Consider the following 68,312-nt stretch of genomic DNA (forward strand, 5'->3'; position numbering starts at 1 on the left):
ATGTCCGGTATCGGTACAGGAGCCCGCTGTGGGCGCCATCCTTCCTCCTCGATGTCTGGAAGTGGGGGAAAGAACTTCGCTAGTAGCTCCTGGGCCTGCTCCTTGCTATCCATCGTAGTCTCGCCCGATTTCATATACTTGGCTGCTTTCCAAATGTTGGCGTCATCTGCTAGGAACTCTTCCCAGTGGCATCTTTTCTGGCGTCGGATAGCGTCATTGTACTGCTTGGCGCCTTTGACCGTCGCTTCTAGTTCTGGCTCGACTCCTCCAATAGGTGTATATTTGACGGAGTTACGATGATTATAGGCACCCGCCATCCCTCCAACCATCATTCTCTGAGTCTGCATCCCGCGGCTTTTCCATCGTTCGGTTACATCGGTTCCTCCCGTCTCTCCGGTTAACATTCACTCCTCAAAACCCAGCATTCTGGTCACTCCCTGATCGTTCCCGCATTGAGGACATTCCGATTAGTCATTGTCCTAAAAATACCGAATGCATCATGCCCACGCCGGGTATCTCTCCAAGGTGTATCATAGGAAAGAAAGGTAGAAAGTCAGGAATCCACATTCCATTAGCCTTCCCTGTATCCGTCCCCCCATCAGCGCCATCCCAATCATAACCCAAGACCATCTCCCACATCTCCCACCAAGTACTGTTGTTGTTGTTGTTGTTGTATTATTACCGTCATGAAGATATCTACTAGAGATGTCTACAGAATCCCCTAGGGGCAAGATGACGTGCTAGGCTGGTGTCAACAGCAGAAGAGACCTAAGTACAATAACCCGGGGCCGGAACTGTAGGCACTGCTGGCCTATGGCTCGGGCCTACAGTCCTAGACTGCAACCCTTCTTCCTCTTCCATCTAGCAATTAGGCGGCCCTATTTGACCTATTATTTCGAGCCCGATATCCGTCAGCGGATTGTCAGGGCGGGTGTCGGCATACCCATGTTTATTAACCAGCTTGGAATTCTCCAGTATTCCTATTCCTGCCTACCGGCATTCAAAACCTCCAGAAATCGAGATCCGTATGATAGGAATAACTGCAGATGGGAAAACCTCGCGGGAACTCATAGAGGGAAAAACCACTGCAGCTAGCATCCATTGATCAGGGCCATCAAGCCAGAACCCTGATGCCTACAAGTAGCCCGATTCTGTGACCTCTTGTAGACCTGGATTCACAGCCAAGATCCGTAGATCAGGGCATCTAAGACCCAGAGGTCATAGTAGCCTAGGCCCGGAGGCCAAGGCAGGTGCTAAGACGCGGTGGCCTTATGCACCTACGTGCCGAGACACAGAGGTCAGGGCAGCTTAGGCCCGGAGGTCTAAGCGGTACTAAGACGCGGTGGCCTTACGCACCTACGTGCCAAGGCCTGGAGGCCAAGGCAGCTCAGGCCCGGAGGCCCAAGCAGGTACTAAGACTAATAGCCTTATATACCTAAGTGCCGAGTCGTAAAGATCAGGGCAGAGGTCGACGCCCACCTAGATTGAAGCTGGTGTCGTGACTGCTGTTGGCTGGCTGTGATAGCTATACCTGCTGCGAGGTCTGAACCAGCATTACAGCATGTATAAGAGCCACAGCGGTGTCGTTGGCCCCCGCAAGCCGTGCTGTGAGTCTGCTGCTATGTTAGCTGCCCAGCTGGTCAGGGCAGCAGGCTCCGATCATGGCCGGAGCCCTTGGGCTGTGGCCGTGGCTGCTGCGTAAAGGAAGTCAACTCTCTCAATCCTTCCTTTATTGCGGTGTTAGTACCCGAAGGGCACTAACTGCTGTAGCAGCCAAATTTTGGTGGGCCTGCAAAATTTTCCACACTAGTGCTAACAGCCGCTAGTCAGGAAGAATTTTTACAGGAGAGAGTTGTCCCACCAAGTACTAGGGGGGTCTCGTCATTTTATTTCAGCTCAACCCCCCGTTCGTCCCTCACGGGGGGTACGTTGACTAGCCAAATCGTCAGCGACTAGCCAAATTTAGGTACATCATTACACACCAAAATCTTAGTGTAGACGAGGTACCTTCATTATAGCGGTTACACGGGGTCAGTTGCATCAGTATGTTTTAAACGAAAAGTCGGGCTGGTGTAAGTGACTGACCAAAGTGTCATTTTCTTCATTTCTAGCATCATTTCTAGTCATCTTCTTCATCTTTTGGGATTAGGAACTCGCCCTGACTATCCTCAATTACATCTTCCGTGATAACCTCAATTCCATCAGCTTCTAAAGTTAACTGTTTCCTTCTAAGAGCCCGTTCCTGTGCATTGAGAATAGTAAAGTTGACCGCTTCTTGGACCACTTCGGGGTCGTAGTTTCTCGGCCAAGATACTGTTCCTTGCCATCTATCGTCAGCTATTCCTAGCTGCTGAAGCTGGCGATGAAGAGCATATTTCTGAGTAAGCCACTTGTTGGAAGCAAGGTGAGAACGCCGGTCAGTTTTGGACCACCAGTTGCTGCGTTTTAGCTGCAACTGGCACAGCGGCTTCCAGCCTCTTCTAGGGTTACTATATATGACTTCGACCCTCACAGCTGTGATACTAGGCCTCACATGTGACCTGATATCACGCATCCAACGGCGTAAAAAGAGACCTTCATCTTGGCTGTCTCTTCGTAAAATTCGCTTCTTCTCATCGGCCTGTGCAGCTTGTCGATTGTGTTCATCATTTAGGACTCGAAGCCTTGCATCACCGACGCTAATTGGGCTGTATTTTGCTATGACTGACGTCTGTGTTTTGAGAGCTGACCGTCTCGTAGCCTTCTCTTTGAGACGATGTAGCTCCTGAGTGGCGGTAATACCATTCAAGGCCAGTGTGTTGCTAGCAGTGACTGCATGATCAAATACACGCATGACTGACGGGGTTAACGGCACCCCTGATGTAATTGATGTGTGTATACGAAGCATCACGTAGTCCTGATATCTCTCAATGGTCTTTATTTGTAGCGGTGGTGTAGCTGCCTCTCCCCAGTCATATGCTTCTAACGGCACCCTCTGAGGAGTTACAGGGGTTGTGAAGCTATTACAGCTCTGCTGTTGTGGTGTTGTGATTACTGATGAAGAGCCAACTTCAACATAACCCGGGAGACTCTCAACAGAGATGTCTGCGGTCAGTGATGACAGCGGATCCTTGAGGTTATCTAGGACCTTAGCTGGGTTGTGAGGAAATAGGCCGCATTTCTCCCAAGCAGAGATAATTGTGCTCTTCTGGAAGGTCCGTTCTCGTATCTCTTGGAGGTGGTATAGGAAGTCGGTCTTATTGAAGTCATTGGCGCCGTCAGCAATTTCCCTATAGAGGATGTGTTGATGCCACTGCTTGTATCCGTTGAAAAGACCAACATCGAGAGGCTGAAGGTAGTGTGTGAGATTTGGAGGCAGAGGGAACAGCTCGATGTTATGCTGACTGCAAAAATAGAAGATTTCATCTGTAAAGTGGCTCTCACAGCCATCCATGAGAAGGAGCCGCTTCTCTTCCAAGTTAGAAGGCTGTGTAAGTCGCTCAAAGTGCTTAGCCCACTCGAGAGCTAGTACGTCATTAACATACCTCTTGCTGCTAGTTGTGATCGTAGTATCGTTAGTGAGGCGATTTTGGACCTATTTAACGGGAATGTTAACACCGGGCATGATAATAAAGGGGGCAATAGAGGCACCAGCGGCTGAGATCGACTCAACCGCGGTCACAGAGACAGTGGTGTGTGCATCAGTTAGAATAGGCTGTTCAACCTCTCGAAAAGTCCACACGAAGGTGCCTTTCTGGAGATATCCGATCATAAAGCCTGTCTCATCGAAGTTCCATATATTCTCAACTTTGATGCCATTTTCACGCACAAATTCTTCAAAGGCGCAGAAGAAAGCCTCGATGTGGGCGCGGTCTTGCATCGCCTTCCGCTTCACATCTCGGGTCATAGACTGCTTCACGTAAAAGGTGCTTTTCCAGCGCTTCATGAAGCGCCTAGCCCAGCTATGTGAAGCTTTGCGTGAGTGGCCGGAAGCTCTTAGTATAGCATTCGCATTGTGTTGAAGAGATCGAAGTTGAATGTGGTGGCCCTGTGTGACCCGGCGATGTGCCCAACACAGGACTGCCTTCTCCTGCGTGTCGGTCAAGAGAGTGTTGTTCCCGCCATTTTTGGCGGTAGGCTTCGCTCCTTTAGTACGGCTCAGGAGTCTGTCATACGGGACCCTCAGGTCTCGCGATGCCGCAGCAACAGAGCGATAAAAACCTTCGTGGAAGAGCTCTGCTGCAGCAAGAGTGCGTTCCTCGAGGTTGCCGTCATTATGCCGCGAGAAGTCGGGCTTCCCGGTGCTGGGATTGATCCATCTTTGCACTGCAGATGCTCGAGGCTCTGGGCTACAAGATGATGTACTCTGATCACAAATTGACGAAGAACTCATAATGTTGTGGTGGTTTGAAGTTGTAGCGTTTTTGGTGGATGCTACCAAATTGAGGATGTGACGATGTAGGGTTGGTGTTGCAGATGTGTCACAGCGCGGGGTTGTGCATACGCCTTGTATGTAAAAGAGTTATTCGATTAAACATTGGTACTTAAATTTACTAGGGCGCGCACCTATTTTCTAGGTATCTTTCTTAGCTCGGTGAGTCGCTGACGATTTGGCTAGTCAACGTACCCCCCGTGAGGGACGAACGGGGGGTTGAGCTGAAATAAAATGACGAGACCCCCCTAGTACTGTTGTCCCGCCTTTCCAGTCTAATAAATATTATATAGAACATAAAAGCGCTTCTACCCTACTGATGAAAGCTCCTTATTGACGGCCTTCCATGCACTCGGAAAACAAAACGTCTACAAATGACACCATATGGGTCAAATCGGCGGGAGCCATGCCACGATCTGTTTGCCCAACATGCACGTTGTTTCCCAAGTGTCCTATGGGCTGCATCTCAATGCCCGCTCCCATGCTCGACATCCTGCTGCTAGCTGGCTCTACAACGATCGTATCATGACTTTTGATGCTCATCAGGTGCGCTCCTGTGCTCGTCTTGCTATCCTCTTCAACATCGATCTTGATTTCCCGGAACACCATGATTCCCCCATACGATGGTGGCGCCGAGGATGAATCGTTTCGACTAGCGTACATCGAGTCATCTCCGGAATCAATCGAGTGAGTGCGATCGACGTTGCTGGGTGCGCACAAGTTGATGGTTGAACCAGTTCGCACCGAGTCGGGCGATGAGCCTCGGCGGCCCCCATTGGCCTTTGATGAGGCCGAGTTGCTTCCTGTCGATGCGCTCGAACTTCCAGATCGCCACAGCTTGGATAGCAGGCCCGCACCATTCTTCCTGGGTTCTTGTGCTCTAGCTGCGCTCTTCTTGATTATGGGTCCGAATTCCTCAAGAACACCTCGTGTAAACTCGTGTCCGAATTTGGCTGGAATCTGATGCATCTTGAAAAGCTCAGAGGAACAAACTCGCAACTTGGGCTGGACAATCCCGAGTGAATTGGGATCACGAGGCGCATCGTAATCATAGTCGACCGCTTTGAGCTATAATCCCCCATGGATGGTAGTTCAACGACGGTCGAGGTGAGGGTGGCTTCGTTAAACAAGGTCTCTTGGGTCCATTCCCGGAGGCCTTCGATGACTTCCACAAGCTGACCCGCGAATTCGCCCTCCTTTGGGGATTGTGATGAGAAGTCTTCTTCAGTCAAGGCTCGAAGAAGCTCAGATACCGTCAGGTTCTCAAACCGCCTTAGGAACTCCATATGCCAGTCCCTGAGCTTAGACATGGGAAGCGACATCGATGGAAGCATGTCCCTCGCCCCCTTTCGCACCATGATCTCAAACCCAAGAGAATTAGGCCGGGCTCGGATGGCAAAGAAGCCCAGTTGCACACCGGCGTGAGTATTTTTCTGTCGAGTCGTGTAACTGACCATGTCGCGAAGCTTTTGGTCAAACCCTGCGCTCTTAATCTGCATGCTCGTGCGGATAATGCAACTGACTTGCTGGGTTTCGGCGAAGCGATAACCAGCAGATACATATCGCTCGGCGTCTCGATCCGACTCAATTCTTCGAACCAAGAACATCAGCGATCCACCGGCATATTCTTGCTCCCAGAGGTTGATGCCTTTTTCGACGTCGGCTCCCAGGTTTTCTGAAAGGGAGCCATGGTCCGAACTGGTATCCCAAGACGAATTCTGTTGAAGCTGTGAACGGGATCGCTTCCCGAGCGCGCCCGTTGGCAGGATCTCGTCCCAGAGCACTCCTGCAGACGTAATGTTGTCCCTTAACCGATCAGCTAGAGAGGCAGCAGCGAGGCAAAAGAGCTCCCGGAATATGACGTCGTAATCCCCAATCATTTCGCCACGTTCATCGATGAGCCGGATGCCATGCCTTCCATCCCTCTCACGGCCAGAATGTGGCAACACGGCTAGATGATGTCGCATGCCGCCGATGAGGCCAGAGATGCCACCCCAATTTCGAGAAGCGTGAAACATCCAGTGGAACAGAGGATGGCCAATGTTGAAACCCTCCTTGGAATGCTGCTCTGGTTAACAACAGGCAGTGCGCTAGATCAAGCCATGGGTTCTTACCTTTTCCAAGAAGGAGTCCGTGACGAGAGTACTGGGGATGAGTCCATCAGTAGTGACCAAGATTCTCCCGCTCTTGTCGAAAATGGCTGCCCCCAAGGTGATTTGCCGGGCCCGGAGCGCTGTCTTTCTCATGCTCCTTGCACAAAGAATGGCTGAGCCAGCGATAATGACACAGGCGCCAATGGACGTTGCCGAATATCAGCAACCTATCAACGAAATAACCCAGGCTCACTGGGGGCAGTACTAAGTACTAACTAGACAAATGACAACTATGACAGTGGCAGTTCGTGAAGGCCCGTTGCCCTCGGGCTTGGAATTGATTAGGCGATATTGCGTGGCGACGGCAGCACACCAATGCATTCCAGACACGGCACCAGCTAGTATGACGGCGGAGATGGCTAGCTTCCACCAAGAGGACGCCCAAGCCGCTCGGAATACGAAAAACATGGCGAGAGCGACGATGCTGGCAACAACAGCGATAATTGCTGAACCAATAACATATGCGGGCCGGTAGACGCAAACATAGTTGGCAATGGAGGCATTGCCCAGGTAATGCATGCCACAGACGGCAGTGCCACAAAGGAGACCGCCAGCGCAGACTCTCCACCAAGACACGCGGTTATTCGTTCCGACAGCGACGAAGGCAGCGAGAAGCACGATGATGGGGACGAAGAAGGATATGGTAGTAAAACCACTCGAGTAGGCAACTTGCAGGTCGGCTTGTCCGTCGGCGAGGTCGATGGCTCGGTTACTAATGAAATGCTAGATATATGATGAGCTACAAGGGGAGAATGGGCAGCCACGATGTTACGCACCATGCACCAAATTGATATACCACCCATGGTGATGACAGAGCTCACAAGGAGCAAGCTGGCCCGGGTCCGTCAGCCAGTTTGAAAAGAGAAGTGGTTGGAGGCATACTGGTTGAATAGACCTCTGGAGCTAGTCCTTCGGTTAATTAATTCGAGGGTGGAAGCGGCACCGATCAAGCTGACGGCATACCTACGGTCGCACATTACCACATGGGTGACAAAACCATGTACGAAAATGACTCGAGCTGTTTCGCACATAGGCTATTGGCGTTTTTATATGGGGCTACAGTATTGATATGATAGCGCACTGTTTTCAATGTAGCAGAGCTGATGCCATACCAACCGGTGCTGATGCCATTCCATCGGTGCTGATGCCATTCCATCGGCGCCGAAGCTCCGATAATGCCGGTTCAGAGAGGCCAGGATATTGCAGCTGGAAGGCTTGAAGGAGGTATGAACTCCGACCTCTACCACGATCTCGAACCCCTAGTCTGCGTCCCGCACAATGCCGAGGCCACGTAAGGACTTGGAGCGCGTTAAGGACTGGATCCTCGAGCAGCGGCGAGAAGGACTATCTATTGACACTATATGTGCCCATCTCCGCGACGATGGGCACATACTCGACGTCAGAACCCTGAAAAGGAGGTTAGCGGAATGGGGTGCCCAGGAGTACTCCCCCCTTCGCTTAAAGATTGATACCGACGCCTTCGTCGAGCTGATCAAAGGCTACTTCTACCGATATGGATATAGCGACACTTCCATCGTCCGTGATCTCAAGCGACGCTGCATCGAGATCTCCGAGCGGACTGTACAGGAGTATCGTCTGAAGCATGGTATGAAGCGGCGCTTCCGAGATCCGGCTGAACGACAGGAGGCTATTCAAAAAGCAAGAGAGTTCCTCTTCCAAGACGACCGTCAGTCTTCAAACATCAGAGGATTTGGCAGGGGGTATCTATACCATTACGTCCGCATCCGTGCTGGCGTCCTTGTCGGCCAGAATACCTTATATCGCGAGTACCAAACGAACCCAGAGTGGAAGAAGCGGGCCGAACAAAGACGCCTTGCTGATTGGAAGCACCGGAAGAACTTCCAGGTTCCTGGGCCAAACTTCATGTGGTCTCTCGATGGGTATGAGAAGCTCAAAAACTTCGGCTTCTCTATCTACGCCTGTATCGACACGTACTCGAGAGCCATCATCTGGATATATGTCGGCAGGGGGAATATGACTGCGCTGAGTTCACTCAAACAGTTTCTACGGACTGTGTCGTACTCAGGGGTCCGCCCCCTTTTCACCCGCTCGGATCATGGTATCGAGACTCCTCTTTGGGCCGGAGCCCAGGCGATTCTCGCCGACCTTGATCAGACAGAGTTTCGGTATACCACCGAGGATAACGACCAACGAGTCCACAGGCAGGGAGCGAGACTGAGCTCCTGTCATATCTGGGGCCCAAGCACATCGAACCAACGGATCGAGTCTTGGTGGGAAAAGCTACTCAAAGGTGTCAGTCAGCGCTGGATCGCGTTCTCACACGAGCTGATTGATAGCGGCCTCTTCCAACCAAACCGTCTTGCTCACCAGATCGCGGTGTATGCTCTCTATGGACCCATGATCCGTCAAGAGGTTGCGGACTTCACGGAGATGTGGAACGGCCATCGCATCCGGCCACAGAAGAATAGGGAGCATCTCGTCGCCGGGATCCCGATGGATCTATATAATACAAGCGAACTGGAGAACTGGGCAGTCCATCTAGGGCCTGCGGCTCGAGATGGGCTTGCCCAGATGATGGCCACTGTCAATTCTATCGATATAGACGATCTTCTTGACCCAATAACAACGGACTGGTGTGATCAACAGCTCCGAGATTTTCAGTTCGATGGTCAGCTAGATGGGGAGCTCGATCATAAGCGACCACACCTCGCGATCTGCTTACGGCTTAGAGACAAGATTCAGGTTCATCTCGACTGCGGGGCAAGTCCGGTGCTGAGCATCCCAGAGAGTCCAGTTGGTGGGCAAGAGAGATTCGTACGTTAAACAGTACTCCATCGCACTCAAAAGCTAGCTGACAAGCTTTAGCTTCAGCTCCTCGAGCAGGACTGCCTTGAGCCTATTAGCAATGACCTCTCCGGAACTGAGCTACCTGGCGATATCATCAATAGTGTGGACGAGCTGATGGGGGACCTGGGTCACCTTGAGCTAGAGTAACTACTATTTCCTCGTCTGTTTACGAGGATGCCGACTGCTTGGCCTCCTCGTATCAACTCCTCGGGTTCCAGCAGCGGGACCATGGGCAGTGAAGGCAGGGCCAGCCGAGAGCTCCTTATCCTCTGCCTCGACCGAGAGTGCTGAGCTTATAGAGTCTCGAGCTCGTTTCCGACCCGTGCGGGTCTCATCCACGTCGCTAGTAATAACCTCGATCTGGTCTTCTGCGCTAGCTCTCGAAGGAGGTAGAACTGGGCTCAGAGAGGGGCTTAAGGAAGGCGAGTTGAACTCGCTCCCGATTAACAAGGCTGGCTGTATCTTCACCTCGGTCTTTACTAACTCTTTCTTGATTCCCTTCTCCTTTTTGAACGGCTTTACGGCTGACCTCGGCGTCTTGATATGACGAGGGGCCGGGACTTGTGGTTGAGGAGACAATGGCTCATAGAAAACAAGGAAAAGGAGATATCTGCCCTCTGTTTTACTGAAACGAAAAGGGCAGTCCTCGCCGAAAAGCTCTGAGACTGTCTCTCCCAGTCGAGGTCGCTCAGCTCCGTGATACCCTCTTTAATATGGGCGTTCTGAACGAGTCGCTTGTTGAATTGAAGAACAGAAGAGAGGGCAGGCTTGTCCTTGAACTGAGGGAGGAAGATATTGTCAAACCAGAAGTGGACAGGTAAAGATGGTTCCTCGTCGACGAAGGGGCGCAAAGCGACCTTCAGCAGCTCTCTAGCCAAAGACCACTGGGGCTCCTCGTCTTCGTCTAGAATTTCCCATGGGTCAGGCCTCGCAAGGAAGACGGTGAGACGCATCGAGATCTTCCGTCTGCTCTTGTTTTGGTTCTGTTTAGCCACAGCCTCACTAAGTTGCGACGAGCTCGCCCTCATGCCCCTCGCGATCCGACTCTGGGTAAGTTTGGCATCTCGATACACGGCGGAGGGCCGCGATGCTGCGAGGATACGGCCAGGGCCGTCTCCAGAGCCGGTGAAGATCGTCTGTGAGGGCGTGGAACGATCAGAGGCTGTTAGGTCGATAGACTGTATAGTGGAGGAGTTGGAAGCTGTCTCAACGTCTCGAAACGGGACTGGCGAGCTGTCGAGGAGGGAGATACTCGTGGGCCAACGTCTCCCGCAATATGGACACAAATTCGACCCTGGGTGGCTATCGCGAATGAAATCGTGGCTCCTTTGGTACGATTTAGGGGCCACGGTCTTCGGAACATCGGGACATATCTGCGATAGGACGTGATCGGGCATATCTACGTACAAGACAAGGTCAGTCGCACAACCTCATGATGGATAAACCCGAGGTTACTTAGGGAATGGATGGGGATAGCCTATAATAGCTATAGGGTGGCGATGGGCTGATTGACGCTGGTGTGGATGTGTGAGTGGAAGAATTGTGACGCGTCGCCAGGAATATCACGACATATTCCCTGGTGGAGATGCCATCTAATAAAGAGATACCTTCCGGATAGTGTGCGGCACTGTAGTCTTACAAGGGGCCACAAAATTACTAAGTATTTCAACATGGTTGAGGCTTCCCAAAAGGGTTATGTCACCCATGTGGTAATGTGCGACCGTACATACCATCCAGGACCACCTAATGGATAACCCCACCTAATGGATAACCAAAATTTCGCTCTGCCCATACAAAATCCAAATTTTCAATTGCACCGTATTCGGCCAGGAATGAAGGTACTTGCAAACTAAGACCTGTACTATATTGCTTTTTTCATAGAATTTTCATATCGGCTTAAATTTTCCCCGTTCCGCCTCGTGGCCTGGTTCTCTAGCCCTTTGAATTTTTTCGCATTTCACCTCATGTACCCTAGGTGACTCCATCCACTCAAGCCGAATTTTCACCTAATTTACTCAACGGAACTCCCTCCGCAATGGTTCGCCGTAATTATACCGAAGATGACGTAGCTGAAGCTATATTAGATACCACTGATAGAGGCCTCTCACAGAATGAGGCGGCTCAGAAACGTGGAGTGCCTCAGTCCACCCTTTCTGGACGACTTTCCGGTCAAGCGAGCAGGAACGAACGTATCCAGGCCCACCAGCGTATTTCCAAGAGCCAGGAGGAGACCCTCATTCGTTGGGTGCTGCGACAAGAGTCTCTGGGCTATGCTCCCTCGCACAGCCATCTCCGCGCCTGTGTCGAGGCCATCCTCAAACAACAAGGCGATAACAAGCCTCTGGGCAAGCACTGGACCACCAGGTTCGTCAAGCGCCACCTACAACTATCTACCAAGCTTGGAAAACGCCAGGAAGCCGCCAGATTTGACGGGTTTACTCCGAAGGCGGTCAATTGGTACTTCGATATTCGGGAGACGGAATACGGCTGGATCAAGCCTGAGAACACGGTAAACGTGGACGAGGGCGGCATAATGGCGGGTTTCGGTAAGTCTTCTACAAGTACTCTATGGGTTTTCATAGGTCATAACTAATTGGTTGTCCATGAGGCTTGGACAGCCTCGTAATCGGGAGCTCCGACCCGAAGAAGAAGGCGATGTTGAAAGGCGTCCAGTCGCGCACTTGGACCTCGTTTATTGAGGCTGTCACCGCAACTGGTCGCGCTTTAAAACCGGGGATTATCTTTAAAGGAAAAGAGCTGCAGAAGCAGTGGTTTCTTAACGAATTCGAATTGATAGCGGACTGGCACTACATCACATCACCGAACGGCTGGACCGACAACCACATAGCTCTCGAGTGGTTGAAAGACGTCTATCTACCTCAAACAGAGCCTCGTGATGCATCAGATGCGAGGCTAATTATCCTTGACGGTCACGGAAGCCATGCACAGGTGAGTCTTTTGGGGTTTTCACCGCAGAGTGTCCCGCTATAAGATCGCTGACGAGCATCCAGGATGAGTGGATGGCTACGTGCTTTCTGAACAACGTCTACTGCTGTTACCTACCAGCACATTGTTCTCATGGTCTGCAACCGTTAGATAATGGGATTTTTAATGTCATCAAAGGTGCGTATCGGAAAGAACTTCAAAAGCTGGCTAGTTTGACCGATTCTGCGCCGGTTGACAAAGTCAACTTTATTCGGGCATACGCGAAAGCCAGAGAGGCGGGCATGAGGAAGGAAATTATCTTATCCGGCTGGAGGTTTACTGGAAATTGGCCAATAAATCGTCACAAAGCTCTAACACATCCGGAAATTCAACCGGTTTAGCAGCAGAAAGGGACGGAAACAACAACACCCAACTCATTAACTTACCCTAGGGGAGATGCACAGAGGATCGTCGCACAGGCGTCTTGGCTGGTCAGCCCGAAGCTGCACCAGATTACGTGTATGAGGTCGGATCGATCTGAGGCTTATGTCTCCTGGTAGGGAAGCATCTAATGAGATAGAATATCGGGTCGGTCGCAGGGAAGTTCGCTGGCAAGGCATCAATAGAGCCCGCGGCAGTCCGATATCTGAGGGAGGTTGAAGACGGAGGCAGGACAAGGATCGTAGTGACAGTCAAAAATAAACTCAAATAAATCTCTCAAAATAAAGGCAATGAATTAATAGACTTCCTAGCAGCCTCGAGCCCTTCCGGCCTCTCCGACTTCTAGGAAGAATCTCTCTGATTAAAGAAAAGACGATGATTCCTCCCCTGTGCCGTCTCTGACCTCCCCTTTTAACCTCATCCGGACCACCCTAGACATCCCCGCTAGCGACCAGCTAGCCCAAGCGTCCCCAACTGCCTGTCACACCATTGTTAAGTCCCTAAAGCCCCAGTTAACAGATCAATAATAAGAACGCTTCAAAAAGCAAGTTCGAATCCGCTACTTCAGCCATATCCTCAACCTCTCTGCGAAGGCGTTTCTTAAGGGAGAATCTTCCGATATATTCAACGCAGCCTACAACAAGGACAATCTTAACGTAAAAACTAAGATCAAGCTCATCAAAGAATGGAGGAAGTAAGTCAACCACCCATGTAACCGACCCCCCCTGGTAACCGACCCCCACCACAAACGCGTCCAGGGGAGCGCGAAGACGCGTCCACGCCAGTATTTAAATCTACGATAAATCGAGTTCTTCTTCAATTCACTTTTTTCTTTCTTCATCTTCTTCTTTTACTGCTATAATGCCGGTATACTCTGCAGAAGACCTAGAAAACGCCATTGCAGACGTCAAGAATGGGGTCTGTTTGAAGGCCGCCGCGAAGAAGAACGGAGTACCACCCAACACCCTCCGAGGTCGCCTCACTGGCGCGCAAAGTCGTCAGATCGCTCGTCAAGAACAACTACGCCTTACCGCCGATCAAGAAGATGATCTTGAGCGCTGGATTCTGCGACAGGAAAAGCTCGGCCACGCACCAACTCACGCGCAAGTTCGAGCTATCGTGCGCAGCGTTCTCGCGCGTCACGGGGATCACGCACCATTAGGAAGGAAGTGGACTACACGCTTCGTGGAGCGCCACCCTGCCTTGAAGACAAAGTTGGGCCGCCGTACAGACTGGGAGCGTGTAAATGCTGCAACCCCGGCGAATATCAAGCGCTTGTTCGACGTGTATGAGACCGTGGATTGGATCCCCCCCGAACGACGGTATAACGCCGACGAGGGCGGTATTATGGAAGGCCAGGGCGTCAATGGCCTCGTGATCGGCTCGTCTCAGGAGAGCCCTAACGCGGTACCAGTCAAAACAGCGACCATACGTACCTGGACTTCCATTATTGAGTGTATATCAGCAGTCGGGGTTGCCCTCCATCCGCTCGTTATATTCAAAGCGAAGAGCATCCAAGAGCAATGGTTCCGAGGCGATTTTTTAAAGAAGCACCTTGGCTGGCAAGTTACCTTCTCAAAAAACGGCTGGACGAGCAACTCTATTGCATTAGAATGGCTTGAGAAGGTGTTCATTTCCCAAACGACTCCTGCAGATCCAGCTGATGCCCGTTTATTGATCGTTGACGGCCATGGCTCGCATGCAACCGAGGAATTCATGGCTATATGTTACCTGAATAATGTTTATCTTCTCTTTTTACCAGCACATTGTTCTCACATACTCCAGCCTTTAGATCTCGGTTGCTTTTCTAGTCTGAAGACGGCATACCGTACTTTAGTTGGCGAGCATACCGCTCTGACGGATTCTACCCGGGTTGGGAAGCAAAGGTTTCTCGATTTTTATGTAAAAGCCCGCCAAATCGGTTTCCGGAAGGAAAATATTCGATCTGGATGGCGGGCAGCTGGGTTATGGCCTGTGAATATAAACAAACCGCTCGCCTCGCGTTGGGTGATGGTGCTCACGGAGTCGGCACCACCTCCCCCAGAAGCTCATAATATCGTAACGCCTAAACGTGGCGGGGATGTTGTGAAGCTTTTCTCTGCCAAAAGCAGCTCTCCCTCTTCACGGCTCTCAATTCGGAAAGCGGCTGCGGCGTTAGACAAGGTTGCAATCGAGCTCGCGATGAAGGACCGCGAGATTGAGCGGTTACGCGCGCAGCTTGACGCGGCGCAACCGAAGAAAAAACGTAAAATCAGGCAGGATCCGAATGAATGCTTTATAAGCCTCGCACAGATACTTGCAGAGACCAATCGCGAGCCTGATCAACGTGTTATTCAGTCGCAGAAAGGCGAGCTTGATTGTATTGTGGTGGATGGGAAGAGTAGCTCGGAGTCGGAGGAAGATCCGGCCCCCGTGCGGCGGTCAGCCCGCGTCAGGCAACCTACAAAAAGATACTTTGAACAGGATTTTAGTAGCGAAGAGAGCAATTAAGAGACTATTAAATACTGTTTTCTTTGCATTTTTAGCTATTTATTTGACGAAGTTGTGTTGAAATATAGTAAATAGATTGATGGATTATCTGAATCTTAGAGATGGGTCGGGGGGGTCGGTTACATGGGTGGTTGACTTACTGTACATGCCACCTACCTGTAATGGCGGGGCTGGTATATCTTAACGCCGCCAGGCGGGTTTTCGCTACTCAGATAACATGCACTTAATCATCTCTCACGTTGCAGATATTCTTCCTGGAAATCGGCAAGGTGGCCCATTCGAAACTATAAAATTAGGTTACTGTTAGGCCGATGGTTTCAGTTGCAAGATACTTGGTTTGCCTTAGACGAACGCAGTGCTGGGCTGTACCGGCTAACATATCTTAGCACCGCGTCGAAATTTTCCCCAAACGCGCGTGTCAGCGTTGGGCGCCGTTGGATGCGTTGGATCGCGTAGTTGCTGAATTGGCACTCTGCAGCAGGCCACAGATTCGGAAAACGTTGCCTAAGGCACCCCGAATCTTGGACGGACTAATAGTCAGACTGTTAGTCTGCGACCCTCGGACTGGACTACTGGTCGGTCTAGTAAAGTCAGACTGAACCGTCAGTCCAGTCCGAGAGACGTAGACTGGACCGTCAGTCTAGTCAAAGAGACGCAAACTGGACCAATAGTCCGTGGACTATTGGTCTGGACTGCAGTTTGGACTAATAGTACAGTTTTTGGTCTGGACTATTAGGAGCTCTGCTTTGTGTACTGCGACGGCGAGAATCCCTTCTTGGAGGGAAGCACCATCTTTCGAGGCAGAGGGGCCCTCGTGGATGCATTTGATCCCGAGTTTGAGCGGCCCTATGCCGGCGATATTCGGTTGTTTGTTTCCTTTAAAGAGCTACACAACTCAGTGCATCTTGTCACTGAGTTCTTGCTCCTCAGATAATTCTCATCAATTGACTGATGCCATCAAATGATCCCTGTGGAGCCAATTGTCTGACAAACGGTTGACACGGTAACATTTGGGCCGAGTCGCTGATTGGCTCAAATTTCCCGACCACCAGAGCTAGGGTTGGTCAGGGTTAAGTTAGGGTTACGTAGAAAATGGGCTCCTCGTCAAGAAATTTAGTTGATTTGAACCGTGTGCCTATCCTAAGAGTTGCTTAACACCAACTGATAGCCAACATCAAACAAACCTACCTTGAAGGATGGCCGCAACACAGATTCGGGGCTCACCCACCGATGCTGCATTTCCCCTATTCGCGAAACTTCCAGCAGAGTTACGCCTCCGCATCTTCCACCACGCTCTCGAATGTGCAACCAGGACGCGGGTAATCCGCGTTGCCGTCTATTCACGACTATTCAAAACTGTTGAACGTAGCCCACAGCCGCGGGTCCCGCGGTTGTGGCCTCAGGCAGCCAGGGCCCTTACGGCCCGGAATAGCGTCGCCTAGCTAGCCTAGTCAACTCAACCCAATACATATCGTTGACCTCACAACAAAAACCATGCACGCCTGCGTTAGGATCAGTGGCAGCTTTTGTCAGCAACATGCCAGATGTAAACGCTATAATGAGTGCAGCCCTGAGGATGGTGGCAATTTCTCGATCTGTATGACGGATGGCTATTTTGCACTTGAGGGAAACCAGCTCGCAATCCCTGACCAGTGTGTCCATCAACCAAGTAAAGCAAAATTTGGACCCTCTACTTGACTTGGTTGACGGGACCCCCTTGCTTTACTTGGTTTACTCGGTAGAGAGGCTTGCTTTGCTTGGTTGGTTGACGTTACTCGACTATTTTCCATTCCTTATGTGGCTCCGGTGGTAGATCTATGCTAACATACCGCTTCGAAGCAGGTGCTTTTGGCATTCAATCGCTGCTACAGTGTCCGAATTAAGCCGATTTCGTTCATCTGTGATAACCTTCTTTGTCTGTGAGAAAACGCGTTCACACTCGGCGCTCATTGCTGGGCAACTGAACAAGTCAAACGCCATCTTGGACAGGATGGGGTAGTCAGATGTATGGCGAACCCACCATTCCAGAGGATCCTCAACATCCAGATCAGCCTTATTAGTCCTGGCCATAAACTCATCCAGCTCAGATGTCAGTTTTGTCCGCTTCCCTCGTGTGGCTGACGCCGCAATGGCAGCAAGCCTCTGACGACGCTTACGAGCTTGCTGGAGTGGATCAAGCCTCGCCCCGTTATCAGCAATAGCCTCCTCCTCCTCCTCCTCCTCTTCCTCCTGCTGTCGTGCTCCTTCTATTAGGTCCACTTCCGCAGCTGCTTCCTCGTATTGTGCATAAGCCTCCCGCACCACTCTCTTCGCCCCGCTGATCCATTGCTTGTTGTGACTCCATTCAAGCTCGAAGTAGGTAAATTTGTTTGCCGGATGCAGGGCAACTGCACATCGGTATGCAGGCGTGGCATCTGTGAGGCCAAAATATTCTTCAAGCTTGATGCGAGCAGCATCAATAGCATGGGAATAGTATGTTGACACCACGTCAGGGTGATCATCTGCAAACTTCCCAGCCTCCTGGAGCTTCTTGAAAAGGACATCAAGCGACTCGATCGTCTCGTGGAGGGAGCCATGCGATCCTTCTAGGCCAGCTTTGTTTGCCCGGCCTTCCATGCGCTTTGTTAGGTCTTTGAAGGGCTTTAAGATATTGAGGAAGTGGCCCAGATCGGTCCAATCTTGTGGAGTAAGGATATCCTGTGAGATATCATATTCTCCGTTGGTATCGTTGTAGTTGAGGAAGAATAGATCAATGGCGTGGCGGAGTTTCAGAGCTCTTTCAATCATGGAATATACAGAGTTCCAGCGGATCCCGCCATCGACCAGGACTCTAGTGTAGAGGCTCTCGATGCTGCCTTCGTCGTACGCCTGCAGAACGTACTGTTTCAGTCTCTCTCGTCGCTGGTCGCTTCTGTTGATCCACGTACAGAAGTTGTGGAGCTTGCCGATAAAGCTTTGCTTCTTCCATATCTCAAACCGCTCGTCATCAGATGCGCCACGGAGCCGTTGCTCCAGCTTGCTAACGCCCTGCCCAAAGAGGAGAGCTTTGACGATGAGATTCAGCATATGGCCGACGCACCGAAGGCGACTCTGACGATTGATTGCAGGGTACTGCTTTGCTAGCTCCTGAATGCATGTGTCATTATTGCTAGCGTTGTCCATCATAAAGAAGCCAATGACTGGGGAGATATCGTAGAAATCGATGACTGTTGACAGCACCTTGGCAATATTCTCGCCGGAGTGAGGGCCTTTCAGAGGGGGAAGATCCAGAAGAGCTGTCTGTAGCTTATGTCCTTCATCCAAGAAGTGAGCAACAACAGCTAGATAGTTTGTCCCTTCTTCAGATGTCCACGCATCCGTCGAGACGTGAATCTTGCTTGTGGTGAGATGGAGCTTTTCTCTCAGCCAAACACGTCTCCCAGCATCACCAAACCATTTCTCTTTGACCCAGCTACTAAGAGCTGACGGGCTCTTGGGCAGAATCTTGTCGCTGTCTTCCAGATAGTTGGTAAAAATCTCATAGGTGCGTTGATGGGTTGCTTGACGGAAGGTGAGATCAAGATCAATCACCCAGTCGGTAAAATCGTCTTTAAATTGCAGGTCGTTGAACACCAAGCGCCGGCCTCCGAGGTATGATGTGAGATTTGTTGCGCCCTTGGCTATGCTGAAGGGGTTGCATTCTGCTGCCTTGTAGCCAAATTCTTCCAGCCTGTGCTGATGTTTCAGATGGTATATAATGCTGGTCGTGCTCTCACTGGCAAAGAGCGCAGTATTGTGATGGCCACTAACGTGGCAGTATTTGCAGAGCCAGTACTTATTGTCTCCGTCCGTTGTAAGCTGTGCGCCGTGTCTGTAGATTGCTGAGGGTTGGGATTTGGAGTTGATGGTGCGCTTATGAGGCTGACGATATCGGATGGATGGCACTGGCTTCCCATCGTAACGGATTTTGTCCCACTCGACAGGGAAATGGCATTGAGAAGCTTTTGGCACCTCTCTTTCGTGGGAAACGGTTGCGGGAGAAGCGCCATGAAGTGGCACACTGGTTGGAGTTGAGACCGAGCTAGGGGTACTGGACTGAGCAGAATCGATCGGCTCAGAGGGAGTCCTAGGGGGTGTAGCCTTTCCGAACCTTCCCCGAGGCTGAAACATTGGAGTACCATGATGCCATTCGGAAACAGAAGAAACTGCACTGGGACGAATTCCTGGCAGAAGATGTCAACATATGGAAGGCGGCTACGTACTTGAAACCCGGAATATGCGCTATGGACGACAGAGTGCCCCCTTTGAAGAGACAAGACGGCTCCACCACGGTAGATAGGGTGGAGCAGGCAGAGGAGCTGCTCAGCACGTTCTTCCCGCCGTTGCCGGCCAGGATTGAAGATGAAGGCGACCGACCGCAACGGACGGAAGTGCACATGCCAGACCTCACCATGGAGGAAGTTGAACAAAAAGTGCTAGCAGCGAAACCTTGGAAAGCGCCTGGAGAGGATGGTCTGCCAGCAATGGTGTGGAAACAGCTTTGGCCAGTGGTTAGATACCGAGTCTTGCACCTCTTCGACACATCCCTCAAGGATGGTGCGGTACCCCACCAGTGGAGGAGTGCGAAGATCATCCCGCTAAAGAAAGCAGACAAGGGAGACTACACAGTGGCCAAAGCATGGAGACCGATATCGCTGCTGTCGACACTGGGCAAGATACTCGAGGCAGTCGTTGCAGAGCGGATATCCTATGTAGTGGAAAGCTATGGATTGCTGCCCGCAAACCACTTCGGGGCAAGGAAGCGAAGGTCAGCCGAACAAGCACTGGTTCTGCTGCAGGAGCAGATCTATAAGGCATGGAGGGCCGGCAGGGTGCTCAGTCTGATCAGTTTCGACGTCAAAGGCGCTTACAACGGAGTGTTCAAAGAACGACTCCTGGAGAGGCTGAAGGCGAGAGGCATACCTGATGGACTGGTGAGATGGATTGACGCCTTCTGCTCTGGACGAATGGCCACCGTGGTGGTAAATGGACACACGTCGCAGCTACGGGAGCTGCCACAGGCAGGTCTCCCGCAAGGATCACCGCTGTCGCCGGTGTTGTTCCTGTTCTTCAATGCAGATTTGGTGCAGAGAAGAATCAACGCAAAAGGTGGTTCGATGGCATTCGTGGACGACTACTCAGCCTGGGTGGTGGGATCAACAGCGGAGGAGAATCGAGCCGGCATCCAATCAATTATAGACGAAGCACTGGGCTGGGAAAGACGGAGCGGTGCGACGTTCAACGGAGACAAAACGGCCATCGTGCATTTCACTCGAAACGCCGCGCGTACCAGCGACAAACCGTTCATGATCAAAGGAAAAGTAGTCAAGCCCAAGGCGAGCGCCAAGATCCTGGGAGTGGTCGTGGACGCGAAACTGCGGTACAAGGAACACATAGCTAGAGCCGCTGCAAAGGGGCTCTCGGCTGCTATGTGTCTGAGAAGACTGAAGATGCTGTCACCGCGGACGGCGAGACAACTGTTCGTAGCAACAGTAGCTCCCACCATGGACTATGCGTCCAGCGTGTGGGCGCACTCATGTGGCATTAGAGAAGCTGCTTGGCTGGACAAGGCACAGATGATCGGAGCACAGGCGATCACGGGAGCTTTCCGGACCGTCGCAACGGCGGTGGCAGAGGCCGAAGCTAGCATCCAACCGGTGCAAGAACGGCATGCGCAAGCAGCAACAAGGTTCTGGATCAACCTCCGGACCCTTCCCAGGACACACCCGTTGGCGACACTGAAGGTGATGAAAGTGTGTCGCCGATTCGTGTCGCCGATGCAGAGGATTGCTCAAGTACAAGGGGAAACAGCCACTGAACGAATAGAGATCATTCGGGAGTACGCGTTACCGCCATGGAGAGACCGTATCCCGGTGTCGTGCGACCGTGACCGGGAGAGAGCGGTGGAAGAAGCAAAGAGGGTGGATGGCATAGTCATTGCCACCTGCTCCTCGCAGAGAGAGGGCATGGTAGGCATGGGAGGTGTCGTACGAGATACGGCCCTCAACAATGCCGACGAACTAGTGGCCAGCTACTCCATCACTCTTGGGTCGACGGAGGAGCTGAACCTATACATAGCCGAGCTGGGAGCTATAGAGATGGCGCTGAGATGCATGCCACTCGGACTGCGTCGACGGACTATAACCGTCGTGACGAGCAACCGTTCCGCACTAGAAGCCATACGGCGGCCGCGTCAACAATCCGGCCAACAGGCCATTCGGCAAATCTACGACCATGTCGGGCGCCTTGAAGACGAGGGCAACTCTCTCCAGATGATGTGGGTTCCAGCAGGCGAAGAAGACTTCGCACTAGGACCAAAAGCCAAAGCAGCAGCCCGGCGGGCCACTGAAAGAGACTGCAGACCAGATATACCACTGTATCAAGCAAGATCCACGAGGATAAGACTAGTCATAACCAAGCAGCAGCAAACAAGAATGCCGCCAGGAAGAGCTGGGAAATACTCGACGACGATAGACATGGCACTCCCTGGCAAGCATACCCGTACTATATATGACCTGCTGAAGAGGAAAGAAGCAGATGTGCTGATCCAGCTCCGCACCGGAATGGCAAGACTAAACAGCTTTCTGCACAACATCGGCGCAGTAGAATCGGATATGTGCGAATGTGGTCAAGCATCCGAGACAGTTAAACATTTTCTATTCAGATGCACAAAGTGGACAAAGCAACGGGAAGGCATGCTGAAATGCCCACAAGCAAAGATGGGAAACCTCTCGTTCTTCTTGGGAGGAAAGGCAGCGTCTGACGATGACAAATGGGCACCAGACATGCGGGCAGTACGGGCGACGATCAAATTTGCCATTGCAACGGGGAGGCTTGACATGGACCAGAAGCCTCAGGCACACTAACTATTCAGATTGAATCCTACTAACATCATACAGTCTCATTTTGACAGACCGGGCTTCAGCTGCTGAGGATAGGATGCTGAACACTTGGGGAAATTGGCCTTCAAGCAGGCCTGTCACGGCATATACACCAGATTGGACCAGTTAGTAAAAGTGAAATTTTGGGGCTTCGGGTGATTATGGAAGAACTGTACGAAACGAAAATAGCTTAGCGCAAAGGCCCTCTGGGGTGTGTCCCCCCGGGCGAAATAAAATCCTTACCTTACCTTGGTTGTTGGACACACTGTCCCTGACCCGGCATTAGAACAGGCTCTACTGAACATCAACCTTGCTTGTCGCGAAGGACGCGGCGCCGTTCTCACCCGATATCCGAAGGCATTTCGCGTTTACAACTGGAACTAGCATGTCGATTATCGTCGGTCCCTACTGGTCCGGTGCGATCCGGCGAGGGACGTGCTTCTCATCACGAATGTGCCAGATCTTACTGGCGACCACACAAATGATGCACAACCTCGAGAGTCTCGTGAGAATGGACTCTGTAGACGAATTCCAGATATTGATGAGTTTTTCCCACAAGATGCCAGCCTATTTGCGTCTTTTCGCGACATTGTTTCCTCCTTCAAACACGTGGCATTCCTCTACGGTGGACACCGATCATATGTTAGACGCCGATCATGCGTTCCTCGTCGGTTAAGGACCTCACTCAGTGATGACGAATTGGTCCGGATACAGAGAAGAAGGGATGTGACCAGAAGCGACCCCTTCAGGTACCTACTATTGTTCTTCGAGTCGCTGCGGACTGTGTATATCTGGCCTGAATTGCAGTATTGGCAAGACGTTCATAAGGACGCGATCATGGTTGACGACGTCACGAGCCTTGTGATTCCTGATAGTGGCGACAGGTCGGATCTCAATAGCATTGCGGAAGAAGTTCAAGACGAACATGAAGATTATGCACGTATCCATAATTCTCACAATGCGGATGGTCATGAGCACTGGGTACCCAAGTCAAAGCCTTGTCTCGGAAGGGTGGGATGTTATGCTGCGGCTGCTTGGTTGACAGATGATGGTAGGTCCCATACTTGGGCATTGTAGAGTAGAGGGAGCTCTACCCACTTCTCTACCCTACCCAGGTAGAGGAGTGGTCCTCTACCCTACCCGGGTAGAGTGGGTAGAGTGGTGGGTAGAGTGATGGGTAGAGTAGTGGGTAGATGGTGGGTAGAAGATAAGGTAGGTAAGGAAGGTAGATACTGTATATATGCTCAATTCTTCAAAATATGCCACTTTATATCATACATCCCAATCCTCCTCGTCGAAATCAATATCCATCTCATCCATCTCCACAGCCTCTACAATCATCCCTAGCAGCTCCTCCGAAGAGATGAGCTTCCTCGCAAACCAGTTATCCATACACTCTAACCTCTGGAGGTTCTCTGGCGATAACCTAAGCCTATCCCAGCTCTGTGTACGGCGTGCGCCCGAGAATTGTTGTTCTGGTTCAGCGGATGAGGGTGCGATTGAGAGGATATTGACGGCCATACGGTGGAGACGAGGATAGCGCCGGCGCTGCTCTGGAACTAACTAGGGTTCCGTTTTTGACGGTCAAAAACGGTATTTGACCGTCAAATACCTAAAGGGGGTTTTTGGCAGTAATTTATGTCAAAAACTCCTCCCAATTTAGGCTTAGTGCCTAGCCATATTAGGATTAGTTGGTACACGGAATAGGCTTAGTGCCTCGAATCACCAATGCAGCGCACAAATCGTCACCAAATTCTCTTCTTCGGGGTTGAAAAGTAAAGAACAATGTAACTGTCAGAATGAGCAACAAAGGCTGTCGCCCTAAGACCCATGGTGTTCATGAACACTTTGTAAAGAGGCTCAAGTAGGTCAAAGATAATCCAGCGGAACCGATAGTTATCAAAAACTGGGAGACAGTTGATGTTGCTCGGCTGATAAACACTGATAAAGATAGAAAACGCCTTCCAAGACTTCTATTTTTGTCGACGGCTGGGTTTGGGAAGAGACTGATTTGGGAAATAGTGGAGAAAATATGGACGTCGGCCAATGAGAGGTTTTCGACATGTAAAATACCTCGAGGTTTCTGACGTCAAAAACCGTGGTCAGATAGGTAAATTACCGTTCGGTAAATTACCTCAACGGAACCCTAGTGAGCTAAACTTTGTAAGCCTATTGAACAAAACCAATTAGCTTAGTTGGGAGACCGGGTTTAGGACTGTTGAATGCTCATGATAGCAGGAGACGTCTATGGTTGAGTGTCACCTGATATCCGCATTCTAGACAATTTAACTTTTTGCCCATGTGCTACCACGAAGAAATATCTTGCTGTTTCGCGCGCCTCTGACCATCTCACCGCGGTATGGCCTAGAGTACAGCCAGTCTGAGTGCAAAAATCAACGGAGCGCTACCCAGGTGCAGGCAGTGTGGGCCAAGTAGTTCTGTACGTATCTCGGTCGCTTGTTGACGCATCTAATGTTGCATGACAACGCCACATAGCTAGTTATAGTGATGAAGTTCGTCGTCATCTCACCACGTGCAGCATCTGACGTCGGCTTAGGGCGCCGTCAAATGGCCAACGACAACGGTGACGAGGAGTGGCAGCCGCAGCCGTCCTAGCCTGCTCTTCCGCTTGGAAGATTGAGGTGATGGCATTAGCCCTGTTGTAGTAATCTGGAGCGGATGGCCGCTCCAGCACTCACACCATCTTCACATGCTAATAATTGCCAAATATCAGGTTTTTAATTCAGGGATAGTCATATTATTGTAGTATTGCAGACCAGTCGGAAAGTTTCGAGCTACCTTGCTGTAGTCTTAGAATAGCAGAGGCAATGTCATCCAATGGACTTGCAGTTGGATGATTTTTAACTCTTGTCGAGTTGCGAAAGGGTGCTATAGGTCCTTTGGTAGCACTGTCAGGTGTCGCCAGGATTCTTTCCAGGTGCATACAGGACGTCACCTAGGTGCAAAACAAGGAAACACACGCGAAGGGGGTTACTTTTTTACTCTATTTAATTATTTCTTTTGCTTAAAGAACTATATTCCAAATCAGATAGAGCGATTAGAGTTATATTATCTTGCGCAGAAATTTTCCAGCATTTAGATTTGTAAGTTTAAGCATCAAATCAAGTCAAGAGGCAATAGAGAGTTTACTCACCCTATAGCTGATGTTTCAAGTAGCCGCTGGAAAGCGTGTTCTACGTCGTTCGGGGCGGTGAGGGGTTGGGGAGTCGACCGGGCCGAAAATACCTATCTCCCCCCTCCCTTGTCCCGCTCGCCGATCACCCGTCTCCCCATGATCAGCATCGTATCGCACGGCACTCAGCACCCAGCCTCCACCAAACACACGCCGGGCTAGGGTCTCAGCACACCCGTGGCTTGCAGCAACTCCTAGGCATCTAAGGGAGCTTCCCGAGGAGACGGTGCCGACGGTGCAGACGGTGGAGGGCGGATAGAGCCTGGGGAGAGAGCCAGGTCCCGAGAGGTGGCGTGGGACATCGCCTCCACACCATCTCGGGCCTGTCAGCTCGTGTTGAGCGCGCCCGGGGGAGCAGACAGATCAGATCGACAGAGAGACAGAGAGGGTAGCTGAGAAGCATAAGCATGGCCTCGAAGATGAGTATATAAAGACTACGATATTCCACCTCAAACAACCAAAGCCTCTCGCTCAATCTTCTCACTCACTCAACTCACTCACTTACACACTTCCTCACTCCCAACCACCAAACCATCATCATGAAGATCTCCGTCGCCATCGTCGCCGCCCTGGCCTTCTTCGCTGCTGCCTCCCCCGGGAAGCCCAAGGGTTGCACCCCCGGCACCTACGCCTGCACCAAGGACGCCTCCAGCTGGCAGGTCTGCGACGTCTCCCGCAAGTTTGTTGTACGTTGCCTCCTCCTCTCTCTCCTCCCCTCGACGAGAAGAACATCAAGACACTGACCAACATTTCTAGTTCGCTGGTACTTGTCCCCCTAAGACCGTCTGCAAGTTCTTCCAGCCCAGCCTCAGCCCCTACTGCGTCCCCTCCGACTTCGAGTTCCCCTAGACGCACCTTCACCAATATCATCCACGCGCTACGGCAACTGCCCAAGTGAAGGCAAGCCGCCTCCCTCCTCTTGGTCCGCACATAGAGCTTGCTTTCTCCTTCTTCATCACTCTTTGTCCTTGGGATATAATCTTTTTATCGGAATACATAGGCTTCTTCAGTCTGGAAGCTAAGAGGGAAATAGGGAAAGGGGTTTTGGTTGGGGTATATGGTTTCATGCTTGACATGAGTTACGACCCTTCTCTGTTCATCTACACAGATATATATGAAAGGTTGGGGCCACGTTATTAGATAGGTAAAATTAGCAGCGTCTGCAATCTACCGCAGTACCCCAAGCACAATAATCCCTTGCAAGTGAACTCTCACATATCAACTCGCTCTTCGCCCCCTCTCTGAACCCCTTGACATTGTGGTGGTGCTGACAGGCGCACTGGAGTTTTAATGACAGCAGGGCTAGCCTGACATATTAGCTACTACTTAAAGTGACTGCACCATCCAAGTCATTGGATGGGCATGCTTTTTCCCTTCTTCAATTTTGAACTTTTAGATTTGCACTGTCTTTCCCTATGACCCTAGACCAGCTGTCGCAGCAGCTCATGCCACTTTATTTACACTCTTTTTCTCTTGGTTGCATTGGGAAGCATTGGATCACATGCTTCAACCATCCAGTCAATCTATTCCTCCAGCCAGTCTCAGCTGATTCCCTCCTTCAGCTGGATCCTTCTTGGGATCCCAGACTCTCTCTGTCTTTGGCTGGTCTGCACTAAAGTGCATCTCCCACTAACAAACCAACCACAATTCACTTCTAACGCCACAATTGCAAAAAAGACCTTTCTTAATGCATATAGGCAGGCTAGAGAAAAGGTCTTTACTAAATAGAATATTTTAAGTGGCTGGAAGGCAATAGGGCTCTGGCCAGTTAATATCTCTCGCCCTCTTATGAGCCGATTTTTCTTCAAAGAGCAGCAGGAGCGTGAGAAACAGGCCACAGCTCTGAAGACACAAGGAGCTAGGCCAATCATGTCCCGAGACATCGAGGCCTTATTGGCTAAGACTCCAACTCATTCAAATCACATTCGTGCGCTTGCAAACGAGATATTCAGGGGGGGGCATGATGGGCCAACGAAACGCCTCTTATTCCGCTCAATTGGAAAGGGATTTGACAGGGTTTCCTTTCTAAACACACTCTTACAAGCCGAAAATGAGAGAATGCAGGCTCGAATTACTAGTCTTCGACCAGTTAAATACGCTAAAGTCAAGCTGGCACCCAATGAGAAGTTCGTTCGAATTGAGCAGATCATTCAAACGCAACAACGAATGTGGAAGCTACTAGAGCCAGTTGAGACCTCTGAGCAGATGCAATTGGCTCCGATAGAGGATTTTATGTTTGATTGGGCACTATTTGAGTAATCCTAGTTTAATTGAACCAATTATCTATTAGAGTTGTTGAGATATCTTTCATCTTGTTCTTGGTGTTGTGGTTGAGCCATTTCGGTGACGAGGGTCAGTCACTGGGGGGGGGGGGGGGGGTCAGTCACAAGGGTGGTTGACTTACACTGTATTTGTTGAATAGTGGCAAGGAAGGCTGCTGAATACTGCTGAATACTGCTGAATACTGCTGGAAGCTGCTAGAAGCTTCGGGGAAAATCGCCTCGTTGCCCCCTGTGGCTAATATCGCCACCAGTGGCAAGAGCTGATAAATCAAGGCATATATATAGCAGGCTTCAAACACTCCAGCAAAACGCACAGAACATGAATACAATGACAATTCACCCAAATATCTGACAGTATTAGTGGAGTTAGCTTTCGTTACAACTTGCCCTCTTCAGGGAAAGTTGCCTCCTTTTTGAAGGACTAGGAAGATATGATTGGCTGACATGCTAGATTGATAGAGAAAAACGGAGTCTGACTCTCAAGTGGACAAAGGCATCCATCATGATGTTTTTTACTTAAATTGATTTGCTTTTTACCTTCATACTGATTATTATTTAACTATGCTTTCTATTTAATCATTTACTTTACCTTATTCTCCATTTGCTGCTGCGTTTATATTTGCAACCAATTGAGTACAGCAGTCCTCCCTCTCTTGCTCTTTCTTGTGAACAGCCTCTAGTAACTGTATTCTAGCTATCTAGTCCAGGATGCTATTTACATCAAAGATAAAGAAGAAAGAAAGAAGTTCCTAAGTGCCCCTGAGCTATGGAACGATTTCTCGACGACCCTGGTGCGCACAGCCTAGGACGTCTTGCGGCACAGCCGCAAGGATATGGGCCCTGGCCCGTGACATTTCTATCTTTACTCCACTCGCCTCACTTCCTCTTCATTGGGTAGGTATTAGTTGTGTCTCGTCCACTATCAAAGTACATCTCAGCACCATCAAAGGGTGGGAGGTTTAAGCCTCTACTAGGCTAGACAAGTAGCTATCCTCTAATACAGTTGCTATCTTCAAATTACAACTATAGCGAATAAAAATTGTTTTAATTATAACACTATATTACTTGCTTAGCATCACTTAGAAAAAATCAGATAGCTTAGATTGAGTTAGGTAGATTAACATTATGTGGGCTGATTGCTATGTTACATGTACCGGTAAGAGGTAAGGCAGTTACGCCAGATCGAGGTGATACAAGTGCCATACAAGAGACAGATATCTGAAGGGAAGGGAATTCTTGATTGATAGTAGCTAAGATGTGTAAAGGAACACTTATGCCCAGGTACCGGGAGTAGTAAGGTGTGGAGATGAGGAGCAAGGTGTGGGCTGCATGGCCAACTGATAGAGTGTTCTGCAACAGTGTTCCCTATCGGCCGCCGTAGACAGTAATAAGATTTAAGGTTGATGTGGGGTGGGTCCGAAGACTCAGCTCCTCACGACCTTTGGCGAAAACGCTGTCACCAAATTTGGCAAATGGCTCATCACGAACAGGACAACGAAATGCTTTGACAAATTTCTGGCATTATTTATCAGAAATGCTGCAAAACTAAGGGGGATCATATACAAATTCGTCACACAGTTACAAGGCCGCTCTATCAACTTCCCATTTCCTTCAATTTGATTTGACTTCTTAATTGTCGTAGAGCATGATACCGACGGACTTGTTCTGGGTGTAGTTGGCCAGAGCAGCCTCTCCAAGCTCGCGACCGATTCCAGATTCTTTGAAACCTCCGAAAGGCAATTGGTGATGAAGCATATTATAACCTTTAGCGCAGCAATTAACTTCTTTTGCTTCTTTTCACGTTTTTTGGTGTTGTTTTGACGATGTTGTGGTGTTTCGAAGTTTTTGACGTTTGCGGGAAGGGAGGTGACAAGGGGGGTTAATCAAGGGGAAAAACTTACAGTTGACCCAGACGGTACCGGCCTTGAGAGTGTTACTGACGCGGATGGCGGTGTTGATGTTCTTGGTGTGGACGGCAGCGGCGAGACCGTAAGTAGTGTCATGAGCGAGATCAATGACCTCCTTCTCATCCTTGAACTTGGAGATGGCGCAGACGGGTCCGAAGATCTCCTCCTGCATGATCTTCATGCTGGGCCTGACATCGGCGAAGATGGTAGGCTTGATGAAGTAGCCCTTGTTGCCGAGACGCTCACCACCAGTGATGACGGTGGCACCCTCGTCCTTACCGGACTTGATGTAGCTCATAATACGGTCGTACTGGAGCTGAGAGACCTGGGGACCCTGGAAAGTCTCCTTAAGGAAGGGGTCACCGACCTTGTTCTCCTCAGCACGCTTCTTGAAGGCAGCCAGGAATTTGTCGTAGATGCCCTCCTGGACGTAGATACGGGTACCGGCGCAGCAGCACTGACCGTGGTTGTAGTAGATACCGAAGTTGACCCAGTTAATGGCCTCCTCAATGTCGGCATCATCAAAGACAATGTTGGGGGACTTGCCACCAAGCTCAAGGGTGACCTTCTTGAGGTTGGATGCGGCAGCAGCCTTCATGATGGTTCGGCCGATGACAGTGGAGCCAGTGAAGGCAATCTTGTCAACATCCATGTGGGAAGAGAGGGCAGCACCGGCAGTCTTGCCGAAACCAGAGACGAGGTTGAAGACACCAGCGGGGAAGCCAGCCTCCTCGATGAGCTGGGTGAAGACGAGGGCAGAGAGGGGAGTCAGCTCAGCCGTCTTCATTACAATAGTGTTGCCGGTGGCCAGGGCAGGGCCAATCTTCCAGGCAAGCAAGAGAAGAGGGAAGTTCCAAGGGATGATCTGACCGCAAACACCGATCTGGGGAAGCTGGAGTCAGCGCCGGCAGTGTGAAAGGATGGAGTGCGGGGAGAACTCACGGGCTCGGGGCGGGTGTAGTGGAACATGCCGGGAGCAATGTCAATGGTCTTGCCCTCAATCTTGTCGGCCCAACCTCCGTAGTATCGGATGCAGCCAATGACGGCGCCGACATCACCGCGGGCGTTGGTGATGGACTTGCCGTTGTCGAGAGACTCAACGGCGGCGAGGAGCTCCTTGTTCTTCTCAGCAAGGTCGGCGAGCTTGAGCATCAGGACGCTTCGCTCGTTGGGGGTGGTCTTCTTCCAGACACCCTCAAAGGCCTTTCGGGCGGCGGCGACGGCGAGGTCGATATCCTTCTCGTTGCCCTCGCAGACGGAGGTGATGACCTCCTCAGTGGAGGGGTTGATAACCTCGAACTTCCTTTTGTCAACACCCTCAACCCACTTGCCGTCGATGTAGCTATCTCAGTGTTAGTGACTGTAACTGGATGAATGCCCTCAAGTATATTGAGGAGACTCGAGGACGTACAGGCCAATGGGCTGCTGGTAGCTACCAGTAACGGGGGTGGAGAGCTCGACGGCCAAAGCCATTGTGTCTGATGTGTGTGCATGCGGATGTTGATGCGAGAGAGGAGAAACGGACTGGGCATCTTGGGGTAAATCAAGGCTGTTGTATACGGAGTAGTATAATCTGTAATACCGCTAGCCCTGTGTCGCTTGGAGAGGGGGAAGAGGGGCGCGGTGCACTCACAGAACGTGTCGTGCGATGGAGACGTCTGCTCAGCGTCATGGGCATGTCAGCTCCAGGGTTGCCATTGGCCTATCGACGCTACGGCTAGGCCTACTGAGGAACTGGAAATGTCAGTCCACTGCCGACCGCATCTGCCCGATGCTCAGAACATAAAGCGGGCACATCTTCCATTCAAATTGCATCACGAATGGTTTCTGAAACAGCACGACACTTGTCCGGTTTGGAAACTTTGCTACATGCCGCGCGCAGCCAGCAGCTCGAGGCAATCGTCTGTAGCCGAAAGACGCGATCCATCTAGGGTCAGAGAATCCAGAGTCCCGTAACCGGGCTTCGTCCATCACGGAGAGGATCAGCTCGCCCCTCTATGCCAAGCATTACAAAATGCAAACCGACATGCACACACTAACAAACAAGCAGGCAAACACGCAGCAAGCAAACAATGATGAACCGAGGAGACGTTCTCGCGGGGTTTCGATCTCGTTCAGATCTCGATCGAGGCCATGCGCTACGGGCTCACTACGGACTGGGTCGAGCATGTGAAGGAGAACCGTAGCCTGAATAAAGAGGTTCTGGACTTTGCCGGCTTTTCAAAAGTCATCCATCGGGCCTAGGTGACGGAATAGAGCATTTGTGTGGTAAGAATGTTGTCACGACCATCACCCCACCTATGGTTGGGCAACCTCGTTTCAACCAGTTTTGGGGTGCGTGAACGGAATTTCCCGTTACGTCATGTCCACGTAACTTCTTAAATTCTCTGCCTTCTCTTTGCCCATGTTATTCCTCATACCTCATTCGAACATGTGAATTAGCTGGGCCAGCCTTGCTATAGCATGCAGGCATTCGCGATCGTAGTGCCGGTTGGCAATTCCGGTCGCCGTGTGTGTACCCAAGAGGGAGGGTATCATGATGACCTCACAGACAGATGATGAGAAAGGCAAGCGAGGCTTGAGAACAAGCTGGGGCTGCTTCTATCAGCGTCATTTTCTCCATTTCATACACCCCGTCTGGCTGTTACATTTCTAAGCCTGCTCTTTAGGCAGCTTTAAGCAGGAAATATCGACCGCAACAAAGTCAAGCATTTCCACAACATCCCTATACGCAAGAGTTTGGAACATGCGACCGACATGTCAACCCAACACGACACTGCCAGGGAATGCCTCAACATCGTTCTCACCAAGCAGCGCGATCGTATCGAACATTAACTCCCCGAGTCAACCAAGCCGGCAGCAGCAGGGCCAGCACTGACTCCACCGTTGCGCCGTCCTCGTTGTCTGAGCCTTCCCAATCTTGCGCCTCGCTCGTATTCTGTGCTGCTCTCTTCCTGTTTCGCCTACCACTCTTCATCATTGCCTTCTCCGCCTACTTCCTGGTCCTGCAATGGGTTCACCCCGGCCCTGTCGGCAATAAACTGTGCCTATGGACGCTTATGGCCATTCTAGGTGTCTGGTGGACCGACCTGCAGATCGACAGGGTAATGCCCGGGTCGCTGGTGCAACAGCCGCTCTGGCGCCTGCCGCGCCCCGGCTCCATCATAGTCGTGTCTACCGCTTATCCTATCGATGCTATCTTTCTTGCCGCAGTCTTTGACCCAATCTTCACGATCCTACACCCGAGGTCGCGGCTTGTGCGGGAGCTGTCCCTACTTCAGGCGATCTTCCGCGTAAGAACGAACGAGACCTTACCGTCAAACCACGCCAATCTCACCGACCTGAAAACCGTGCTTGAGAGACATCCAGACTGAATCATTGCATTGCTAGCTGAGTACAGCGCGACGAATGGTAGCGGTACAGTACCTAGCACGCTAAATCTCAGCGATACGGTCAGAATTTTCCGCATTAACATACAATACTTGCCAGCGGATGTATCGACGCCAGTGTCTAGCACGTATCTTGCGTTGCTGTGGACTCTGCTCTCTAGGCCTATGCACCGCATTCGCCTGCGCATTGCGGATGGTGTGACTAATGATGGTACTTCAGGGGTGTCTGACAAACCGAAGCGTCCCAGGAATATCCCGCAGGGCCTCACACATATTCCCCACAGTCTTCATGGTGGCAGAAAACTGTCGCGGAGCTCCTTCCGTGAACACCTCATCTAAACCTTCACCCTGCTTCTGGAAGTATACAGAGCGTTGGTGAGTCTCCGTGGGCATTCTAGGGCGACATGCGAACCATTTTTGGCTTATCTCGACTGCGGTGGCTCTTATATCTGTGGCCCATTCGGCTTGTCTCTGTACCAGGAGGTCGCGGGTGTTAAGGCGGCGCGGGTGGCCCATCCAGTTCTGACTCGGGATGCCTCCGGGAGCTGGTGTAGGTCAAATGCCGAGTTTTGTGGCTATGTGGGTCCGAATCGCATAGTTCGCCGTGTTCCCGGCCGGAGACCCAGGTTCCAGGCAGGTAAAAACCCGGAGGTCTTCCCTTACCAGGCGACAGGGGTCTGTTGACCTTGGTGATGAGGGGCCGGTTGTTGGGGAACTTGCTACTAACCCCACGAGATACCGCTGTGAAATAGCAATGTGGCAAAGAAAATTTGTGAAATGTAGTCTTTGTAAGGGCTTTGACGAGACTGAGACAGAACCTGATGAAATTGGCTATGTAATCTAGTTTTCGTGCCCTTTAGGCTTAGCCCCGGGCGTGATAAAACTTATGTATGTATGTAACCTATTCCCCAGGACCCCCTCAACGAACGTCACCGGCCGCGGCGTGCTCGATTGGGCGGGTTTCCGTTATCACCAATACTTCATATATCTCTAGATATAACCTCGCCTCGAGAAACATACTGCCGAGATTCAAGCGGACTGACCGTCGAAGGACCAAGACACTTCTCCCAAACCAAACCCAAACCAAACCCAAACCGATGTAGTCCAACATTAACGGCCCCGCGCAGAACCAGGAAGGAAAAATCGAGAGATGAGAGCTGCTTCTTTGGCTCGACAATACAGGAAGGATGCCATTAGACTGGAATCCCAGGAGCTTGGTTCAGCCACAACATAGTGGGCAGGTCTCGGGCAACACGATGTAGCGCTCATGGGGGCCCTTAGGACAGGCATTTTTTTGATTTCCATCGGTGGAGGTCTTGCAAAAGTGAATCCCGGGATCCATGCAGGATGTGTAGATGTAATAGTTTTTGGTAAAGCCACACATGGTTGTCGTAGATGTGTAATTATGAACTGCGATCGACTTGTTAGAGTGGGTGAAGTTGTGGCTGGCCACCTTCCGGAAAGGACAAGCTCAATAACAGGGCGGTTGTAACTTGCGGTGGACGAGGGAGAGTTGGGATTTATTGATGATGCAGACTGGTTATTGCGACAGCATGCGTTGAGATAGGAAATTTGGATGAATGAATAAACTTGGGAGCCGGCAGGGAGTCAACGCAGGTACGTAGGCTTGTGGCGTGACCGATGTCGCGGCGTATATAAATAGGTCTCTACCATCGTAACCAGTGAAGGCGTAGGAAGGGTTTATACCGAGAACGACGAGAGACAAGCGGGCTATATCAGAACATGGAATACTTAAAAAGCAGGGTGGGTGAGAGAGCCATGCGGTTGGATGGAGGAGTGCTTGGAAGTGGTGGTGGTCGTGGAGGAGCAGATGTGTCATGAATTCGGAGGGTAAACGCCACGGCGGCAATTTCGTACCCCATCAGAAGGTGTTGGCAGGCCTGTTTGGCAGGTTGTGACAGGCTTCGGCTGGCTTTGGCGTGGCCACCTCAACCTTACACAAGTACCACCATGCAACCCGTAGTGGTGACTGTCAACTTGACCCTCCAGAGGATTCGGAGGCTTTGGATGCCATGGGACCCTGTTGACGCACCGACCCTGTCACCCAACGTTACCCCTCACTGAGATGCACTGCAACACCGTATAACCCTAATCCCTCTTGCCCGCCCCGCCGCTAGCTTGCCGATGATCCGAGTGGCGCCGCGTTAAAACGGATCAACTAGGGGCGCATGGGAGATAACCGAAGAGTTTGTTGCCTTCGGGACTTATTTTCGGTGTACCAAGTAGGACAGGGAAGGCCCTTGCCCCGATGTAATACCATGTCACTGCCCTCTCGAGCTGTACGCTGTCCCGGCGTTTGGTTGCATTGTAGAGCCACTTCTGCAAGGCTCATGAATCTTTCGTTCGGATCCTGGCGTACTTTGCGGCGTTTCGGTGGCTCAAGCTGTTCCAACCTAGTGCGTAAGCTAGCAATTTCACGGTCCTTCAAAGCCAACTCAATACTGCGCTTGTCTAGTGCTATACTAACCTTCTGAAATACTCGTCGTGTATGTTGGCTTCTTGTCTCGCTTCTGAGTATTTTTATGACGTCCTGGCTCTTCGTTGGGGTCGAGATGTCGCTGGCGGTTTGAGCAGGGGGGGTTGACGCGCGCGGGGCCACTACCCAGCGGTTTGATAGTGCTTTTAGCCGGCTCTTTGGATATAGACCAGTTGCTTTTCCATCCAGACTGAATATTCGGCTTGGAAAAAGCAATTTCATGAGCTTCTGCATAAAATTCGAGGAATCTTGCCTTGCCAAGCTTAGTTTCATCGGTCAGAGCCACAAAGTTGCCCACCAAACGTCGATATGTTGCCTTCAAGCTCGAAAAGCAACCCAAATCCAAAGGATGTGTGACATGGGAAGTATGCGCTGGTAAGAAGAGCAAATAAACATTGTTGAGAAAGCATTCTGTCATAAATTCGTCCGTAGTATGAGAACCGTGGCCGTCGACAATTAACAACCGTGCCTGGGATGGATCTTGGGGGTCTGTCTCGGGCAAGATCTTTTCCAGCCACTCAAGAGCTATATCGTTACTTGTCCAGCCATTTTCTGAGAAGAATACTTGCCAGGTAGGGTGCTTTTCGAGGAATTGGTCTTTGAACCACTGGTCTTGGATACTTTTCGCCTTGAAGATGACGAGCGGGCTGAGGGCGACCCCAGTGGCTGAGACACACTCGATTATAGAGGTCCAAGACCGTGAAATGTTCTCCGGATAGCCATGACTTCTCGCTTCGTGCGGCTCAAAAAAAGTTACACGGCCGCCTTCCCGGATGAAAATGGGAATGAGGTCCTCCATCCAGCGGACCGAGCCATCCTTGCCGATGTGCATTGGCATATCCCTTAACAATGGGTACATGCAACGGACGCTATTGATCACTCTTTGTTGCTCCATTGACCATGGACGGGTGTTGAAGAATGCCTCATAGGCGATAGATGGAGTCCCGGGATTTCTCGGGTCCCTGTTTTCGCTGTGTGCTGTCACTCACTGTAGGTTGAAGGCGCTTTATAGGATCTCGGGAAGTCGATGTGCAATGGGAGCCCGCCTGGCTAGGCTCACTTATGTTCTCTTCTTTGCAATGTGTTGCGGCAGAGGACGAGTTTTTTTGAGACTGATCCATGTTGGCTTAGTTTGTACACTGTACTACCATAAGTGGATGAATATCGTCAGTGCAGGTGTGTAGGAGGCGCTTGAGCACCCTGAACAAAATCTGCGCAGAGTCATTCTCATTACTCGCAACGTAGATCCGCCAGCCAGTTTTTGACGCGCCAATGCTTCCAATTGATTCATTCTAGCTCTAGGGTGGCGGGCGTTGCGCATTCTCCCGGGTATTCTTTGTGAGCAAGCACAGGAACGTTGAGTACAATTTGCCTTCACATAGATTTGACGTCTAGCTGTCTAATCTGAAGTTTGCCATGTCCTCCATATGATTGCCATCGTGCTGCCCATCTCAGGCAAATGCCTCAAGTGCCTCGAGCAAGACCTTGGCTGTTTCCTCCGGCTTGCTCAGCATTGGTGAATGGCTACTCGCGATCTCTCGCAATGTCACATTACCTCCCTCAGCCTGCGCACCCTGAACAAAAGCTCTCTGCGCCTCAATTGGCAGAGCCTTGTCCTCCGTCGTGGCGAGATACCAGACCGGAACCTCCTTCCAGCCTGCATAGCCATCTGCCGCGCCGGTCGTGAAAGCCTTTAGGGCTTGTTTCTGCAGTCGTCCGACCCAGTAGCCTCCTTCTTCTGATGGGAGATCGTGATAGAACAGCTCCTTCGGGTTGACCTTTATGGTGGCGATGCCCTGCTCCCAATCGCACTCCCAGGTTGGTGGTGGATTACCGCCAAGGCCATCCAAGAAGGTCACTCCGGAGACCATGAATCCAGTGGCGACCATGAAGAATCCAACGACATGGCCGGAGTTTTCGTTCTGGGACGAGGGCTGTTGCGGTGTCAAGCCTTTTATTGCGCTGCTGCCGACAGCGCCACCGTAGGAGTGCACCACGACGACAACGTTTCGCCCTTGTGTAGTTTCCGCGACAATGGCATCTCGAACAGCCCTGACGTCGTCCGAGAAGTTTGCTGAGACGTCTCCTAAGGTGGTAGGGAGAGCCACGGGGACACATTTGTAGTGCTCGGCCTCCATTGCTGACACGACTTTTCCCCAAGTGTCGGGGCCATGCCATGCTCCAGGCACGAGCACAAGGGTGGGTTTTCGAGGCATGATTGGTGAGTGAAGTGGACGAAGATGTGAGAGAGCCTTCAGCGTGAGCGTGAGTGGTGGCGAAAATGGAAGCTGAAGTCTTTGAGGAGAGAACAGGAGAGTCGGGAATATATTGGCCTATCACGGGGCGAACGTGGGTATGGGTCAACAACGTAGTTGTGCCTTGAGGGAGGAAGTATGGAGATGCCACAATGGGCGGATGCTATGTACAGAGCGTGGGTCACGTGCAGTTGGCAGGGTGATGCCGTGACATGGCCTTATTTAATTTCTTGAGCCTCTAAGAGGTGAATCAATTGGAAGAGAGTAATGAGAATATAAGGCCTTTATTAATGTATTGAGTATTTGGCAGTGGAGACAAAAACCAGGCATACATGTCTTGAACACACCCCCGAGACTGGGTGTTTCCAGGTAAGCACCTGGCCATCAAATCTGGACCCCCCCTTCCCCCCCCTTCCCCCCCCTCCCCCCCCGGTCCGGCATTTGTCCTTCACAAGGAACATGGAGCCCCGACCAGGCCGCATGCCAGGCCGCATGCCGGGGGCAACACTGTTGGTCGCGAGCTTTTGTAAGAACGTGGCTTGGTATATTCCTGACCACCGTGACTCATGATGATGTGTTCTCTCGTCGCGGTCAGCCCGAACATGGCTCCATAGAACGTGCGTAAAAGCTTAGAGATGTTAAAGGTAATATAGAATTCATTGCATGTTGACGATTGCGGTAGTCTAGACTCCCTAGTGCCGGCGGATTGACTGAAGCCGCTTTACCCGGACACCTCGCTATGATATGTGTCCAGCCCCATCCCCGTTAGTCCCCTAAGTAACCTCAATCAGAATGAGTCGCGTGTGTTATCCCGATCTCCTAAGAAATGGCACTTGAAATATCGGAATGGATAAGGCCATCTCCGTTGTCATCCCTCAGTGTCGCCATTGTTTGCCTGGCGCGACTGGCTCGATAGATTGATACGCACATGCGAATCGGCAAGTGATACGACAACCTCGCCAGGTATCAAAGTTATTCACATATCATTGCGGACGTGAGGGCTCTGAGGACATCCCGTCACGGCGTACGGCCTCCATATCGACGCCTCTTTTCCAAGCAACTTTCATTGTCGATACCCGTAGCGCGAACCTTGCAGCAGCCACATCGTAAGGATGATGCATTATCCGTATAGCCGGCAGCCCTTACAAGAAACCCCGTTAACGTGAGCCTCAATGCTGCACGCCACGCACTACTTGGTGGTGCGGCTGCGTTGCGGTTGGACCCTTCGGTTTCGGCGGTGCCGTCCGCTCTCGCTAGGTACGAAACAACTTTTCAGACTCAGCTGTCCACTTTCTTAACCACAAAGTCCAATTTCGAACCGCTATCTAGCTCCTCACCTCACGAAGCTTGAATCTCGGTTTCGTAAATTAACAACTCAAATTGCATTCCCCGGCCTGTCGAAGCCCAAGGTTCCTTAGTATGAAAACCGTTTCGCCTTCTTCATTACCTTCACCAAAAAGGCCTGCTCAAGCAACCCAGCGTTTAATGAAACACTGTGATAAGATGAGTCGTCGTGATAAAGCCGATGTTTACATCGTAATACGTCGAAAAAAAAACCGACACTTTGACTATAACTTTGTTACGGATCCTTCATTCTCCACTCCAATAGCTGAGATTGTATGTCTTGATACTGGCGTCAGGCGTGCACTTATCTGTCAAAGGAGCGAGCTTATCCCTTAAGCGACTAGGCATTTCCAACGGCGAAAACAATTCGCACGCCGCTGACACGTCAAGCGATGGTGGGCAAGATGACCACCTATCAGTCAATCAATCAATCAAAACATGATCTCGACCGATAGAGTCACGACGAGAAAGACAAATAAAACCCGAAAGGGGACGATAGCCCAATCGAAAACGGCCAGTGACAAGGTGCTATTTCCGGCGCTGCCAGACAAAGCCTAAAGCGACTAGGTTCGTTACCATGCAGTACCCACCTACCGGTAATACCCACCTACCGGTAAGCAAAAATAAAATTTCCTCATACAAAATGCCCAACTTCACTTGCACAGTGCTTGGCCAAAATTGAAGTTATTTACATGAAACAAGCTGTGTCTTATTGAGAGTTTCATGCTGTTTCATATTATGATATTACTTTTTACATTACAGAAGCGGTTTGTTCGCACGGGCCTAATGTATAATTTCTAAAAACGCCTCGTTCAAGAATCGGCTTCCACCAAGTTTCATCGAATTTTTATCTGCACTAACCTTTCGTAATCACCTCAAAAATGCCCCGAATGTCTTATACAGAGAATGGCGTTGTCGAAGCCTTACTGGATGTCACAGATAACGGCCTCTCCCAGAACCAAGCCGCCCAGAAGCATGACATCCCCCAGACGACTCTCTCAGACCGATTAAGAGGCCTACCGTCAAAGTCCGAGGTCACCCAGCCTGCCCAGCTATTATCCAAGTCTCAGGAGTCCAGAATAGTCACCTGGATACTGAGGCAAGAGGCCTTGGGCTATGCTCCATCCCACAGTCATGTTCGCGCCACCGTCGCGGCCCTCTTGAGACAACAAGGCCGGGAAAGGCCTATCGGTATACACTGGGTAGCCAGGTTCATGAAACGACATTCGACCATAAAGACGAAGATAGGAAAACGTCAGGAGGCATCGAGATTCAATTCTTTTACTCCAATGGCCGTCAATTGGTACTTTGATATCCGGAAAAGCGAGTATGGCTGGATCAAGCCTGAGAACACAGTTAATGTTGACGAGGGCGGTATCATGGCTGGATTTGGTGAGCATTTATCGTTTTTGTCATAAAACTCACTAATACATTCCGAATACAGGCTTGGATTCCTTAGTTATCGGCAGTAGCGATCCCAAGAGGAAGGCCTTCCTCAAAGGCTCTCAGTCCCGCGCTTGGACTAGCTTTATCGAAGCCGTGACTGCAGATGGCCGTCTTCTGAAACCAGGGATTATTTTCAAAGGCAAGGGACTTCAGCAGCAGTGGTTTATCGACGAGTTCAAGAAGATAGCCGACTGGTATTATATCACTTCTGAAAACGGCTGGACAGACAACCACATCACAGTTGAGTGGCTCAAAGAGGTCTATCTACCTCAAACCCAGCCGGCAGATGATTCTGATGCCAGACTTATTATCTTAGATGGCCATGGAAGTCATGTATCTGCGAGTATCTACCTGGTCTGAATCATAAATGCCGCTGACCTAAAACTCAGGATGAGTGGATGGCTACCTGCTTCTTGAACAACGTATATTGCTGTTACCTGCCGGCTCATTGCTCTCACGGCCTACAACCGCTGGATAATGGCGTTTTTAATGCCTCCAAAGCTGCATATCGCAAAGAACTCCAAAAATTGGCAAGCCTGACCGATTCTGCGCCGGTGGATAAGGTCAACTTCATTAAGGCTTATGCCAAAGCCAGGGAAGTGGGTATGAGTAAGAAAAACATACTCTCAGGCTGGAGAGTGACTGGGAATTGGCCAATTTCACGACGGAAAGCCCTCATACATCCAGAGATTCAGCCAGACAAGAAGGAAACTACGCCTGCATCAGAGGGCCTCAGTGACGGACAACGCGACTCTGATAATACGCCAAAGACCAGCCGTCATATCAGAGATCTGGGAAAGAACAAGAGCCCTTCAACCAGAAGACGGTATTCTGTGATATCAAAAGGGTTTGAAGCCCAGGAGTCAAAGATAGCCTCGCTGAGCGCAAGAGTCACCAGTCTGGAGGAGGAAGTCGGCCGGTTGAGTAGAGGCAAGAAGAGGAAGGCGATACCCAATCCCAACAAGAAGTTCATGACATTGGCTGAGGCTCTAGTGGCTGGTGAAACCATTTCCGAGCCAATCCAGGCAATTGAAGAGACAGGGGCTGTTGAGGATACGATTGAGGTGGGAGGGATGCAAGAGGATGGAAGTTCAAATTCGGAGGCGGAAGAGTTACCCGTCGTACGCACCCGCAGCGGCCGTGAAGTAAAAAGACCGAGAAAATATTAAAATTTATTCAATTGTAACCCGAATTCTGGAAATTATTTTATTTTAACTGTTTTTGTTAAGTTTTTCCCATGAGGTTGAAAAAGTGAATTTTGTATGGGGAAAAAATATTTTTGCTTACCGGTAGGTGGGTATTACCGGTAGGTGGGTACTGCATGGTAATTATGACAACTTCAGCACAATCGATTCTCCGCAACCTGGGACCTCCCCGGATTCCCTCTGGAGATTGGCCCCACCGAGGGCCTCAAAGGCCTGTGTGTTCAGATGAATGAATGAATGAATGAAATTTATTCCGCCCGGGAGGACAACCCTCATAGGGCCAGCACGCTAGGCTATTTACAGTTCTAACGATTTGGTCTTGACCACCAAAAGCCCCACATTTCTCCGAAAGTACCAGTCGACAAAACTCCGGGTTCTGGCTGTCCAGCTGCTGAATCTGGTTTATCATTCGACCGTAAAGCCCGTCTAAACCAGGCGGCAGTTTTTCGAGCACCCCTAAAGCTCCTGGACAACGAGTGCTACCCAGAGGAATGTGCCGGTAGCAGAGTGCGTAATCAACCAATTCAACTCAACTGGTACCTCCTTGCAGTTGGATTGACATCCGGCCAAGTATATTTCAGTTGGATTGAAGTTGGAGGAGGCTGCTCTCAGTTGGATTGCAGTTGGTTGTTTCCGACCAACGGATATCTCCGATCTTCACGTCTTAACGCCGATCCCACTCATCACTACCACGAGGGTAGGACAATACCCTCCCTGCTCTATGACCGCATACTCTGCGCCATCCCAATATTGTGTCGATTAAGACGAGTTCGTAAAGGTGATACCATCTTTCCCGCGCTACTGAACGTCCTTTCAGTCTCTGCTGACATTGTAGGGATAGACAGTAAGTCACAGGGTTCAAATCCATACCACGAAATCCACATATGGATCCATATAATGGATCCACGTCCATTCCGTTCGATTCCACATGAGCTTCAGCATTTCCATATCCACTCCACAGGATCCCATCCACATGTGGAAATTGTGGAATGGAATGGAAATTTTAGGCGGGGTTTGAACATACCTGAGTTTCCCTTGCTAAATAGCCTATGCCCTAAGTACTTTCTATCGCACACAAAAAGATCCACCCTTCACGAATTCATTTGCAACCCCCGGTTACTCCATACGAAGTACGAACAAGTTATTCTGGAAACTCAATCACTTTACCACCCCAAATTGAAATGGACACTCCCAATCCTACCCCACTGCGATCACCTATCGAGTTGCCTGTTCACCAGAAGTCAATCATAGCTGTTCCAGAACGTACAGAAGAAGACAATCAACGACTCTTTCAGCTCTACAAAGGCTGGAGCTTGACCGAAAGAGACGGTCAAGTGCGTCAATGGGTCTATCAGTTCGGCTACGATATCCAGCATACCCAGAAGCAGGAACGTCGATGGGTGTGTTGCCTTTGCATCAAGCAAAACAGGCCGAGGCCAAAGAGCTATGCCATCAAAGGGTTGCAGAATGCTGAGATTCACTTGTACGCGGATCACAATGGCATCATGGATCCGACAGGCAAGAGGCAAAGGCCTAGTGTTTCATACCAAAATCAATTCTAGTAGAATTTATTTATTTCGCCCCACTTAGGCCATGCTCTGGGTACGAGACGACATTGAGGCGGAGCAGGTGCCGATACCATCGGCAGATCTCACGGCAGCGGTGCTTCGACTGCCACAGAGAGACATCCTGATGGTGTCAGTGTACGTGAAGGGGAAGAACACAGAGGCGCTGATATCTACAGTTAGAGTACTGCATGACCTGATCCAGCGATTCCGTAATGGCACCGGTACGAGTACGGACGTGGTGCTGGCTGGAGACTTCAATCGCCATGACCTACTCTGGACCGGAGACGAGGTGTCAGCAAGAAGCCAAGGCGAAGCCGAGCTAATCATTGACTTGATGAACGAGCACGGCCTCTGCAGCCTCCTTCCGAGGGGCACGAAGACGTGGGAAGGCCCGGACAAAGAGAGCACCATCGACTTGGTGCTCGCAACGTCGGAACTGGCAGACGAGATGGTGACGTGCGCCCTTCATCCGACCGATCACGGGTCAGACCAACGAGCGATCCAGACGATGTTTAACATCGCAATGCCCGAGAGGATCACGACGCAAAGACTGTTATTCAAGAACGCTCCTTGGACTCTTATAAGAGCTAGAGTGGAAGATAGCCTTCAGGTGCAAAATGGGTTCCGATCGAGCTGTTTGGTGTCACATAGATACAGTACGCACAACGTGATATTAGGAACTTTGTTCCGATAATATGAATTAATTCTTTCTAATTAATTCACTAAACACCTTCACTATGCTATTATCACGATCGCAACGCACCTGCACCGCAATGAAAGCCCAGTTGCCCAACCCATCTGCAACTCGCGATGACGAGCAGCGTCGTGAGCCTACAGAGGATTACCGCAGTAATCCCGCTCCCGGTCACCAGCGACCTAGCGCAGTAACCTCCCTCTTAAATGAGTCTAGTGAAGCCATCCACCATAGCCAAGAACGATGTTGTTTTTGTTCTTCTTAAACTAAAATCTCGTTTCAACCCGGATTCCAACCCCTTCCGGACCCAGGATCAAGCCAGGTCCAAAACTCTGGCACTTCCGGGCCCATACAATGAGTTGGTGGACGTTGAGGACTCTCCGCCACGGTCAGTGAGTCCATAAGGGTAACCCTGGAGTCGATGTCTCAGCGCTTTGGGAGTGATCATGTTACAGGCTGGAGCCTGGGGATACGGCTGTGGCTGTGCCGAAGCCAGGGTCAAGACGCTAGCAACTACTAGTACTGAAACTAACCCAGCCGCCAGGGCCTGCGGGAAGAACACGGGAAGTCCCCTGGCAACCGGCTGAAATACTTCCCGAAGACTTCCCGGAAACTACTATAAGACTGTACGAAGATTCCTGCAGAAGGAAATCCTCTTCTCTTCCTTAGATTTAGATAGACAATTCACAGCACTCTTTGCACGGAAGATCCTCAAAGGGCGAGCCCTTAACAGATCAGGCTCGACTCTCCGACACTGATGTTGCTGGGACACTCCCACATGCACACTCCAACCGCTTCAAAGGGACAGAAATCCCCACGACATTTGCTGTCCGACGTATGAAAAGGAAGGATTGACTACTCGGGCTCCCCATTCGAAATATCGCTATCCTCCCCATCATCACTTATTCCCTCCACGTCGTTTCCTTCTTCGTCCTCGTATCCTAGTTCGTTGTAGAAGAGTGGCCAACATAGAACCAGATAATGTTGCGCGAGTAAGCGTCGATTGCGGCATAGATCTCGAATCCATACGCCTTGAGCTTGTCATGGCCGTCAATGCACCACTGGTAATTTGGTCCTGGCACAAGGAACTGTCCCTTCTTCCTCCGAAACATCCTTTTCCGGAGCTCGACCTCATTTGGGAACATGATTTTGTACATCTCAAAGAGAGGGTCTCTTGGTACCCAGAGCTGCTTTTGCTGACGAAGATACGGCTGGAGAAGGTTTCTGCCATAACCCGAAATGGCATTAGAACGTCGCGTCATTTCGATGATGGCCTGCTCTGTCTTCTCCAGCAAGGCGAGTCGCTCCTCATCGCTGTTGAGCCTGCGTAGCCAGCGGCGGTCCGGGTGTAGCCTGATGCACTTCAGACCTCGTTTCGTGATCGGCCAGCCCTGTCTCTGTAGAACGCTCAGCGTCTGCTTCTCGGTAAGCCCAACGCGAAATATCAGGTCGCGAGTGGCCTCTATGAGCTCTGGACTTTCTTTGGTGCGGGCTTGCTGGCGCGGGAGACCCCAGCTTGCGATTCGGCGAGAGATTGTGCTGAGATTGACGGCGACATGGTAATGCTTCCGAAGCTTATACTGAATCTTGCTTCGAGAGACACCGTTAAGGTAGAGGTGGGTGACATAGTCACGGTATTGATCGATTGGATTGGGCGGGCGTGCCATTGCTGGCGGTGAGTTTGGGGGAATTTTCTTGGTTCCAACAAGAAAAGGGGGGGACGGCAAGGGCGTGGCCTCACTATAAGTTTGACTTACCGTGATGATACTGGCCCACAGCGGCCTAACGTCAGGGGTTTTGTTGGTAGTACCTTCCCAACTTGGAACAGGATGATGCCGCTATCCGGAATTAAAGACCCCAGATCCCTTCCAGTCTGGATCACCACGGCCGTGGAAAAGCCAGTGGTCAACAGCGTTACTGTATCATGCCCACATCCAATCCCGTCACCGTAAGTGAAATTACAACCGCTGGCACGGCGGTTGGAGACTCGCCCAGCAGGAACCCCGGAGTCAAGAAGGGCCGAGGATTGATTCGACCCAGTGCCCGCTGATTCATGGCCATCGCCGGGGCTGCTCGGCTCTGGATTGTGAGCGTAATTAAATCTTCAGATGCAATTCAACTACTAACTCAATGCTCAGCAGCTCAGTCAGCCGGACGAGGAAGAGGAAGAGGAGAATGAGGATAATTGAGCAGTGGCAATTTCCACTCTGACCGCCACGCCGATGCCTGATGTCGCTTTGGATGGAATAGAAATGCAGCCTGCTGGTCCGCAGCTGACTCGTTGCTGTGACCATAAACTCTGTAGCGCCCAAAAAATCAAGAAACGTGGGCTGAGGTACAAAGGGCAATGTACTGCGGGGCCTTGGGGATATGCCGCTAACCCAATTTGGCCCCTTCGCGGCGAATTTCGGGGTTTTGCAACAGCGACCCCTATAGGCTGCCATACTTTTTACCGACCGGTCCAATCTGGCGTATATCCCGTGACAGGCCTGCTTGAAGGCCAATTTCTCCAAGTGTCCAGCATCCTATCCTCAGCAGCTGAAGCACGGTCTGTCAAAATGAGACTGTATGATGTTAGTAGGATTCAATCTGAATAGTTAGTGTGCCTGAGGCTTCTGGTCCATGTCAAGCCTCCCTGTTGCAATGGCGAATTTGATTGTTGCCCGTACTGCCTGCATGTTTGGCGCCCATTTGTCCCCGTCAGATGCTGCCTTTCCTCCTAAGAAGAACGAGAGGTTTCCCATCTTTGTCTGTGAGCATCGCAGCATGCCTTCTCGTTGCGCGGCCCACTTTGTGCAGCGGAATAGGAAGTGTTCCACTGTCTCTGATGCTTGCCCGCATTCGCAAGTGTCCGATTCCATTGCTCCTATCTTGCACAGAAAGCTATTAAGTCTCGCCATTCCGGTGCGGAGCTGCGACAGTACGTCTGCTTCCTTCCTCTTCAGCGGGTCATACAGAGCACGGGTATGCTTGCCTGGCAGTGCCGTGTCTATCTGCTTCGAGTATTTCCCGACTCTTTCTGGTAGTGTTCTTGTTTGCCGCTGCTTGGTTATCGCTAGTCTTATCCTTGTGGATCTTGCTAGATGTGGTGGCACATCTGGTCTGCATTCTCCTTCTGTGGCCTTCCGGGCTGCTGTTTTGGCTTTTGGTCCCAGCGCGAAATCCTCTTCTCCTGTTGGAACCCACATCATCCGGAGAGAGTGGCCCTCGTTTTCAAGACGCTTGATATGGTCGTAGATTTGCCGTATGATCTGTTGGCCGGATTGTTGTCGTGGCCGTCGTATGGCTTCTAGTGCGGAGCGGCTGCTTGTCATAACAGTCATATCCCGCCGGCAGAGTCCAGACGGCATACAGCTCGGCGATGTATAGGTTCAGCTCCTCCCTTGACCCGAGAGTGATGGAGTAGCTGGCCACTACCTCGTCAGCATTGTTGATCGCCGTATCTCGTACGACACCTCCCATGCCTACTATGCCCCCTCTCTGCGAGGAGCAGGTGGCAATGACTATGCCATCTACTCCCTTTGCGGCTTCCACCGCTTTCTCCCGGTTAGAGTCGCACGACATTAGTGCACGGTCTCTCCATGGCGGTAGCGCGTACTCCTGGATGATCTCCATTCGTTCAGTGGTTGTCTCCCCTTGTGCCTGAGCAATCCTCTGCATCGGCGACACGAATCGGCGACACACTTTCACTTTCAGTGTAGCCAACGGGTGTGTCCTGGGAAGGGTCCGGAGGTTGATCCAAAACCTTGTTGCTGCTTGCATATGTCGTTCCTGTACCGGTTGGATACTAGCTTCGGCCTCTGCCACCGCTGTTGCCACAGTCTGGAAAGCTCCCGTGATCGCTTGTGCTCCGACCATCTGTGCCTTATTCAACCAAGCTGCTTCTCTGACACCGCATGAGTGCGTCCACACGTTAGATGCATAGTCCATGGTGGGAGCTACTGTTGCTACGAACAGTTGTCTCGCCGTCCGCGGTGACAGCATCTTCAGTCTTCTCAGGCATATGGCAGCCGAGAGCCCCTTTGCAGCAGCTCTAGCTATGTGTTCCCTGTACCGTAGTTTCGCGTCCATGACTACTCCCAGGATCTTGGCGCTCGCCTTCGGCTTGACTACTTTTCCTTTGATCATGAACGGCGTGTCGCTTGTACGCGCGGCGTTCGCGTGAAATGCACGATGGCCGTTTTGTCTCCTTCGAACGTCGCGCCGCTCCGTCTTTCCCAGCCCAGTGCTTCATCTATAATTGATTGGATACCGGCTCGGTTCTCCTGTGCTGTTGGTCCCACCACCCAGGCCGAGTAGTCGTCCACGAATGCTATCGAGCCACCTTTTGCGTTGATTCTTCTCTGCACCAAATCTGCATTGAAGAACAGGAACAACACCGGCGACAGCGGTGACCCTTGCGGGAGACCTGCCTGTGGCAACTCCCGTAGTTGTGATGTGTGCCCATTTGCTATCACGGCGGCCGTACGCCCAGAGCAGAAGGCGTCAATCCATCTCACCAGTCCACCAGGTATGCCTCTCGCCTTCAGCCTCTCCAGTAGTCGCTCTTTGAACACTCCATTGTAAGCACCTTTGACGTCGAAACTGATCAGACTGAGCACCCTGCTGGCCCTCCATGCCTTATAGATCTGTTCCTGCAGCAGTATCAGTGCTTGTTCGGCTGACCTTCGCTTCCTTGCACCGAAGTGGTTTGCAGGTAGCAGTCCATAGCTCTCCACTACATAGGATATCCGCTCTGCAACAACTGCCTCGAGTATCTTGCCTAGTGTTGATAGTAGCGATATCGGTCTCCAGGCCTTAGCCACTGTGTAGTCTCCTTTGTCTGGCTTCTTCAGCGGGATGATCTTTGCACTCCTGCATTGGTGGGGTACTACACCATCCCTGAGGGATGTGTCGAAGAGGTGCAAGATACGGTATTTAACCACTGGCCAAAGCTGTTTCCACACCATTGCTGGCAGACCATCGTCTCCAGGCGCTTTCCAAGGTTTCACTGCTCGCAATTTTTCCTCAACTTCCTCCATGGTGAGGTCTGGCATGTGAACTTCCCTCCGATGCGGTCGGTCACCTTCATCTTCAATCCTGGCCGGCAACGGCGGGAAGAACGAGCTGAGCAGCTCCTCTGCCTGTTCCACTCTATCTTCCGTGGTGGAGCCGTCTTGTCTCTAAAGGTGGCACCCTATCGTTCATGATGTCCTTTCCAGGTTTCAAATACTTGGCTGCCTTCCATATGTTGACATCTTCTGCTAGGAAATCTTCCCAGTGCAGTTTCTTCTGTTTCCGGATGGCATCATGGTACTCCTTGGATGCTTCCTTGGCCCGTTTTTCCAGGTCGGGCCTCTCCTGACCTGCTCGCCGCTGTGCCCTAGCCTGATTTCGCCAAAACGTGTACACCCGCCGAAGTCTTGTCAAATCCTTGGTCCACCAGCGCTTCGCGTACGATACTGGTTGTGCTCGGGGCGTCAGCTCGTGGATTGCCTCGAGGACGACCCTCATAAACTGATCTGTCTGCTCCTGCACGCCAACGGTCCAGGAAAGCTCTCGGAGATTGTCCTCCACTCTGGTTCTGATTGCTGTCCATGGTGCGTTCTTGAACATCAGTCTTTCCATGACAATCCGTTCAGGCATGGCGACATCGAACGTCGTTTGGATTGCCCGGTGGTCCGATCCATGTTCTGTCGGGTGTATGGAGCACTCCACCATTTCGTTCGTCACCTCCGCCGTCGCCAGCACCAGGTCGATTGTGCTTTCCTTGTCAGGGCCTTGCCATGTCTTCGTGCCTCTCGGGAGGAGGCTGTGAAAGACCGTGTTCGTTCATGAGATCGATGATCGGATCGGCTTCGCCTTGCCTTGCCCATGGCACATCATCTCCTCCCCATAGCCAGTCGTGTTGATTAAAATCTCCAGCAAGGATGACGTCCACCGCCATCCCTGTCCTGCCCCTAAGGTCGAGGATCACCTGGTGCAGGGCATGGCATATATATCGAAGAGCCTGGGGCTTACGTCCCGGCACATATACTGACACAACTAACATTATTCGGTCCGGGAGTCGTATGGTTGCTGCTGTTAAGTCTGGGGACTGTATTGGTACTTGCTCGGCCTCCAAGTCCCTATTCACCCACAACATACTCCGGATTGCCCATCTGCCATCCCTCCAAATCCTGGGGACCATTTTGACCCATCGGGGGTGCCCCATAGGGACTGTTAATAGTTTACCGTTGCTTTTCCATGCCTGTGGTTCTTGAATCGCCACAACTGCAAAATTTTGGAGTCGCTGGTCATTTATTAGGCTTTCGTGTACTGTATCCTGTTTTCTCACATTCAGTTGGATTACCTGAAACATCCTGCTCTTGCCGAGTGGGGTAGAGTTTCGGGCAGCTTCTACTGAACGACTCATGCGGCCCACCGCAGGGCACACACTTGGGTACCTGCGTCTGACACTCACTATGATGATGGCCTTCGACGGCGCATCTTGCACATACTCGATTCTTGCTGCACGAGAATGCCTTATGGCCGAGCTCCTGGCAGTTATAGCATTGCATCGGTCCGGTTCTCCGCTCGAAGGCCCCGGTGTACGCCGATTCACCCGCTGCAAGGAAGTAGTGTTCCTGTAGGAGTCTCGTAGCGTCGCTATTTTTAGTAAGGTATACCACCATCGATCCATATGCCTTTGTGCTGTTCTTTCGACTCAACCAGGCTATCTTGGCAATCTGGACTTCATTCTCTTGGCCCAAGGCTTCCATTGCTCCAGGAAGGACCTTGCCATCCTGGTCGAGAACGGCAGCGCGGTTAATGTTGTCAACTTTAACTGGGTATAGTTGGTCTCGAAGAACTCTTGCACCTGGGGCTTTCTTGGCCTCGATGATGGTCCTGATCATCTTTAATTCTTCTTCATTCCTGCCAATGACCCTCAGGCGGTGGGTGTTTCGTCCATCTCTAGTCACCGCAACACATCGCCAACTAGGTTGGTCGCTAGACATTCGCATTTCCTGTTCAATGGTCCTGCGAAGTACTGCCGGTGTAGTGTCTCCGATATGATCGTCGGGCACTCTGGATGTGTCTACTGTGCAGAACATCGGTTCCGGGGTTGCCGATCGAACCGTGGACGAAGCTTGAGTGGTAATACTAACAGGTGTCATTCTGGCAGCGTCCGCATATGTCTTGCTAGACGATCGTGCTGCTTGAGCATTGTTCACGATATCCAGCTGTAGCCGGGTCTGCTCCAACTCGCTGCAAACTTGGGTAAGCTGCTCTCGGACTTGTGATAATTCTTGTGCCATCTGGGCCGTGGTCCTAGTGACTTCTTCAGCCATGCGGTCGCTAAGTTTTGTAAACTCAAGCTGAAACTCTGCCTTCATCGTTTCCATTCTCTTATTGAAGTCTTGTTCTAGGAGTCGTTTCAGACCCTGGATTGCCTCCGTCATGCTGCCAGCTGCCTTAAGCGTGGTCCTTTTCTTAGTTCTGGTGTGACTCAAAGCTCCCTCACTGCTCTCATCTTCCTGCCATTCCATATCACCATTTTGCTGCTCGGATTCCAATGCCCTCGTCGTTCTGGTCCTTTTACGCAGGGGACGATGATATCCCTCGCCCGGAACATCCGGTTCGCCTTCCATGACGACAATGACGTCTGAAGCGGGGTTCGCAACACCAGACATCCGCCAAAGGCCTGAATCTCCGCCAAGCGGCTACCGGGTATTTCAAAAGTAATAAAGGAGATAAATAATGAGATTTCGAGAAGTCTCTTCTTCTGGGTTGAGAAATGTCTCACCGCAGAATGACTGAACAAACAAACATAGTCGGTCGCGGAGACATTTGGCTTAGTCAGAAAACGCGCCCGGGCGCCAATTTTAAAATGGCGCCCAGGCGCCAGTGTATCAGTCGCCTGGTTATCCCCACGCTAAATAGAAATCTATTGTGGCTGTGCCGGAAAATTAAAATATCCGTCTACCGATACTGCCTTGCGCGTCTTTCGCTAGCCCGAGGGCTTTGGTGCCGACGCATTAGTGCCCAATGCTTTCTTTTGCGAATTGGGCTCTTCCCGTCACTTTTTCTTGTATGTCTAGGGTCTCCTGGATCCCCCGCATCGAAGAATGATCCTTGACCTCATTGCTCGGACAGCAAATTTATCTGTACGGTTATTCCGTTCTGTCAAGCCCTCTTCTGTTTGCACAGTTGATACCGCACCCACGAGAAAACCTTGATCTAGATATATTACGAGATCACCAATATATCTTTAAGGCGATAGTAGCCTTCGTGGCGTCGTACTAGAACCTATCTATTAAGCTCCGCGACCCTGCAACCTATTCTGTCGAGGTTTCTGTATCAAAGCGCGATTGCTGTCCATGGACGCCTTAGAGCCTGCTCCTGGTGAGTGTAAACGCCCCGTTGCTGCAAGCCCTGCCAGCCCTCTGCATCCCTTGAGCGAGACTTAATACCCGTATCTGTAGGACCTGATTCCGGACCCGACGAGGTGAAGTGGCAGGTGGCCTTCTTCGCCCTCGTCCCTCTCGTCCTGGGGGCGATGACGCAGCCCATCGGGCGTGTGCTCGACCTGCCCCCGGAATATCGGTTCTTCGTACGGTCGTCGCCGGTGACGTGTGTGTTCGATATGCTGTTGTTCGCAGCAACCGTTACGCTGCACTACATCGCTGAACCCCAGTGGTCCTGGGGGCCGTTCAGGTCGGAGCTGGCGTACCGGTTCCGTGACGAGGACTTCGCCCCCGCCGGCAACGACGGCAGGAAAGCTGATGTTGAGAGGGTCGCGCTTGGCCGCTGGATTCTGATGATTCTCGGAGGCGTTCCCTGCCAGACCATCAAGCTGCTCGCTATGCGCGGCATCCCCCTCACCCAGATCACCGCGCTTATGTTCTTCGTTCCGATGGTCTTGGGCGAGGTCTTGAATCTTTGCGCGCTGACCTTCTTCCACCAATCTGGGGTGAGGAAAACAGACTACGATGGCTGCTGGGCCCTGAGAGCTCATTCTTGGTGGCTGAAGGCTATCAATCCGTCCAGTATCGCCATTCATGAATTTCTGAGCGCGTTTTTATTGCTGAACATTATGCATCCTGATTTTGAGCCACCTCTAGGAATTTTCCTACTTCTACTTGCCGGGTTTTCTATTTCCTTTGTGGCATTGCATTTTCTTACCAGCAAAGTCGACGAAGAAGAGGTGGCTACTGCTATTCGTGTGATAGTCTCGAAATCGGTCTATGCAGTTGTTTCTCCTAGTGTGATCGGCTCTACAGTTGGAGGCGGCCTGTTCTTGCTCTTCATTATTTGTTTCATAGTAAACATCGCCTTTCTTCTGGGGATAGTTGCTGTCCCGTTGTTGGCCCTCAGTTATCTCTCAACTTTGTTCGGTCATGTATTAGGTATTCCCAGAACGGCCCTTGGACAGGTTCTACTGCATTCCTTTCTTCTCAACATTGCCATCGCCGTCCTGGGCTACGCATATGTGTTTAATGGCACTGGTACCGAGAATCCAAGCTGGGTGGGAGTCTTCGGATAAAGCTTCGTGGAATGGAAGGCCATGGTTACAGTTATAAACTTTTTAACTATCTATCTGAGTAATGCTTTGGAATGACGACCCGTTGAACTCCTTCGCCAAGAATTGCGAGAAGACAATGGAAGACTGGATCTCATTACTGGGCAAGGCCACGTTACCAAATGATATCGCGAGTTCAGACCCCCGTATCATTACCGCATTCAAAGCTGTGGACAGGGTTATTGTGGACAAGAAGGGACATATCTGCTCCGACGGCTGTTACAATTTCTAGAACGCTGTCATCATCTTTTGCTTGTTGACATTTGGTCTGGCCTTGATGCACTGTATGGAGGAAGTGCACCCGTGCAGCTGATGTTAAGAAGTGCTCACACTAAGTCGGACCACCCATTAGCTGACCGACCCCTTACCTGACCGCCCCACTTACATAACAACCAAAATCGCAATTCAACTTCACTTATAGATAAAATAACAACTAAAAGACCTAATTGGCCCATTTCAACTGATTTTTAATAAACTAACTAATGAAATTTCTAAATATCAAAAAATCAACTAATTAAAACAAAGAAAAAACAAGTGTGAAGGGCTGGACAGGAGTTTGTTCAACAAGCTGTTGCCGTAGAATTGTCTATCTAAAGCTAAGGAGAAGAAGGAAGGAAAGAAAGAAGAAAGCTGCTTCCTCACCGCTAATATACTGCGTAGTTGCCCAGGTAATATCAATTAGTGGGTTCCGGCACAGCCAGAACCCCAAGCCAGGCCCCAGCCTGTGACAACAAGCTATTCTGAATCTTCAACCTCAGGCGTTTTTATTCGCCTTCTTGCCCTCTTAACATTCCGGATATCTTGAAATAGCCTATTTGGGTCTTTATAAACCCGTCCTCTTTTCCTAGCCTTTGATTGGCTTGAATTTTGATCTTGGACTTTGATTTTTTCTTCTAATTGGGCAATTTGAAACTGGAGCCTATCAAATCCCTTGCTAATAGTCCGCAACAGCTGTCTCGTGGTTGGGCTAGCTAGCATTTCCTTCTTATGAGAACGGACCAATAAAGTAATGTCTCTCGAATTGCTAGGGGTTGTAAAAGGGATGATTTCAGACCTCTGATTCGTTTTTGGAGAAATAGGAGCTTCTGATTGGACCGTAATTGTGTCATTAGGGTTGTGAATAACAAATTTACTACCCATTGGCTTTGATATGTTGATTGGCCACAACCCAGCTCCTCTCCAACCTGATAAGGCATTTTTAGTAGTAAGAGCCTTCTTCCTTGCCTCAAAATAGCAAGTAAGAAAGTCGTCCTTCCTAGTTGGGCCAATATCAGTGAGGGGATTGGCTAGTGTTAAGGCGGCCCGATATGCAGCTTTAAGTGGCCCAAAGACTGATATATCAAGAGGCTGAAGAACGTGGCTTGTGTGAGGCGGCAAATAGAGTAAATGGACTCTATTGGTCACACAAATACGCATAAAATCAGGCGTTATGTGTGATCCATGCCCATCTAGGATGAGGAGCCTCTTCTCATTGGTCCGGGCTGGCTTAGAGCCCGGAAGAAAGACTTCCTGCAGCCAAGCAAGGCCAATTTCGTCATTAGTCCAGCCCTTTTTAGACGATGTGAATTTCCAATTGGTCAGAAAGTCCAATTCCTCTGGAAACCATTGGTGTTGGACGTGTTTGCCTTTAAAGACGACCAATGGGTCGAGGCACCTTCCCGTTGCGGAAATAGCCTCAAGAATAGTTATCCAATTAAGGTCATGTGGCTGTTTCTTAATTGTCGATCGGAGCTCTGATTGGCCAACTACAAGCCCGTTGGTTCCGAGCCCTTGGAAGACTCCAGTTTCGTCAAAATTCCAACGGTTGCGTGGAGGGATCGATTTGACCCCTGGTTGGTCTAATAGGTCATAGAACCCACGAATAGCAGCTGGATTTGCTCCATTTATCCTTTTCCGGTCAATTCCCTTTCCTTTGAGTGTTTTTATTCGCTGGTTGCGGCGTAGGAAGCCAGTCATCCAGTGCTTTCCGAGTTGTCGGTTGACGCCACTTTCGCCCAACAAGGAAGTTGCCAACTTCCGGATCTGGCTATGAGTCAACGCCATTCCGAGCTTATCTTGTAAGATGAGCCAATCACAGAGCTGGTCTTCCTGGTTCTTAGAAAGCAACTGACGCCATTCGTGGGCTTCGTTGCGGCTTGGGACGCCATTGAGCTTGGTCCGTAGGGTTGAATAAGGAACAACGCGCTCATTGGCTGCTTTTCGCATTGATAGACCATTTTTCACATCCTGAATGGCTAGTTGGAGGTCTTCTTCGGTGTATTTAGGCATGAAAATAACGAAAATAAGGTTAAATTGACCAATTGAGTGTTATTGAAGGAAGAAACGCGTGTGGCTAGAGGCGCGTTGTGGTTGACGCGTTGTAAGTGGGGCGGTCAGGTAAGGGGTCGGTCAGCTAATGGGTGGTCCGACTTATCCAACAGGGGGCACGTTCACGCTGGTACTTACTGAATTGCTTCGCAGCGTGTGGATGTGCTGGCATCGTTGATGGCGCCATCCGTCATATCCCGACTAGACTTAGACACAACACGTTGGTTTTCGGGCTTTAAAATTCAACTAGAGATAGAATCAGCAATTATGAACTACATATCAAATTTCTAAACTAGTATCTTATTCAGTTGTGGTGCTGTACTGTGTTGAAATCATCAACTTTTCGTCTGTTTCGCGCTGGCGCTGCTTAGTCATCTGGATGGAATTTCCTTGACAAAAACCTAGTTCGATTTTCCTCGACAAATTAAACTATTTTGGGGCTAGCATCAAACACTTTGCTTTACCTTCCTGTCCATATTTGGATGACGGGAGATATGTAATTTAATTATCAGCCCCTTCCTTTTCAAATTATCATATCCATTGTAGACGTGTCTCATTGACTCTAAAATCTCTTCTGAAAGATAGGCCAGATAAGATCTTTATCTTTCTAGACCAGAAGGAATCACACCGCGAACATCGAGGATCCCTTACAATGACTTCTGATCTAGATGAACGCCCCCAAAAACGAGGGCGGCCAGCTAAGTATCACTCCGGCGAGAAGAGAAGAGAAGAATATGCCAGGAGACGACGAAATCAGAGGCAGGCAGCAAAAGCATCCAAACGAGATCATAAGTTTGTTCAGAACTATATGATAGGGATGGCACCGTCGCCCTCAGCTATGCCATATCCCATAGAATCCTGTCTAGCTACCGGAGCTAGAGAGGAATCCGCCTCTTCTACCATTGCCGTCGACCCAACCCCCATTTTCGACCATGATCACATGCCGCATGCTCAAGATGACATGCTAGAGAAGGCTAAGGCAGACGTGGACCTGAGGGGAGCAAAGCGGCAGGGAGAGGCCTCTGCGCATCGTGACGAACGGCATACTCATTTCTATAGCCAGGGCGTTCCCTCCGTCCTGCCTCCACTCCCATATCAACTCACCAGTGGAAATCCTTTGGGGTCTGGATACGATGCCGAGGGTGCCAATATATCAAGAGGGATCCAATCGCAGACCGACCATGGCGACGCTTTGGGGCTCGAAGGCCTAGAAATCTCACATTTCCTTCCCCCTCCTAGTCCTCCACTGCAGCCAATCGCAGAAGAATCTCCCGTGGGGGATGGTGGCATTTCCCCAGGATCAGCATCGGCATCGCCACTTTTCGTTGCTGACAATGAAGACCTTGCTCCGACAGCCACCGTCGACATAGCCGCAGAAAACTCAACGCCCGTCGCCAATACGGACCACGACGATCAGGTGGACCGCCTTGCGTATCAGCTGACAGACCAGCTAATCACATTTCGAGGATGCTGCGTTGACTGCCACCGGGCAGCAAAACTTCAGCACCATCAAGACCCCAGAGAGCATATTAGTCTCGCGGCTTACCTTGAATCTACGACTGGTCTCTGCCCTGAGGTCCTCAGCTCTACCCGAATCGCTTCTCTGGAGGATGATCTTGCCGGCAAGACGAGTTCTGCAAGCCGACAACAGATCTACTGTGGCCTCGAGTCCGGAGATCTGGCGCCGCCCCATCTTTGCATGAGTGAAGATGAACGGGTCACGGCTGTCGCTGGGGTCGGCTTTGATGTTGATAGCATCACGGGTTTCCCTAGCAACCTTGCTGTGGCCAAGCAGGGTATTCGATGGTACCCTACCCAGATGCCTGTGTCGGACCTTCAGTCCGGTCTCCATCTCCGTCCGAGACAGGTTTACTACTTCGATGCGGCTGGAAACCAGCATCAAGTCCACCGACCTGTGCATCAAATCCCACACTACGCATTCGGTCGTCTCATCAGCTTCGAAGATGTATCGTTGTACTTCCTCTTTCCCCATCTATACCGCGAGAAGCAGCAGTCCAGTCGCCTTCGAGATGAAGATTTTCGGCTATGGATGGACAGCGTCTTGCTCCCTATAATATACGAACACTATGGTAGCGCCCATGTCCAACACTACCCGTCGAGCTATGACCAAGGCTCGAACCAACTACACTGCATATCCACGTGGACCACATATAAGTGGCCCATCTCTATTACATCCACTTTGCCGCGCTCAGCTTACGTAATGATCCACTACATTCGGACCCGAAAGTGGATGTAATGGAGTGGATTTAGGTGGATTTAGGTATAGTGGGATATTCCCTGAGCTTGCACGGCCTATAGTACTTATTTTTGTATATAATTGCCTAGTAAATCGAGGTACCGAGACCCAAGTTAGCCAAGGTCGATCCCCCCCCAGCTAATCTTATAAACGTCATACGAGAAACTGCCCCTATTGAGGCGTTTTCAACAGATTTCCTGCTGTTGTTTTTGCAAGAGATAATTTTTTGACGATGTCAGCCAACCAGCCAGGCCAACAGCACCACCTCGAAGACCGGCTTTTTCGCCATTTCAGAGGCTGGACTTGGTCAGAACGCGCTCGTGATACTAGCTCTTGGCTGTGGGACTTTGGCTATGATATTCAACGTCATGGCTTACGCAAATGGGCTTGCAAGGACTGTGTCCTCAGAAATCGTCCCATTATCGCGAGTTTTACCTCTTCAGGTCTCCAGAACGCGGCAAATCATCTATGGCGTGAGCACAAATCACCAGCACCAGAGGGAGAGAAAAAGAGCACAGCACAGCTGAAATCCGAAGGCGCACTGAAATCGAACCAGCCGACTATTGCCTCTGTTCTGAAACTGGACGTCAACAAGCCTACGGAACAGAATATCGCGAATAGCTTCATCTCACGCTTTGATAAGCAACACTTTCAGCGTATGCTAGTCGAATTAATCGTCAGTAGCAACCAGTCCTTTTCCTTCGCCGAGAACCCCATCCTCCGAGAAATCTTCGACTATTTGAATCCCTCCGTTTCGATCCAACGCGCCAACTTGAGTGCCACGGCTGTCCGATATAAGATCATTCAAGAGTATAACCGCCACAAGCAGACGGTTATCGAGGTGCTGAGGAACTCCCCTGGAGCGCTTCATATCTCATTTGATGGCTGGACGTCTCGAAATAAGCTTGCCCTCTACGGTATTGCTTGTTTTTTCAGAGATGAGAAGAATAGACCATGCAAAATCATGATTGGGGTTCCAGAGGCTCATCGTCACTTCGGCTCAACGATCGGTGGGGAGGTTCTCGACGTCCTACACACTCTTGGCGTAAGTCCAGAGAAGATTGGCTATTTCACGCTCGACAATGCTGAAAACAACGATACTGCAATGGAGGTTATTGGTGCTGAACTTGGGTTCGATGGCCGACTACGCCGAGGACTCTGTATTGGCCACACAATTAACTTGTCAGCCAAGGCGCTCTTATTTGGCAAAAAAGCCGGCGCGTTCGAGCAGCAATTATCAGGCGCAGAAGCGTTATCTGATACTGAATACGCTCAATGGCGCAAAAAAGGACTAGTTGGCAAGTTACATAACATCGTAGTTGATGTGCGTATTAGCCATCGGCTAATTTACTTATTCAAGGAGGTCCAGAGGGTAAGCGGTTTTCACTAAATCTTGTTCGTCTCATACTAATTTGGTATATCTAACAGGACGAAATTGATCGCGCCACCACCCTCAAACTCCGATCGAAGAAACCACTCAAGCTAATTGTCGATAACGACACGCGTTGGCTGTCACAACTCTACATGATCCGCAGGGCTCTACGGCTAAAAACCTCTATCGAACTCCTACTGATCAAGTACAAGGCGCAATGGGAGGACGAAAATCGGTCTAAAAAGACTGGCCGAGTGACACAAGCCAAATTGGCGAAAAAACCACGCATCCTCCGAGACGAGAATCAGCTAACGGATAAACACTGGGAGGTTCTTTACCATTTGGAGGCTATTCTGACTGTTTTTGAGACCGTGGTAAAGACGCTTGAGGGTGATGGACACATCCGCAGGCGTAAGCAAGGCTGGACCGGCTCCTATGGCAATATCTGGGACGTGGTGCTTGGCTATGAGTTGCTGCTTAACACTGGAAGAATATAAGCAGCTTGCTGCTAACTTTCCTGATCCCGAGCACTTCCGCATCGGAATCAACCTTGCTTGGGATAAGTTGGATGAATATTATCGGCGGCTAGACGAGACGCCCATCTACTATACGGCAATAGCGCTCCATCCAGCTTATCGTTGGGACTGGTTTGATGAAACCTGGGCTCATAAGCCTAGTTGGGTTGAAAAGGCAAAAGAGATGGTTGCCGACGTCTGGCTGTCTGATTACGCTCATTTCGAGGTTAGATCCAGCAGCAGCAGAGGCGATGACGAGCCACCAGCAAAAAGACCTCGGTTTTTCAACCCCTTCGAGAAGAACAGCGTCTGCCAAGCTCAACACCAACCTCCGCAGCAGCTATTGTTGGTGATGAGTACCAAGCGTGGCAGACGGATCGTGAGGCCAGCGACGGCGACGTTCGTGATCCAATTGGTTACTGGATCACTAAGCAAAGTAGATATCCTCGGTTATCCAGGATGGCCTTGGACTTCCTGACAATCCAACCGATGTCAGCCGAGTGTGAGAGGTTATTTTCAGCTGCTGGCAAGATGATCTCGGGGTTGCGAACTGACCTAGATGCTGAGATTATCGCCATTTGTCAGGTTTTACGCTCTTGGTACCGTGCTGGGCTTATCAAGGACCTGGATCCATTGCTTAAGTCACACGTTGAAAGTAAGCTGGATGCCGGTTGTGCGACTCTAAGCGACGACGAGCTGGCGCTTGCTGAGTCAAAATGGCTATTGGAGGGCGAGGAGAGCGCCAGCGAGGTTGACGATTTATCACAGCAGCAACAGGCTGAAGAGTTAGTGTCAACCTCTGAAAGTGAGGCTGAATAGGCACCGACGAGGTTGTGAATAGCCTCAAAAATCCACTTATAAATCCACTTATAAATCCACGTGTGTACGTCCATTCCACTCCGGCCGAATATGTATTACATCCACTAGGTAATTGCCTAAAAAATCGTACATCCACTCTACTTGGTCCAAATGTGAGTGGGTGTAGTGGTTCCGAGCCTTGTCTATTTCACTGCGTCGTACAAACCGCTCTCCGACATTTGATAATGACGAGCGAGCCAGTCCTCAACTTCCCCTTCGCCTACCGCGCTCTCTTCCTCTACTTTGAAGCTGTTGGAGCCTTCGTCGGCGCCCTGTTGCTTCACTTTCGCCCCGCGAGCTTCCTCAACGCCATGGCCCCGGCCGCCAAATACGCGCCGGATAACCAGATTATCTACGACCAACTTGCTGCGACATATATCCTGTTTGCGTTCAATGAAGCCATTATCTTGCGCACTACGAATGACCTGCGGGTGTGGAGAGGGATCCTGATCGGTATCTTGGTGTGCGATGCTATACATTTATTTGGGAGTTGGGCAACTCTGGGCGGAACTGTGTTCTGGGATCCTCGTACCTGGAGGCCCGAAGATTGGGTGAACCTTGTGAGTCTTTGGGGACAGGCGGCCGTCCGGCTTGCTTTCGTGGCAGGAGTCGGCCTCAAACAGACTGCGGCTACGAAGAATGAGTGATTGGATGTGTGGCTCGACGGGTGAGGATTTCTTTGTCATGGAGATGACCTTGTTCATGACAGACTTCTGCTCACCAGAGGTCAACATGCGTTTCCGGGAACTCGGTCAACTGACTGGCGCAGGAGGATCGTCTTGGTCCGCGATGGGATCGGTACTTCCGCCCCTCCTTTTGCGGTCCCTTTTTCGGGGGGTTCCAAGTACAGAGCGAAGGCACCAGAGGCTCGGAGGTAGGATACTGCTGCTCAACTGGTGGGTTATCAGTAGATAGATAGGGAACCAGCAGCTATTTAAGCATATCTATCTACTTTACTAGTCACTGTGGCTTCGGTGTCAGTCAGGTCATGGGAGACATAAAGACCTAGTTCGAACCTGATCGCCTCATCCAGTTTGCACAGGAGGCAGACTATCCCAGCTCCGCCAATGTAATCGCTATAAGACGGGATTCCCGATGACTTACGGCAAACGATTTCTATCGCTCTGGCGGATGCAAGCCTCATTCATGGACCGTCCACTGAACCGCACTCAGGCGTGAGAGTACGGCTACATGATATTGTGCTTAGTTCTCGCCCACAACGACGCCATGCGGCTTCAACCTATCGCGACCGAGACCACGTTCTCGGGAGACCCATCATCTTTAGGGCCAGAGGAAGAGCAGTTGAACTGCACGCGGTAGAGTTTAAGTTGCAGCATGTGAAGCCTAGATAAATCACCTATACTTCGCCTGGCGAGTGAACGCCTCGGCCACGAGCAGTATAGATCAGCCTACCCTACAGAAATTATGGACACCCTGGGAGTCATACTATTTGCACTAACAACTTTTGCTAATTCGCACGAACAAAGTCACATGTTCAAAATTTGCCCCCCTTTTTTTCCTTGCATTCCCCACCTACCATACTGATTACTATACAATCAAGAGTGCAGCCCGAATTACAATAAAATGTCAACTGCATACATCACGATCACACACACAGTAATAGCCTGACGGTCCTAGCTAGGGCTAAATCGTTTAAAAAATGCATTTCCGGTGTTTTCATACAAAATACTACTTTTCAAGCGGAAAACCCCTATTCCGCCGCCGCCCGAGACGACCGGAGCTGCCGTGAGGTTGACGGCACCCCCGCCCTTGTCCCTCGAGCCTGTCCTCTTCTAGTTTCTTGTATACGGGCAGGTGTATGTGCAGGTGATCCTGATCTTGACCATAGTGATGTCTGCATCTCGATTTCAGCTTGAGTCAGGGACCGCCGGATACTAGGCTTAAGGCTGCTGTAGCCCTGACTCGGGAGGGGCGGCAGGGGCGGGAGGACCTCAACGCCTTCGGTAACTTCAACCTTTAGGTATGGCGGAATAGGAAGCTTCGAGTTGGATAGTGTATGCCGGCACCCGCGAAGCTTAGTGATAATATTAGGGTCATGGATGCGTAGTAATGGTTCCTTAAGGTCCTAGAAGTCTGTATTAGTTCCAATAGCCTAGTAAATCGGGTAGCTAGATGACTAAGAACATACCAACAGCTTCTGTAGCCACCATCGCGGATGCACAACCTCCTTCGTCAGCGGCCGCTGGGCCTCAAGCTCCCGCAGAATGTAATGATTGCATGGCAGGGCATACTGCTGCATAAATACACCCTTACAAGGCGGAAGTGGCACAGGCTCTGCATTTGAAGATAAAGCTGCTGCTGCCCGGCGATATTGTGAGACGATGAGGTTAATAGCATAGTAGGATATCTGTATAGGTAAGTTACCAAGCCATTCCCGACCAACGTACTGAACACGAAGCCTATCATCATATCCGCAGCCCGCTCAATGTAATCACATTCCTTGCGTTAGATTATCTGCATAAGGGCTGTGTGAAGGTGTAAGAGGTTGCCTGTGCCGGTCAGTAGATATGACTTCACATCCTTACATGCGGTTTCGACTGAGCTGTTGACTCGCTGGCCGTAGTTGCGATACCATGCAGTACCCACCTACCGGTAATACCCACCTACCGGTAAGCAAAAATAAAATTTCCTCATACAAAATGCCCAACTTCACTTGCACAGTGCTTGGCCAAAATTGAAGTTATTTACATGAAACAAGCTGTGTCTTATTGAGAGTTTCATGCTGTTTCATATTATGATATTACTTTTTACATTACAGAAGCGGTTTGTTCGCACGGGCCTAATGTATAATTTCTAAAAACGCCTCGTTCAAGAATCGGCTTCCACCAAGTTTCATCGAATTTTTATCTGCACTAACCTTTCGTAATCACCTCAAAAATGCCCCGAATGTCTTATACAGAGAATGGCGTTGTCGAAGCCTTACTGGATGTCACAGATAACGGCCTCTCCCAGAACCAAGCCGCCCAGAAGCATGACATCCCCCAGACGACTCTCTCAGACCGATTAAGAGGCCTACCGTCAAAGTCCGAGGTCACCCAGCCTGCCCAGCTATTATCCAAGTCTCAGGAGTCCAGAATAGTCACCTGGATACTGAGGCAAGAGGCCTTGGGCTATGCTCCATCCCACAGTCATGTTCGCGCCACCGTCGCGGCCCTCTTGAGACAACAAGGCCGGGAAAGGCCTATCGGTATACACTGGGTAGCCAGGTTCATGAAACGACATTCGACCATAAAGACGAAGATAGGAAAACGTCAGGAGGCATCGAGATTCAATTCTTTTACTCCAATGGCCGTCAATTGGTACTTTGATATCCGGAAAAGCGAGTATGGCTGGATCAAGCCTGAGAACACAGTTAATGTTGACGAGGGCGGTATCATGGCTGGATTTGGTGAGCATTTATCGTTTTTGTCATAAAACTCACTAATACATTCCGAATACAGGCTTGGATTCCTTAGTTATCGGCAGTAGCGATCCCAAGAGGAAGGCCTTCCTCAAAGGCTCTCAGTCCCGCGCTTGGACTAGCTTTATCGAAGCCGTGACTGCAGATGGCCGTCTTCTGAAACCAGGGATTATTTTCAAAGGCAAGGGACTTCAGCAGCAGTGGTTTATCGACGAGTTCAAGAAGATAGCCGACTGGTATTATATCACTTCTGAAAACGGCTGGACAGACAACCACATCACAGTTGAGTGGCTCAAAGAGGTCTATCTACCTCAAACCCAGCCGGCAGATGATTCTGATGCCAGACTTATTATCTTAGATGGCCATGGAAGTCATGTATCTGCGAGTATCTACCTGGTCTGAATCATAAATGCCGCTGACCTAAAACTCAGGATGAGTGGATGGCTACCTGCTTCTTGAACAACGTATATTGCTGTTACCTGCCGGCTCATTGCTCTCACGGCCTACAACCGCTGGATAATGGCGTTTTTAATGCCTCCAAAGCTGCATATCGCAAAGAACTCCAAAAATTGGCAAGCCTGACCGATTCTGCGCCGGTGGATAAGGTCAACTTCATTAAGGCTTATGCCAAAGCCAGGGAAGTGGGTATGAGTAAGAAAAACATACTCTCAGGCTGGAGAGTGACTGGGAATTGGCCAATTTCACGACGGAAAGCCCTCATACATCCAGAGATTCAGCCAGACAAGAAGGAAACTACGCCTGCATCAGAGGGCCTCAGTGACGGACAACGCGACTCTGATAATACGCCAAAGACCAGCCGTCATATCAGAGATCTGGGAAAGAACAAGAGCCCTTCAACCAGAAGACGGTATTCTGTGATATCAAAAGGGTTTGAAGCCCAGGAGTCAAAGATAGCCTCGCTGAGCGCAAGAGTCACCAGTCTGGAGGAGGAAGTCGGCCGGTTGAGTAGAGGCAAGAAGAGGAAGGCGATACCCAATCCCAACAAGAAGTTCATGACATTGGCTGAGGCTCTAGTGGCTGGTGAAACCATTTCCGAGCCAATCCAGGCAATTGAAGAGACAGGGGCTGTTGAGGATACGATTGAGGTGGGAGGGATGCAAGAGGATGGAAGTTCAAATTCGGAGGCGGAAGAGTTACCCGTCGTACGCACCCGCAGCGGCCGTGAAGTAAAAAGACCGAGAAAATATTAAAATTTATTCAATTGTAACCCGAATTCTGGAAATTATTTTATTTTAACTGTTTTTGTTAAGTTTTTCCCATGAGGTTGAAAAAGTGAATTTTGTATGGGGAAAAAATATTTTTGCTTACCGGTAGGTGGGTATTACCGGTAGGTGGGTACTGCATGGTAGTTCTTAATGATATAACCTGCCCACTGCTGCTTCTAAGCTATGGGTTCCTTTGAGATGTATTGTAGGATGTGTTTTTGCTGTGGATACAGTTTACAAGATGGGGACGGATGGACAGCAAGCTTTTGAAGAGTAAAATAAAAAGCAACGCTGGTGCAAAATTAGCAACTCCGATAGTTGGTCATTCCTGTATCATAATGTTCTTCGTTTCCTTATTTTAATTCTAACCCAATAGTTTTTAGCTTTCACATGTTATAACTAGTTAGTAGTTTTTCTTGCAACCCTAGTGAAGGGTGAAGCCCGTTATGGAACTATAGGAGTTTCTCTGACCCTAGATGGATCGCGTCTCTCGGCTACAGACGATTGCCTCGAGCTACTGGCTATGTGAGGTATGTAGCAAAGTTTGCAAACCGGACAGGTGTCGTGCTGTTTCAGGAACCACTTCGTGATGCAATTTGAATGGAAGATGTGGTCGCACGGTAAGTGACGGACTATGTCCGTGTCCTGCAACGTCTCCAGGCAAATGATGCTAGGTGTGGAGTTAGAGCCTAAGCACATGTTGGGCAGGTTGTTTGGAAGCTTGTACCAGATGCAGGACCCTTCAGCGGACCCCCCGGCATCTTTCGTTTCGGCTTTCCATTTGTTGTAGGGCCGGGCTGGAACTGCTTGGTCTAGGTTTTCGATTGAGAAGGGACGTCTAGCAGCCTCTAGATCATCTAGATAGGCGCCCACTCGTTCGCGTTCCAGTTGCCTTAACAAATACCTGTGGCCTCTGTTAATTATCGAAGGGGGGAAAACAAAAAGGTGAGCCATTGGCGCGGGAGGAGAAACAGACCAAGGCAGGGAGAATGTCAGGGCTATGATGAACTCGGCGCCGAGCAAGATGAGCAGCGAAACAAATTCCAGCTGTGCAGGCGAGACTCCCTCGTCCGAAGCAGTGGTGTCGGTGCTCATGTTGACAGTCCAATTATCGATAAGGTCTCCATGGTTTATCGAATTGAGACTGTTGTCTTGGCATTTCCGTGATGCAACGTGGAAGGCGATTGAGCATTCCGCGGGGCCCGGAGATGGAAGAGCAGAATCAGTATCTTTCGAGGTGTTTTGAGGAGTTGTCCACCGAGATCTTCTATCTCAAAACCCAGCGTTCTGCGGCGCACCGACTGCAACTGTGTGCTAATACAGAAGTATATTTCCGATGAGGCACGGCGATCCGTTGACGGAAGGATGGGCTCTTCGTTTGGATGTCGCGTTCGATGATCACCATCTCAGGACTCATCCCAGGCGTCAATTACAGAATCAATCACTGCACACTGTCCTGACGTTTCGATCTCTGCTCAACCACAATCCTGGTTTCCGTTGGAGTGTTGAGCATGCCTCGGGGCCGGAAACCCATGCCGCACATGCCTCCGAGCATTGGACCAACTCTTTCACCTGGTCCACTGTGATGAGCGACTGATGACGGCATTGGGCATTCCCAAGGTTTCACAAAATCAATCTCGCCGGAGTTGTGTGGTCGATGTCCAGTTCTGTGGCGGGAACCGCTCCTTTGGCGCCCCCTCGGGTTTTGTGCTGCGGGAAACCTGACATGTGATTTTAGGCCGTCGGTCGCCCGAAAATATGGAGCCAGCGCGGAAGAAACGACTCTGGAAGAGTGAGATTTAAGACATGGACGACGATGCTCAATACTCCGACACTGGCGATCGTTCCGATGACATGCACGATGAGGAGAAGGAGGAGGATGACCATGGCCATGACGAAGAGAAAGAGGAAGACGGAGATCCACTGCCACCCGGGAGTTGATGGAAGATGCTCCATAGCACCACAGGTCATAAGTTGGGAAGACTTAGCTTGGCTGTCCGAGGAGTCCGATACGGAGACCAGTGAGTTGGCTCGTCACATGGCTCCGCGGGCATTATCTGGTGACTGCGCTGCTTTGTCGCAGAACTTTCTAACTTAATTTCTCAACAAATTCAAACCGAATCACCACACTTACGAGTTAACGAACAATAAACCCGCCTTGAATTGCCCCTCGCCCCGCGCTTCTTCCTGTCACTCTTGTCACTCTTGTCGCTACGTCATCACCTCCCATTCTAGCACTGCATTTTCCATTATCTGACGCTGCTCTAGTCCGCGTTCCTCTTTTTTAGAGCCCACCGTACCGCCTCACCACACCAAATCGCCCCACATATCTTGCCGTTATCACCCCAACTTGCCGCCTTATCTTCGATCAAATATTTGGTCTAACGAACCTGGCTAACCATACACCTATCATGCAGCCTAAGAAGTTTGTCTATCCGCTCGATGGGCCTCTAGAGGGCCAAAACACTGATTTCATGGCCGTAGCCTGACATTCCTCGCTCGCCTCTGTGGCCAGGCTGAGCGCTACGATGATATGGTCCCCCATCTGAAGGAAGTCGTCAAGATGGGTGGTGAGCCCAGTGTCAGTGAGCGGAATCTTCTCACCATTGCTTATAAGAACGTGGTCGGCACCCGCCGTGCCAGCTGGCGCATTATCTCCTCGATCGAGCAGAAGGAGTCAAGGGGCAGGGAGAAGCATATTGCTACTATTCGTGGATACCGCAACAAGATTGAGAATGAGCTCGAGAAGGTCTGCCAGGACCTCTTGGATCTGCTGGATGGGAGCTTGCTTCCCAATGCCGGTACTAGCGAGTCAAAGACTACAGCACCTGTCCCTAGATCCTTCTAACATCTCGTCTCCGATCTCTCCTCCACGCGGCCGCTCTTA

The 68,312-nt window shown here is 50.6% G+C and overlaps 15 protein-coding genes across 15 annotated transcripts in view; 7 read left to right on the forward strand and 8 right to left on the reverse strand.

Annotated features, from left to right (window-relative positions):
- The window catches only part of BGZ61DRAFT_539515 (E1-E2 ATPase-domain-containing protein), a gene marked incomplete at both ends in the record, with an annotated part of 1,762 nt that extends 1,445 nt beyond the window's left edge, over positions 1–317 (reverse strand). Inside the window, one exon of the mRNA XM_046254794.1 lies at positions 18–317. Coding sequence (XP_046096320.1) covers positions 18–317 — 300 coding nt within the window. The remainder of the gene's footprint in view (positions 1–17) is intronic.
- A 4,424-nt stretch (positions 318–4,741) lies between these two features.
- BGZ61DRAFT_539517 (uncharacterized protein) lies at positions 4,742–7,367 on the reverse strand (the record flags this gene model as incomplete). The annotated part of the gene is made up of 5 exons (XM_046254795.1): positions 4,742–5,380; positions 5,446–6,474; positions 6,526–6,611; positions 6,777–7,287; positions 7,341–7,367. The coding sequence occupies 5 exons, from the start codon at positions 7,365–7,367 to the stop codon at positions 4,742–4,744; spliced, it is 2,292 nt and encodes a 763-aa protein (XP_046096321.1).
- A 9,020-nt stretch (positions 7,368–16,387) lies between these two features.
- Positions 16,388–16,742, forward strand: BGZ61DRAFT_463471 (uncharacterized protein). Its single transcript, XM_046247402.1, has one exon. The coding sequence runs from the start codon at positions 16,446–16,448 to the stop codon at positions 16,689–16,691; it is 246 nt and encodes an 81-aa protein (XP_046096322.1). The 5' UTR covers positions 16,388–16,445; the 3' UTR covers positions 16,692–16,742.
- Positions 16,743–25,880: 9,138 nt separating this feature from the next.
- Positions 25,881–26,190, forward strand: BGZ61DRAFT_368673 (uncharacterized protein; the record flags this gene model as incomplete). Its single annotated transcript, XM_046241909.1, has 2 exons — positions 25,881–26,027; positions 26,098–26,190. The coding sequence occupies 2 exons, from the start codon at positions 25,881–25,883 to the stop codon at positions 26,188–26,190; spliced, it is 240 nt and encodes a 79-aa protein (XP_046096323.1).
- Positions 26,191–29,172: 2,982 nt separating this feature from the next.
- On the reverse strand, positions 29,173–31,003 carry BGZ61DRAFT_432410 (aldehyde dehydrogenase domain-containing protein; the record flags this gene model as incomplete). Its single annotated transcript, XM_046243879.1, has 4 exons — positions 29,173–29,386; positions 29,525–30,413; positions 30,473–30,872; positions 30,942–31,003. The coding sequence occupies 4 exons, from the start codon at positions 31,001–31,003 to the stop codon at positions 29,253–29,255; spliced, it is 1,485 nt and encodes a 494-aa protein (XP_046096324.1). The 3' UTR covers positions 29,173–29,252.
- A 1,477-nt stretch (positions 31,004–32,480) lies between these two features.
- BGZ61DRAFT_463480 (uncharacterized protein) lies at positions 32,481–33,211 on the forward strand (the record flags this gene model as incomplete). Its single annotated transcript, XM_046247403.1, has 2 exons — positions 32,481–32,880; positions 32,926–33,211. Coding segments are annotated over exons 1-2 (577 nt in total), but the record flags the coding sequence as incomplete, so codon positions are not given.
- A 927-nt stretch (positions 33,212–34,138) lies between these two features.
- On the reverse strand, positions 34,139–34,303 carry BGZ61DRAFT_368695 (uncharacterized protein; the record flags this gene model as incomplete). Its single annotated transcript, XM_046241911.1, has 1 exon — positions 34,139–34,303. One exon carries the CDS (start codon positions 34,301–34,303, stop codon positions 34,139–34,141), a length of 165 nt encoding a protein of 54 aa, XP_046096326.1.
- A 2,360-nt stretch (positions 34,304–36,663) lies between these two features.
- On the reverse strand, positions 36,664–37,788 carry BGZ61DRAFT_463488 (Alpha/beta hydrolase fold-1). Its single transcript, XM_046247404.1, has one exon. The coding sequence runs from the start codon at positions 37,630–37,632 to the stop codon at positions 36,868–36,870; it is 765 nt and encodes a 254-aa protein (XP_046096327.1). The 5' UTR covers positions 37,633–37,788; the 3' UTR covers positions 36,664–36,867.
- A 7,081-nt stretch (positions 37,789–44,869) lies between these two features.
- Positions 44,870–45,595, reverse strand: BGZ61DRAFT_539530 (uncharacterized protein; the record flags this gene model as incomplete). The annotated part of the gene is made up of 1 exon (XM_046254796.1): positions 44,870–45,595. One exon carries the CDS (start codon positions 45,593–45,595, stop codon positions 44,870–44,872), a length of 726 nt encoding a protein of 241 aa, XP_046096328.1.
- A 7,127-nt stretch (positions 45,596–52,722) lies between these two features.
- Positions 52,723–53,757, forward strand: BGZ61DRAFT_463503 (uncharacterized protein). Its single transcript, XM_046247405.1, has one exon. The coding sequence runs from the start codon at positions 52,753–52,755 to the stop codon at positions 53,431–53,433; it is 681 nt and encodes a 226-aa protein (XP_046096329.1). The 5' UTR covers positions 52,723–52,752; the 3' UTR covers positions 53,434–53,757.
- A 2,959-nt stretch (positions 53,758–56,716) lies between these two features.
- BGZ61DRAFT_563322 (uncharacterized protein) lies at positions 56,717–57,810 on the forward strand (the record flags this gene model as incomplete). The annotated part of the gene is made up of 2 exons (XM_046255870.1): positions 56,717–57,632; positions 57,788–57,810. 2 exons carry the CDS (start codon positions 56,717–56,719, stop codon positions 57,808–57,810), a joined length of 939 nt encoding a protein of 312 aa, XP_046096330.1.
- A 3,153-nt stretch (positions 57,811–60,963) lies between these two features.
- Positions 60,964–61,425, forward strand: BGZ61DRAFT_368835 (uncharacterized protein; the record flags this gene model as incomplete). The annotated part of the gene is made up of 1 exon (XM_046241917.1): positions 60,964–61,425. One exon carries the CDS (start codon positions 60,964–60,966, stop codon positions 61,423–61,425), a length of 462 nt encoding a protein of 153 aa, XP_046096331.1.
- Positions 61,426–62,385: 960 nt separating this feature from the next.
- Positions 62,386–63,100, reverse strand: BGZ61DRAFT_147320 (uncharacterized protein). The gene is made up of 2 exons (XM_046237323.1): positions 62,932–63,100; positions 62,386–62,864 (listed from the first exon to the last, which is right to left on the reverse strand). The coding sequence occupies exons 1-2, from the start codon at positions 62,947–62,949 to the stop codon at positions 62,490–62,492; spliced, it is 393 nt and encodes a 130-aa protein (XP_046096332.1). The 5' UTR covers positions 62,950–63,100; the 3' UTR covers positions 62,386–62,489.
- Positions 63,101–65,633: 2,533 nt separating this feature from the next.
- On the reverse strand, positions 65,634–66,613 carry BGZ61DRAFT_147324 (uncharacterized protein; the record flags this gene model as incomplete). Its single annotated transcript, XM_046237324.1, has 2 exons — positions 65,634–66,329; positions 66,402–66,613. Coding segments are annotated over 2 exons (672 nt in total), but the record flags the coding sequence as incomplete, so codon positions are not given.
- A 1,300-nt stretch (positions 66,614–67,913) lies between these two features.
- BGZ61DRAFT_368647 (14-3-3 domain-containing protein) lies at positions 67,914–68,273 on the forward strand (the record flags this gene model as incomplete). Its single annotated transcript, XM_046241908.1, has 1 exon — positions 67,914–68,273. A coding segment is annotated over one exon (360 nt), but the record flags the coding sequence as incomplete, so codon positions are not given.
- Between the last annotated feature and the right edge of the window lie 39 nt (positions 68,274–68,312).

Source organism: Ilyonectria robusta, assembly GCF_021365365.1.
Source record: "Ilyonectria robusta strain PMI_751 chromosome Unknown BGZ61scaffold_35, whole genome shotgun sequence".
Taxonomy (NCBI): Eukaryota; Fungi; Ascomycota; class Sordariomycetes; order Hypocreales; family Nectriaceae; genus Ilyonectria; species Ilyonectria robusta.

Excerpts from the sequence above, each read along its gene's own strand:
- BGZ61DRAFT_463488 (XM_046247404.1), bottom strand. The coding sequence starts at position 37,632 with ATGCCTCGAAAACCCACCCTTGTGCTCGTGCCTGGAGCATGGCATGGC.
- BGZ61DRAFT_463503 (XM_046247405.1), top strand. The coding sequence starts at position 52,753 with ATGCGCGGCATCCCCCTCACCCAGATCACCGCGCTTATGTTCTTCGTT.
- BGZ61DRAFT_463471 (XM_046247402.1), top strand. The coding sequence starts at position 16,446 with ATGGCCGCAACACAGATTCGGGGCTCACCCACCGATGCTGCATTTCCC.